The 72,089-nt window shown below is 36.2% G+C and overlaps 3 protein-coding genes across 7 annotated transcripts; 1 reads left to right on the top strand and 2 right to left on the bottom strand.

The window, feature by feature from the left end:
* The first annotated feature begins 4,921 nt into the window (after positions 1 to 4,921).
* LOC140981638 (uncharacterized) lies at positions 4,922 to 5,455 on the top strand. Its single transcript, XM_073448059.1, has one exon. It carries the CDS (start codon positions 4,922 to 4,924, stop codon positions 5,453 to 5,455), a length of 534 nt encoding a protein of 177 aa, XP_073304160.1.
* A 12,581-nt stretch (positions 5,456 to 18,036) lies between these two features.
* LOC140981335 (bidirectional sugar transporter SWEET4-like) lies at positions 18,037 to 22,730 on the bottom strand. Of its 5 annotated transcripts, none has more exons than XM_073447706.1 (9): positions 22,673 to 22,730; positions 22,420 to 22,493; positions 22,235 to 22,313; positions 20,678 to 20,729; positions 19,599 to 19,635; positions 18,905 to 19,121; positions 18,644 to 18,805; positions 18,422 to 18,544; positions 18,037 to 18,331 (listed from the first exon to the last, which is right to left on the bottom strand). In XM_073447706.1, exons 4-9 carry the CDS (start codon positions 20,724 to 20,726, stop codon positions 18,167 to 18,169), a joined length of 753 nt encoding a protein of 250 aa, XP_073303807.1. In that variant the 5' UTR covers positions 20,727 to 20,729; positions 22,235 to 22,313; positions 22,420 to 22,493; positions 22,673 to 22,730; the 3' UTR covers positions 18,037 to 18,166. The 5 variants fall into 5 exon arrangements, with proteins under 5 accessions (XP_073303807.1, XP_073303803.1, XP_073303806.1 ...); XM_073447702.1 differs by having other exon boundaries at positions 20,678 to 20,784; positions 22,673 to 22,719; XM_073447705.1 differs by lacking the exon at positions 22,673 to 22,730 and having other exon boundaries at positions 22,420 to 22,548.
* Positions 22,731 to 39,906: 17,176 nt separating this feature from the next.
* Positions 39,907 to 41,126, bottom strand: LOC140981635 (uncharacterized). Its single transcript, XM_073448058.1, has 3 exons — positions 40,654 to 41,126; positions 40,468 to 40,609; positions 39,907 to 40,326 (listed from the first exon to the last, which is right to left on the bottom strand). Exons 1-3 carry the CDS (start codon positions 41,124 to 41,126, stop codon positions 39,907 to 39,909), a joined length of 1,035 nt encoding a protein of 344 aa, XP_073304159.1.
* Between the last annotated feature and the right edge of the window lie 30,963 nt (positions 41,127 to 72,089).

The following is a 72,089-nucleotide window of genomic DNA, read 5'->3' as shown; positions in this document are numbered from 1 at the left end:
AAATCCTTATTTTAATACTAATCATTCTTTTACTTATTAATTAGATTAATTAACTTAATTAAAGATTCTTAGTGCATGCCAGTCATAGCCAATCTGGAATTAATACATATATTTTTAAAATATCATGCATTAATATTATTTTGTTTTGTGTGCAAGTTTTTTAAAATTATAATATCATGAATATTTTCATATTTTATAAATCAATACAATATTTTAAAAAAATTTTATGGGCTATATTTTAATTCAATTAAAATAAAATTTAATTATTAAAGTCCATTTGAACTTTAAAAAATTAGCATGATAAGTTTATACTCTTACAAGCCCATGATCCATGCTCCCATTATATTAGTCTCATCATAATTCCAATCGACGATCCAATATTATCGATGTGACAATTTCAACTTGTTTGTTATTATGATACACACTTTAATTTTGAGATCACTAATGTCTAAAAAAGACAAGTGCTCTCCCTTTGACTATTTTAATAATCATGCTCTCAAAATTTCTATAAGCTTTTATAAAATTTATTTATAAGCTTATCAATTGATTCTATCAAACTTTTTTCTTATAAATTCAACTCATTGAATTTATTATCTCAACGATAACAAGTACACTGGTACTTGTGTGACCCTCAATGGTTCAGGGATATGACAAATTTCTTTATTCGGGCTTACTCTAATTTTTCCTATTCTATGTACCAACAATTGATCATGAGAATGCACAACTAGAGAACTCTTTCCCTAATATACATCTCACACTCTGGCCGGAGATTTCATGCACTATTATTTCGTTAGATTACATAGTATATTTACACCCCCGTAGGTGAGCGATGAATTCTCGACTACAGTGCACTGGCTCCTACACATTTCGCAATTGTACTCAACCTCGCCATCTTGTGACCCTTGTGGAGTCTGTAAATGTGTTAAAACACAATCTTAGTATGTAGAGCTTCAGTGTTGTCCCGGGTCGTAAATACTAATCATGTACAATTACAACCATGGACTTTTCCTCTCGATGAATGACAACCGTGCGCACGCCTGCGCACACAGCGTGCCGCCAGCACCCGATCTGATCGGGCAGCGGGCCGAGAATGTCTCGAGCACCGTGCTGGGTCGTGGGCTTGAATTGTTCGGGTCTAAGATGTGATTTTCTGATTTTACAAAATTTTGGACAAAATTGATATTTTTTGAAAATTGTTTATTTTTTCTTAAAATCAAATTTTGCTAAATTTATAATTTTCTTGCAAGGTAAATAATTAGAATATGATTTTAATTATTTATGGTAAAAATATGTTTTACAAGAAAACAATTATTATTGAATAAATTAGAAATTAAATAAAAGGCGATTATTTAATTTATTAATTATTTAATAATTGTGGTAATAAGTAATAAAATTATTAGATGCATGATTTAATCAATTAATTAAATTTGTTTAATTAATTGATGTTAATATGTTATATTAAATGCGTGAAGGATGATCGAGAACCTTGACCAATGTGATAGGTATATGTTAGGATATTTTGTTTTTTTAATTCATTTTGTTAATATTTGATATTATTAAAGTAGGCCTGGTTTATGGTTCATTCCCACTCCATGAGATGTATCCCTTATGTGACATGGCTATTTAAATGTAATTATTAGAAATAGTGGGAGATCAAGACTGGAACATGGTGGGCCCGATGCACAAAATGAAGACATATAAAATATTGGAAGCTCTTGTAATAAGTTACATTTGCATCTCTGCATTCACCTAGGTTATGGGCCTTGATCCATGTTTGGCTTGTATGCATCTAATAGTGTTGGTGATCGATCATCCTTATTTATTGTTGAATGTCATATTATGATATATATGTGATATATAGTAGTATACATGTATGTATATTATTAAATAATATAGTTGCATGAATCCGGCAAACATACAAACTCATGTCACACGTTTTTAAATTAAAATGATGAGACAATTTTAAAATTAAAATCTCTTGTTTTGAATAAGATTTAAAATTTAAATCAAATCGCAAAATTAAAAATCAAAGGAGTTTAATTTTTTTTCCTTCCATCAACCGTGGTTGCATGTTGAACGCTATCCGCAACCAGTGCCTGGTTCATATCATTGAGGAAGCCTGGACGCCAGAAAGCTATGACTTCCACCAGACATATGATTTGAATTGAGTGGAAATTCCATAATTTCGGCTTATATTATTGAGGAAACTCATGGCGACCAACCACTACAATTCAATATTGATGGGTCAGTTTGACACGTGAAAATAAATGACGTCATATTATTGGGTCCTTATTAAACGTGAGGCGAAACACAGATGTTAATGGAGGTCTTGATAGTTGATCTTGCTGGACTGAAGGTGCACACAACCCGAGGACCGTCGCTAGTTTTCCGCAAATAAAACTATGTTTATGATTTATGTTAATTAAAGATTTTTATGACTTATGATGCTTTTAAGAGGTTTTTGCGAGGATGTTAGAGTTAAGTTTATTTTTGAAATAATGTTTGTTTTAGGTTGGTTGACGTTTTACGATTTCATTCTTTGAATTACTTTCTTTTGGATTTTCAAATAATAGTTGGTTGGTTTATTTTCAAATGGTTTCAAAAATTATATATATCTAAACATGGGTAGATTCGGCCGAATGCATGATTAAAAAAAATTCTAGTACTTTTTAAGAAAAACGAGTAGTGGACGTTTCAGTTGGTATCGGAGCAATGTTCTTGCAAAGGGTTGTGCCACCGCCAGTTCCGGAAAGCTCAGTTGTCAAACCTCAAGTCTGTAAGTTTAGTTGCTTTACATGATTTTTATGATGATATCTGCATGTTTACATGATTTATGTTTACATGGTTTATACGTTTAGGTTACATGTTTAAAAGCTTTTTGAGGTTAAATGTTATATATGCTTGAAGTTGTTCAAAAAGGGATTAGTATATGTTGCATGATTAGAAACTTAGATTTAAATGCATGTTGGTTATGTTTAGAATTTGGAAAACGTTCAGATATGATACCATCAAGACGCGCACCTAGTACCGATAGACAAGTTGAGACCAATGGAGATCGTTAAGGGAATGCACCCCCACCTCCTAATAGGGATGCTGCTACACGTGCTCTAAAGGGAATGTCACATTTCTTTGAGCAGCAGTTTCAGCAGGCTCCGAGGCCACATCTCGACGTTTACGATCAGTTCCGAAGGCTAGGTCCGAAGGAATTTTCTGGCACCACCGACCCGTTTGTTGCTGAGGGTTGGATTCGATCACTTAAGGTGCACTTTTGTTATCTAAATATGGGAGACGCTGACCGAGTTAGGTATGCTACTTATATGCTTCAAGATGATGCTTCTCTTTGGTGGGAAGGAGCTGAACATGGTGTCAATCTTGCCACACTCACTTGAGAGCAATTCAAGAACATTTTTTATGAAAAGTATTTTACTGCCGACGTCCGAGGGCGCCTAAAGAGAGAAGTTATGACTCTCTTTCAGGGAGACACGACTGTGGTCGAGTTTGTTAGGAGATTTGACAGTGGCTGTCACTTTGTACCCCTTATTTCTATGGATGCTGCTGAAAAATTAAGGCACTTTATGGATGGCCTTCGACCTACCATACACCGTGATGTGATGATGATGTGATCAGCTGATTATGCAGCTGCCACTGCTTGTGCATTACAAGCTGAGCAAGCCTTGAAAGATATTGATTTTGAGATGCAGCGCAAGAGGTAGCAGCACCAGCAGAGCTCTCAGCCAGTTAAGAGGCAATTCACGAGACCTCCGAAAGCTCAAGGGAAACAAAAGCCCCAAGGACAATGGAAGAAGTCGGGATAGCAAAAGCTACCACCGCCTTGGGCACCAAACCCTGAAGATATGCCATTATGCAAAGAGTGCAATCGCTTACACTATGGCAAGTGCATGTAGGGATCATATAGATGCTTCATATGCAAGGAAGAGGGACATAAATCTGCTGATTGCTTGAAGAAGAGAGGACCAACTGTGGGCAGAGCTTATGTGATGCATGCTGAAGAAGCTGAGAAGAAGCCAGACACGACTCTAATCACTGGTAACCTAGTTATTTACGTTTTTGGTATTGCTCTTATTGCATTAAAAGTTAAATTGGTTATGAGAATTGATTGGGATAATGAAGAACCTAGAAGAAATTAGGTCGCATGCTCTACTATAATTAGATTTAAAGGATGACATTGAAATTTATGGAAACTGAGCATAAAATATAAGCCTTAATAATATAAAGGAATAAACTAAACCAAAACATAAAATTTAAGACTTAAAATTGGGGAGAAATCGAGATTGGGGTGTTCATGGAATAATTCGAAAGTTTGGGGACCACAGTGCAAAAATCGAAAAGTTTAAAGGTTAAATTGCATAGTACCAAAAGTTTAAGGGCTAAACCAAAATTTTCAAGAGTCCAAGGACTGAAATTGAGATATACCCAAAATTCTAGGGTAAAATCTGGTATCCTTGAAAATTCAGGGACTAAAATGTAAATCCATGGTAAATAGGGGCTGTTTTCGTAATTTCTGGATTCCTAAGGGTTAGAATCATGATTTTCTAAAGTCTAGTGCTCAAATTGATGAAATTCGATATTTATGGGGTAGGATACGAAGTTTCGAAAATTTTGGAGGCTAATTGGCAAAACTCGAAACTTTTAGGGATGAAAATTCTAATTTCGAAAATTTAAGGGGTTATAGTGCTATTTTTTGAGAAATACTAGGGTCTAAGCATTGAATTTTAAAAAATATTGGGAAAATAATGATAGAAATTCTTTAAACTTCAACACGAATAGATTTAACTGCGTATTCGTCACAGGAAAGATATTCATTCTAGGTGTAGCTACCTACGCATTGCTAGATTCGGGAGCTACACACTCATTCATATTCGAGACATTCGTCAAGAGACTAAATATTATACCCGAGGATATGAGATTGGGCTTCAAAGTTTCTTTTTTTTCTGGTGATCAAATGATCACTTCGAGCATTGTGAAGAATCTGGAGCTTCGTTTGCAAAAAGATGTGATTTGGGATGACCTTATCGTACTCCCAATGCCTGAATTTGACATCATACTTGACATGAATTGGCTATCTTTGAATGGAGTTTCGTTAGAATGTCGGCAGAGGTCAGTGACTATTCGACCACCCAGCGGCAAATATTTTATCTTTAAGACAGCGAGAGACAAGCAAATGCCGCACATCATCTCCGGCATCAGTGCGAGGAAACTTGTTAAGCGAGGCTGCCAAGCTTTTCTAACATGTGTTATGTCATCACCCATTCCTGACAGTCAGAAGCTACATGATGTTGAGGCCGTCAGGGACTTTCCTAGCGTCTTTCCTAAGGAAGTTTCTGGCATTCCACCGGAACTAGAAGTTGAATTTGCTATTGAGTTGACGTCGGGTACTGTGCAACCTAGATACCCTCCATGTCCAGCCCTTGTGCAACCTTTTCTAGGCCATTAAACCCTCTAAAATTCATCTTTTTTATTGCCCTAGCATGACAGCCCCTTTATGCACCATTAACAAGAGTTTTAGATCATTAAAACATGAGTTTTTGGCCATGGCATATAAAAAAACGAAAATAAAAGATGTGTATCATGCAAGGATAAATAAATAAACATAATATGATGTGAAAGATATTTGAAAGAAAGTTAAGGCGTGCCTTTGCGTATATTACGCAAGAAAAACGGCTAGCGATGCGAAGAACGTCGGCGGGGAGACGAGGGATGCAACCTTGCTAATTTTTTCTTCAAATTTCATGGCTTTCCTTCACAAAATGTGTGGTGTGTGGGATGGTTGATGGAGGAAGAGTCCTTGTAAAATTTAGGGGGATGGGGCGTGTGTTTTGTAGGATTGGAGAAGGGTTTTTGGCTTTTTATTTTGATTAAACTCATGGTGTAAGCCTAGGCCCATTAGTCTAGTAAATTAGGCCCATTAAGCCTATTAATTAATATTTAAAATATTTTATTTAGAAAAGTTTGTGAAAATAATAGCCGAGTTCTCAAAAAGTCCCTATTTTTCTTGAAAATCGAATACCGTTTAAAAATATGACTCAGCGTATAAAAATGTAATGCCCGAGAATTTTACGTTGATAATCTGGAAATAATGATTATGAATTGTTGCGATTATAGACGGACCACTCCGAGACCAGAATTGGAAATGCATGAGTATTGTATGTCTAGAATACAGCAGACGTCGCGCACATGCGCGGCAGAGAGGCGCACATATGCGCGAGTATCATGTGCCGAGGCAGAAGACCTCGCGCATATGCGCGAGCTAGTGAACTTGACAAGTGTCGAGACAGTAGGTCTCGCGCATATACGCGGGGTCGAGGTGCGCATATGCGCGAGCAGAAGAATTCTGATGCGACGAGACAGTAGGTCTCGCGCATATGTGCCGATGATGGTCGCGCATATGCGCGAGACGTGCTGAACTAAGAATGAACCACACGTCCTTGCCATGCAAATATAATATGTAAATCATTCCTTATTCATTCAAATTCCAAGGAAGAGAACCGAGAGAATTCCAGGAAAATTTCAAGCTTTTAATTTGATAAATTTGAACTTTGTCCAAGATCCGACCTTCTGATTGTCGATCCAAGTTAAGTACTGTGTTCCTCTCTTCAAGAGCTACGAAAGGATGTAAGTGTTATTAAATTCGTGCATGGTTTGAAATTCAGCTGTTGGAAAAATATCAGATATGATTGATATACGGTGTTCTTGAGATATGATACATCGTAGAATTGAAAACAGAACGAAGAACGGATACAGTATGAAATTATTATGATTTTGCAGATTATACTTGATTAAAAGTATACAGATTTAGTATTGGAATTGTGTTTGTTATTATTATGAAGTATGATTGGCATTTATTGATATTGAGTTGCTGGATATACCGAGATTGTGTTGTTATGCCGTCGAAATAGAATTAGATTGAGTTCTGATTATATCCCGTATTGCCTTGAGTTGTATTTTTATATAGTACTTCTCGAATAAGTTATTCCAGACTTGGGATTGAAAGTTTCGAAGACAGAACAAAGGCAGATTGATATTTGATTCAACCGAGAACTACGAAAAGAAAGGTATAACTCAATGTTAAACCGAGAAGATATGACTCGAGTTAGATTCGACTTGAGTTTTCCCAAAACCACATACTTTATTTTATTGCATTGATGGTTGCAATTCATGAGATTAATATGCTTAGTCTATTGATTTATAGCAGAGTATGTATTGAGTCATGGGCAGATGTGCCTAGTCTTTGGCATAGCCGCCATGACACTGGACATTTGGTGTATCGATGTGCTTAAGAGTAGATCGACTCTTATTGCAGAAATTCGATACAGAATGCCAAAGTCTGGGAATAAGAAAGTACCACCATCTAGCTGGGAGAGTAGGTGAGAGAAGGTTGCGTTCTTATTCGACCGGGATCCCTAGATTAGAGAAGAGTCGAGTTAGAGATTATGAGTCCAGAGTTTGATTTACAGTTTTCTAGCGATTCATGTCTTTCAGATTTTGATACATGTTATTGATAATTGTTATATGCTTTTATATCTGGTATATGATTGCATGTATACGTTGGTTATACTGAGAATATATTTCTCATTGGAGTTATCCGGCTGTTGTCGTGTTTGTATGTGTGCATGACAACAGATGGGACAAGATCATGGTCAAGACGAGGATGAGAGATTGAGATTAGCGTGGAGATTCGGACCCAGAAGTAGAGTTGTTTTCATTACCTGATATGTAGTGAATGACCAGTAGTTTGTTATGAATTACGTTTGTACAAGACTTGTACATTTGATCTAGACATTGATCTCGTAAATGAAATAAGATTTATTTCATATGTTGCGTACTCATGTATGTTAAAAAAAAAATGGTATGACCCAGTTTACTTAATTGTTACATTTGATCCTAATAATGATTAAGAAAATGAATTAGCGTAGTTACATTTGATCCTAATAATGATTAAGAAAATGAATTAGCGTTCGGGTCCCCACAAAAAACACCTCATTTTCGAAATTTTCATTTAAAATACACCACACCTTAACCAATTAAAAATAATTATTTAATAAAAATATTTTCCCATATGTGGTCCCCGGTCTCCGTTCCTCGATCGCGTCTTGAATAACTTTTAAAACACATTTTTATGCATTCTAGTAGAAAACCATCTTTTAAACATTTAAACATGCCTACCATATTTACGAAATGCAATTAAAATAAATTAATTAAAATACATAAGAAATTTGATAATTTGCATGCATGTGGTTCACGTAGACCTTCAAATTTTCGGGACGTTACTGTTTGACATGCCAGCAAGTTAAGGCTAAGCATCAGAGGTCAGCTGGGAAGCTCAAGCCACTTCCTATTCCCGAGTGGAAATGGGAAAATATTACCATGAACTTTGTTGTGGGACTGCCTAAGACTATCAAAGGATACAATGTCATATGGGTTATATTTGATCGTCTTATGAAATAGCGTATTTTCTACCTATCAAGACGACATTCACCATGACGCAGTATGTAGAGCTGTATATTCGAGAGATAGTCCGACTGCATGGGATTCAAGTGTCTATCGTTTCTGACCGAGATCCGAGGTTCACATCATCTTTCTGGAAGAGTCTACATGCAGCGATGAGGTCAAAGTTGTAATTCAGTACAGCATTCCATCCTCAAACCGATGGTCAGTCTGAAAAGGTGATTTAAATTTTGGAAGATATACTCCGAGCTTGTGTGATTTATTTCCAACAATAGTTACCAATCATCTATAGGAATGGTTCCTTACGAAGAAATTTATGGAAAGAAGTATAGATCACCTATACATTGGGATGAGGTTGGTAAAAGAGGGGAATTTGGTCTGGACTTGATCAAGCAAATAGCGGAGCTAGTAGTAAAAATTTGAGATAGGATGAAAACTGCACAAAGCCGACAAAAGAGCTACGCGGACAAGCGACGAAGAGAGCTAGAGTTTGCAGTATGCGACCACGTATTTGTAAAAATAACACCTATGAAGGATGTTATGAGATTTGGCAAGAAAGGCAAACTTAGTCCGAGGTTCATAGGACCATTTGAGATTTTGGAGAAAATTGGAACATTAGCCTATAGAGTGGCGTTGCCACCAATGCTAGCTGGAGTACACAATGTGTTTCATATCTCGATGCTGCGAAAGTACATGTCGAACTCTTCAAATGTACTAAATTACGAACCTCTACAGTTGACTCCGAATATGTCATACGAGGAAAGACATATACAAATTCTGGATAGGCAAGAAAGAAGACTCCAAAACAATGTTATTCAAATGGTCAAATTCAATTGGCTAAATCACTCGGAGGAAGAGGCTACTTGGGAAACTAAGAGGGACATGAGGAGTCGCTACCCGAAGTTATTCGGTAAGTTATAATTTCGAGGACGGAATTTCATTTAAGGGAGAGAGGAATTGTAAGGTCCAAAATACGATGACGTAATCCAACTGCATGCAAATCTAGGGAAAATGGAAAATGGCTAATTAAATGGTTTTAGTTGCCTGAATTAATTATGATATGCATGTTGGCATGTTTAAAATATACATTTCTACATTAATGCATAAAACTATGTTTTTAAAAGATATTCAAGATGCGATCGAGGAACGGAGACCGAGGTCCAAATAAGAGAAAATATTTTTATTAAATGATTATTTTTAATTATAATATATGGTATATGTTATATGGTATTTTTGAAAAGGAAGTGTTTTGAGGTGTTTTTATACGCTGAGTCGTATTTTTAAACTGTATTCGATTTTTGACGAAAATATGCACTTTTTGAGAACTCGACTATTATTTTCACAAACTTTCCTAAACAAAATATTTTAAATATTAACTATGGGGTTCAGGCCTATTATACTAGGTTAATGAGCCTAAACTTATACTATGAGTTTTAATTAATAAATAAAAGCCTAAAACCCTACCCCAAACCCCATAATCCACACGCCCCCTTCACCTAAAAAATTACTAGGACTCCTTCTTCAGCAAGTGCACACACCACACGACCACACACCACACGTGAATATTGAAGGGGAAAGTCACGTTTTTGAAGAAAAATCAGCATAGGGTCTTCTCTTCATCGACGTCCTCGCATCGCCAAGTTGTTTTTCGTGCGTAATAAACGCAAAGGCACGCCTTTGTCTCTTTTTCTCATCTATCACATCATATTATGTGCTTGGTGAATGTTTGCATGAAAAAATATGAACCCTTGCATTATTTTCGTTTTTATTGTTAGAGTAGGTGTCCGTCGAGCCAAGTGTTGGCCGAGGGTTTACAATGAAACTCTATGTATAAATGATCTTTATTTTAATAATATTTGAAATTATTGTTTTGGCACATATTTATCTGTATACTTATGCTAGTTGCATAGATAAAGTCCTTGAATATACAAATAGTAGAAAGAATATGAGATGCTCATATGATGAGTATCATGAAACTCATATGTGGAATACTGGATATTCTAAACAGTTCCTAGTCGATTCAGCCGCCGCTAAGAAGGATATAGGCCGCTCGAGTTTAAGACTAGTATCTGCGACGTGAGTATCATGCAGATAGGTGTTCCTGGTATAGTGCACTGAACAACCCTCCATAAAGGACTTTCCAAGTGGTTCTCACTTATCGAGTTGAAACGTCTTAGTTTATAGTTGTACACCATTAGTCCTTATGACCCAGGACAACATTGAGACTCTATATGTTAGCATTGCACTTTGAATTGTTTACCGACTTATATGGGGTCATCAGGTGGCAAGGTTGTGTGTTTTGTCGAAACATATAGGAGTCGATGCATTGTGTCAGGGATTCACCGCTTACCTTCGGGTATGGATATCCAATGTGTATGTAGTATGAAATCTCTGATCAGAGTGTTGGTGGTAATTATGAAAGGGGTTTCATAGATTACACCATCGATGCAATTACGACATGACACATAATGTCGATTGTTTGACAGCTCTCGATATACCAATATTTGTCTAATCAGTCGGGATATATGAGTTGAAGGGACCGTACTGTACGCTAACCATAATAGATTGGTTCTTGCAGGCACTATCATTTGAGACCTAGGGAATCATGTAAGCGGTGCTGCTAGGCGTTTAACATGATTGGTTGGGTACTATCAGACATGAGTTCTGACATTCTTATTATCAAGGAGTTGATAAGTAAGAATGAAGCAACTGTGGTATGCTCGTATAAGGACATGTTTAGTCCCGAATCGCATTGAGATGTGAACCCACGACTATTTGTATCATTGAACCATTGAGGGCCACACAAGTGCTAACTTTCTAGATCCCGTTGAGAAGGAAAATAGTTCAATGTGTTGAACGGCTTATAAAAGAGTTTATAAGCGTAAAGAAAAACAGAAGTACGACTTCTATGAGGTGAATGTAACATTTAATTTGTGGAAGTGTTCCTAAATTAAAAGTTGGTCAAACAAATAATGTATTTGAAAATTGTGATTTTCATAAACATGATTATGTACTAAATTAAATTAATTCAATTGTTGAATTAATTAAACCCTAGTGGGCCTAGTAGAGTCCAAATAATTAAATTAATTCAAGCGTCGAATTAATTAAATAATATTGAGTTTTGTAGAGCCCAATAGGAAATATTCAACTAGTGGGCTTGAATAAAATCAAGTAAAGTTTAAATGATCTTAAATTTTTTTATGATATTTAAATAAAAGTCCATGGACTTTGTAATTGTTACAAACCCAAATAGAAAAGCATGCAAGGGATGTGAAGGGTTGGAGACAACTTTTTCATAAAACAATGCATGGTATACTCATGCACTTTATCACTTTTTCATACACCAAGAAAATTTTCTCTCCCCTTCTATCATCTTGCAATGGCCGACACTTGAGCATATTCATTCTCCTTCATTTTGCTACTTCAATTGTTGAAGATTGCACTCTCTTCCAAAAAGAAAAATCATCTAATTTTTCTAGTGCAAAATTAGAGGGAATCTTCCTTGTTGGTGGTGGGCTTAATTTTTGAACATGGTGTGCTCTTGGAAGCTTGAAGATTTGTCTTGCCATTGAAGAGCTTAGTTGTTTGACAACTAAGTTGGAGCCATCATCAATCATTTAAGATTGATAGGTAATTATCTAAAACACTCTATGAATGTCATTTTGTGTTTATTGTATTTGCTACATACTATAGTTTAGGGTGCTCGGTTTTCTTGCTAGAAAAATAATTTTTGAAAATTCCGTTGCGCAAACGGGCACCTTAATCGATCACCTTTCATTTATGCCATGTTGTGCCAAAAAAACTCATGTTTTTATGATTCAAAACCCATGTTAATGGTGCATGAAGGGGCTACCATCATAGAGCTATGAAAAGGGATGAATTTCAGAGGGTTTAAGGGTCTAGACAAGCTTACACAAGGGCTGGACATGGAAAAGTTAAGGGTTGCACGAAAATAGAGTCCTTGTGAGAAAAGGATCTTCGGCTAGGAGTCTTTGATAGCCAAGGCTTCTAGCTGTCATTAGGGTGTGTCTAAGAGACCTAAAGGGGCTGGAGGATGGTCCTAGATGGGCTGTGAAAAGGCTGAACACAAGCTAGGAGAGGGATGAACGTTTTGAGGTTTGAGGGGAATTTAGGTTTTCGGTTTTTGGGTTCCTTGAAGGGTGGGGATGCTGGCTGTTGTTAGGGCATGTCTAGGGGTCCTAAGGGGGCTTAGTCGGGATCCTAGGCTGAGGGAGCAAAGGCTGGTTCGAAGGGGAATAGGCTGTAGCGAAAGGCTTGGGGGCGCAAGGAATGTAGGCTACGATTGAGGGGTTTGCAAGTGCATGGGCTGTATAAGCTGTTCCAGTAGCTTGTCTAGGGTTCGGTCATGGTCCTAGGAGGGTAAACTAAGGTCTGGTCATAGTGGTTAAGGGCTGGAGCCGAGGCAAGCTAGAGTTCGAACCAACTAGAGCTAGTGTTCTTTTGTGTAGAAAATTCAGCAGCTTCCTAGGCTTGTTTTTAGGCTTTAATGGGCTTGAATTGTGTTGTATATGGTTTAGTTAGGTGTTATTAAGCTTTGGTTCAAATTTAGTAAAGTTTGGTTAAGTTTCGAGTCCATACGAGTCAAAACTGGGATGTACGTCTAAGTTTAAAAAAACGAATTGAAATATTAGTCGAGAAATTTAATTTTACGTCTAAAAAAATATTTAAAGGCATATTTTAAGGTGTGATGTTAAAGTTGGAATGATTTGGATCGTCGTTTTAAGGTCTAAGGTATATATGGAAAGTTAGGGTTTCAGGAGCAAAACGGTCATTTTACAACCGAAAATGTTAGACATCCTGGCAGTGCCCTGAATGCTATTATAATTGTTAAAACATTTATTTTAAATGTTTATGAAATTTTACGATGAAACACTTATACTAAAAGACATGTTGCATGCTTGGTTTAAAAGAAAATGATTTAAATATATGCATGAATTTTTATAAAGTGATGGAAATATGAAAAGATGAAGGAGGTGAATTGATTGTGACTAATACGATGATACGATGATATGTAAGGCCAAAGCTCAGTTGACGGGTGAGAGTGTCGCTGATATCCCCGCCGTCCGGTATCGTGGTAATACGTAGATGGAACCATCGACCTATAGCTAATACAAAAGTCACAATTGAGGATCTGAATTCAATAAAAATGGAAACATATACGTATATGATGAAAGAAAATATGATATGATATGATGAAAAGAAATATGATATGATATGTTGAAAGGAAAATATTAAAGTTTATGTTCATGAAAAGCTATTTTAGTAAAAGTATTTTCACTGTTGCTTGTAAATGTTTATGTATTATTTGTTATCATGATTAAGGTTTGCTGAGTCAATAGACTCACTAGGTGTAATCGATGCAGGTGAGCACGAGATTGATGTTAATGGAGGCCTTATGGTTGATCTTGCTGGACTGAAGGTGCACACAACTCGAGGACCGTCGCTAGTTTTCCGCAAATAAAACTATGTTTATGATTTATAATTACTTAAATATTTTTATGACTTATGATGCTTTTGAGAGGTTTTTGAGAGGATGTTAGAGTTAAGTTTATTTTTGAAATAATGTTAATTTATGGTTGGTTGAAGCTTTACGATTTCATTCTTTGAATTACTTTCTTTTAGATTTTCAAATAATAATTAGTTAGTTTATTTTTAAATACTGTCAAAAATTATATATATATATATATCTAAAAATGGGTAGGTTCGGCCGAATGCATGATTGGAAAAAAAAAATTTCTAGTACTTTTTAAGAAAAACGAGTAGTGGACGTTTCATTCATACAACTCAGTGAGCGATCATCATATGCAATAACTTAAGATGAAATGAACAAAATGCAGACTTCATGTAACCAAAACGATGCACTAAAATACTTAAATATGACCTCTATCAACAAATGATTTGCTTTGAAACTTATAAAATTTGGAAAGTGTGAGAACAAATCTGAGAAAGGGCGGCTACTAAATATGTCTCGTGACTTTTCAAATTTCGGACACGTAGCAGTGCGTTAGAAGTTTGATCATAATAATAGGTCATTCAACCGTTTCCATTTATTTTTGAAGAAATTCATTGCTTTAGAGGCTGTAGTCCTGAAGGTGGTCAAAGCTTCCCTCGATTATTCAAGCACTGGAAAGGAGGGATTATTTCTTTGATCTAGTGTATGTCAAGAAATTGGCACAATTGCTTGCTGAGCTACGCAAAAATTATGATCCAACCAGTCCAACTGCTTTCAATAACACAGCAGTTCACAACCAGCTCGACACGGATCTCCGATCATTGCAGATGAATTTGTGCAGTTATACAAAAATGAAATTTTAACGTTTGAAATTTAAAAGTTTGGATAAATTTAAATTAACAGCCACATGTAGTCATGTTTTTTTATTATGTAACTTAACCAAATTAAAGTTAATCAACTTATGTGATAAAATCAGTTGATTTAATTGTTGACAGATCAGCTTGTGACTGACTCAGTTCAGTTTATAAACCATTGACATTTGTCTTATCAGTTCACTAACTAAAATTCTACGTTCTCCCTAAATTAATCGATAAGATAAATCAATAAGCCCTAAAATATTTCTAAAGTAAGAAAACATAGTCTCGGGTAGTGGCTTAGTGAATATATCCGTTGATTGTTGTTCAGTTGAGATGTATTTCAGCATGATGTCTTTCTTGAGAGCATGGTCTCTGAATGTAATGTCTAAAAATCAGCCAACGTAAACCGCATGCATGTAAATTATTTAAATTCCTTAAATGCTTTATTTAATTGATTTTAAATGCTTAAATGATACATAGTATATGATTGAAGGTTTAATTGCATGATTCCATGAAAACTGAAGATTTTATCCGGATATTCGATATAGGCTGGGGAAAGGAGACTGAGGACGACCAAGATAAAAATATTTTCAATAAATGTTTTTGAGGCTTGATAATATGATCAAATATGATTAAAATTTTCTAAAAATACTGGAGTCCAAATTATTTTACGAGACGAGCTCGATTTTATCCGAGAAGTCGGTTTTAGTCAAACGAAGGACTTTTAAAAGCCCAAAAATTATTATTTTTGAAAACAAATTTTTGTAAACTTTTATTTTTTAATTAAATAGGTCTTAATGAGCCTAATTTACCTAAGACTAGTGGGCCTAATTACTCCTAAACTAAAAAGCCCAAACCCTAACCCCTTAACACATGATTTTTGAAAAAATTAAATAAGGAACCTAGGGTCCTAGCAGCCACACAACTTCACACAACTCACACACAAAATTTTTGAGAATTTGGAGAGCAAAATTCATTGTCGTTCATCGCCCGTTCGTCTTCTTTCGCAACCCACACCAATGATCGAATATTCGAGCGTTTTTAACGCAAAGGCAATCTACTAATCTTTCTTTGGCACCATTCAATCCATAATATGCATGATTTATGTTTTTACGCATGAAAACTTATTTGAACCAAATTATTGAATGCTAGACGTATATTTTTCAGAGTTGCGATGTTTCTACACATACATGAATTGTCTTAGATGTTCTAAGGGACACGCTGCCAATAAGTAACGTTTAAGGGTCATAAAAAGAGTTTTTTAACAGAGGAACATAGGCTGGAAACGTGCACGGCTAATAAGGATTCGAACCTAGGGTTTTCTAAAGGTTACAATGGAGTTAAGGGTAAGGTAGGCTCGGCCATGAAGGAGGCTGCACCAAGGCTCAACCAGGCTTGGTCACAGTCCTGTGCAAGCTGCGTCCAGAGGCTAGAAGGAGTCCTAAGGTGGTTGGATGGTTAACACGAAGGTAGGGAAGCCGCGAGCCTAGGGTTTCTCGCGCATGGTGCGCACGGCTCGGATTTGGACGGCTAGGGCATGTGCGCTGGTTAGGGCTAGGCTAGGTAGGGTCCAGGAGGGTCCATGCATGGTCTGGTCCAGGGTGGTTCGGTAGTGGCTCAAGGTTTTGGGGAGGCATGTGGTTCTAAGGAAGTTAGGGCTTGGATTTTTATGATGGCTGGGCTAGTGGCGAGGCGTGCTGGTCCACGACAGTTCAGGGTGGTCTAGGAGGGTCTGGTCAAAGGTTGGTCCAAGAAGGCTCGAGGGTGGTTCGATGGAATAGGGCGCATGGCTTGAGTTTGGGTAAAAGGGTTCGAACATGGGCTAGGAAGAAAAGGAGCTCGAACCGTGGTTCACGAGGGCTGGTTCGTGGCTCACTGGGTAGTTTAGGCATGAAAAAATTAAGTTTAAAATATGAAGTTTGGAATTTATTCTCGATTAAAACGCTTCACGGTTTATTTAATTAGTCAATAAATCGAAAAAGCTCGAATTTACGTCTAAGAAAAATGTCAAATGTCAAATTTAAGCTTATATGATGAATTGGGATAGACTCGAGTCAATAAAAATAAGAAAAAATTCAAAATCGAGAAATTTTAGAGTCCAATAGTAAAATGGTCATTTTACGTCTCGAGTAGTACGAAAGGTTTGGCGGTGTCCCGAAGAATCATAACACATGCTAACTGATATTTTAAAACGCTTATGATGAAAGTATGTAATTTCATGATATATGCTAAAGTTGTACGCTTTTTCTTGTTAAATGCTATTTTTACGAATTTTGAAGGACACGATATTTTATGAATAAAAAAGAAAGAAAATATTTTGAAGGATGTAGATTGACTTTGACAAACATGGTATGATATGATATGACTGAGAATATCGTGAGCGAAAAGGCCCTAGAGGGAGCTCGTTTACGGGAGAAGGCTCCAGAGGGATCCCGACGATCATATTTCCACTTTTGACGAGGCCTAGCGCCCGTCTCCATGTACAATGGTGAACTAAGACTGATCAGTCGGCCACATGATGATACGATTACAGCTAGTCACTCTCAAGGATCAAATTTCACCCAAAAATGATATACGATGATGGAAAGCTACTTAATATTTTCATTATGAAATACTTGTAAGCTGACAGTTAGTTTACTGTTCAGTATTGTTTAACTAAGTGAGCTAAACTAAATGTTTCAGTTAGGCAGTGGTAGTCCTGCTGAATCGGATTATTATAAAAGTTTAATTTTCAAAGACTTTTAGTGAACATAACTCCCATAAGGAAAAAAAGGGTGACGTGAGTTATTCAAATATCGAAACATCGAGAAACATTTATTTGTTATTTTTGTTTCAGTCTGCTAACCTTTGGATACCCACCTGCTTTTCTTACTTAGTCATTTTTTTTGTGTTCAATATGTCATTTTAGCTTTCTGCCACACATAATTTTTCTGATTAGCTAACTGACATTGACTTAGCGAGAAAATTCAAATTGTTCATCAAATCGAATCATTTTTAATAAGCTAGTTTGATTGTTTATTCACTCATTTCTAAATCACCCGATCCTAACAGAACAAATGAATTAACAAGGAAATAATAATACTAATAATAACAACACCACCAGGAAGAAATAATGAAAAAATTATGAAGTCCCATCAAATCCAATAACGAAATCGAATGAAAGCCAAAATCCAAAATAAAAATTTATGAAGTCTCATCAAATCCGATAATAAAAACGAATAGCAAAATCCACCCAACCAATAATAGCAAAGTGCAATAGAATCTAATACTAATAATCAGAGTGCAATCGAAAATCCGCCTGATATGAGGATAAAAAAGAGTAAAAGTGCAATAGAAAATATACGCAGCAAAACCAAGAAAATTTCTTGTTTCAAACTGGCAGTGAGGCCACGCCCCGGTGTGCTGTGGAGGTCTGGAGCTGCACCTCTCCCGCTGGCTTAGCATCGTCGCGAACCTTCGGGTTGCCGTAAAGCTTGTAATAAGCGTACACAGAGAGTTGCACCAATCCCAGTACCGCTCCAATTCCGTTTCCAATCTGTATGTATAATTAGCATTAATTAGTTTTCCGTTGAATAAGAAATAATTTATACGAAATTCGTATCGCTAGAACATGGAACTAACTTACGGCAATATACAAATCGAAGGTCTTGAGGGTAGCGTAAGTAAACCACACGATCCCGTTTGCAAATCCAGCCAAACAAAGCCAGAATGGCAGGAATTCCACGCTCTTAGTTTGGACGACCTTTTTCTGTCGAGAGCCAAAAAGATGCAAGCAATCCATCAATCTAAACGAATGTGAAATTCGATGATCAAAGAACTGGAAGCAAGGAAGTGTGAAGAAACTTACAATGATGGAGAGAGGGGAGCCGTACATCATAATACCAGCAATCACACAAATGATCCCCACAACAGTTGATCTCTTGGTATGTGTGTGGAAGCAAAGAAGCGTGACTGCTGCTACGGTCCCAACCAAAGCTGCCTCTCCAAGTAGAAAAGCTCCTATGATTTTCTGAAAGAAATAAAGATCAGTAAATTCGCTTGACCCACAATTGTTTTTTTTTTTTTGGCAGAATGAATCAATTTAGTTCATGTATGTAAAATCACTCACCCTGTTCCTTTTGCCGGTGTAGGCGAAGAAAATGGTGAGGTAAATCAACTCCAAGGCCAGGCCGATGCCGTTGATAGTTATGACGAGCGTGCTATCGGGATGAACGACGGGTAACCCATAGAAGACCCAGAATAAACAGTTGAGCACACAGAGAAGATAGGGGTATGGATGAAATTCCTCCGTAGTCTTATTCTGCCATATCCTCTTGAAAGTTGGCCTATATTATAGAGTTTTGAATAAATTAATAGTTTATCACATCAAACTAATTAAAAAGATTGTTTTTTTTTTTAATCAGAATTTCGAGAATATTGTCATGTACATTCCAAAGTTTTTTCGAGGCAGTAAGTCAGATTAAAATAAAATAAATCAAGCAACTGACATTTGGGGAAACTTGTTTTTTTTTTTTTATAATATTATGGTGTTCATATGATCGTTGGTTTTATTACGAACTATTAAGGAAAATTGGTATCTCACACACATGTTAAATAAAGCATTAAGAAGAAAGACAAGTTCTATTTTATATTCTAATGTGTAAGAAAAAGAGAAGAAGTACCAATTATGAATTTTTATCATTATATATAATATGATTTCGATCATATTACTACACTTAAAACAATTCATGACTCTTTTGCGAGGGTAGAGCTTTTAATACATAAAATCAAAATTTGATTAACACGAGAGAGAGAGAGATTACGCTGGAGAGATGAAGAGACCAAAAGATATAACATTGCCTGCCAAAAAAAAAAATTATAAAAATTAGCCAAGATGGATTGGATAGTTAGGCAAAATCGAAAGTTTTTTTAAAAAAAATATTTAAAGAAAATATAAATGGATCAGGATAATATCGAAACCAAATCTACAAGATTTAATTCTTTTCATCCCAAGATAATTCTTGCAACTAATTTGATACTTTCAAAATTCAAATAATTTTTTTTATTGACATTAGGGTAATTTGACACCTTATTTTTCAAATTATATATAATTTGCCATAAAATTTCACCAAAAAATACATACATAAACATCATAAGTAACATCAACAATAATAAATAAAATGAACATCAATATTTATAGTGTTCACGTCTAATTTGCCATAGAATTCCACAAAAAACACATATATGATTTGTTGGATTGATTTGTTTAGCAATTCATGCCTTTTTTTCAAATTTTGTTTTCCCATTAAAGAGAAGTAGAATCCCACCAAAGAATACATGAATAATTTTTAATGCACTCTTTTGGAAAAATAAATCTCACAAATTCAAACAAATAGATACACATTAATTAAATTTTTTATTTGCCAGACGAAACTCAAATTAATTCAATCGAAGTTATCGGAAACACAAAATTCATCAAATCTATATTAACATGCACCATGAATGGCTTTCAAACTTCCGGAATACACACAGATTGTGCTTATGTGCGCGTAACAAATTGCAACAAATATTAGAGAGATGTACGTATATTACTACACAGGATACACGCAATACACGTATTAAACACACATGAACTACGTACACACAATACGCATACATTTAGCCTCGTGAAAATTGATGAACGAATCGGCTCTAGCATTACTTGAGTCGGATTGGAACAATTTGGAGGCGGATCGCTTCTAATCAACGTAAAAATCAATAGTTCTAACGATCAAGAAAATTAATAACACAACTCGAAAGATTACCAGACTATTAATCAAGTCTAGTACTCCTTAAATAATCAATAAGAGAACAAGATTGGCATATAATATACGATCGGATAAAGCATGAAAACGAGACGAACCGATGATGCCGATGATCGTGCGAGCAAGAGCTTGTCCGGCGTAAGTCATCTTCTGAAGAAAAATATTGATCAGACGTAAAATTTAATTAAACTCTAAACACCTGAAACTGATATACTGCAGAGAGAAAAGTTGAAAGCTGAAAGGGGAAAAGAAGAGTGAGGTACCCTAATATATAGGGAGGTTGCAGTTTGAGTCCAAGTGAAATTATAATTACAGATTCCTAAATAAACTTGATTTTCTTGGTTTTGTAATCAGAGTCGAGAATTCGAATGGAAGCAAATATCAATTTTCACCTTATTCTGTTAAAAGACTTTTAAAAAAGACAAAAACTTGTGTGAGACGGTCTCACGGGTCGTATTTGTGAGACGGATCTCTTATTTGGGTCATCCATTAAAAAATATTACTTTTTATACTAAGAGTATTACTTTTTACTGTGAATATCGGTAGGGTTGACCCGTCTTACAGATTAGGATACGTAAGACGGTCTCACACGAGACCCACTCATTAAAAATAATACTTTGGTGATTTAAACAATAAGTAAAAGAATGACACAATTTTATATAGTTCTTATTTTATAGTGAGGATTTTGATATTAATGCAACAAAATTGACGGCATAAAAGTTTATATTTCATGGGGGTCAAGGAACGTGACATAAATCACCTTAATTAAATTGCATGAATGACTAATGGCACGTTTGGCAAAAATCAGATATTGACCAAAATAAAGTTGATGCAAATATTGATTAAAAACTTTGTATGCACATGAAGTGCCCAAGTAAATCACGACCTCGTGTTTTTCGGGATATGCGTCATATACATAAAAAAATAGATAAAATTTGGTGTTCCATAGGCGAATATCGCTATCTTATCTATACTAGATTATTAAGTACTCTTTAAAATTATTTCTCCATTCATTGATAAAAATTACCATAGAAGTCTAGTAAATTTAGAGCTCACCCAATGGATGGAGGAAGATTTAGTAACATTTTACTCATATCCAACTCGAACGATGGTAATTGGATGAAACAAATAAAATAATTATTTATATAAAGCTGATGTCATTTTTGTGGGATAATAATGTTGGAATAAGCTATTTATAAAAAAATTTTATTTCTCATATGATGTTTAGTTTGATACTTTTTATCTTCAATTGTTTTCTTATTGTTTTATTAAAAATTTGGTAAATAAGCATTAAAAAATACAATTTCAGGTGTTAATATGATATTTGAATAGGGTATGGATACTCTGTCCTCGACGGATATGGAGATGTGGATTAAAGTTAAATATCCGACAAAGATGGGGATAGGGATGGAGGTTGATACAATAAATTGGAATTGAGACATAGGCATAAAATCATACTCAAATTCGACCCATTGTTATCCCTAGTTCAATCTCTCACCTTCCCACTTTTCCAAATTATTAATCTATATCTTCAAATTTTGAATAAATTCTATCACTTAATTAATCCTAAGCATGCTAGTAAAATACATCATCCATACTAAACAACCGAACACCAAAACATCCCAAAGCAGACTGAATTTTCAAGACATTCTCACCTTGCTGTCAAGAATTCAACGAAGCAGCAGTTCGCCTCCTATCGTTTGCACCGTCGGACCGATTTTTAGAGTCTTGGACCTGATATTTTCACGCTAAATCGAAGTTAACACATTATTACTGAATTCAGGATCGAACGAACTTGAAATCGGGTGGCAGAAACTATCCGAATCTACCCCGAACTTACCTGCAGCAAATCTCACAGCCCTGTGCAGTTCTGCTGCCGTTTGCGTTACTTCACCTCGTTCTTCGCTAATACTCCTGAACTTTCCCGCAGGACATACGTTTGGTATCACAAGGAAAACGACCATTAGACCCGCAGAATAAATTGCGACTCAAATCTCCATAAAAATGGATGATTGATCCTCAGACATTTCCCATTAAACAAATCGCGAACGAACTATAAAACAAAACATCGATAGATGGGGAAAAAAGCTTACCAATGAAGTACTCTGCATCGATTATTCGCTCGAGTTGTTGATCTTCGTGCGTACGTCGNTATATATAGGCAATACACGTACGTTTGGATATGGATAGTGTGTACAGAATTTAGTTATAACAGAATATCTCATGTGATTTTGCTGTTGCGATCTTCGGCCCTCTTCCACTAACAGGATTGTGTGTAAGTGCATAACAGAATTTTGTTATTTATCAACATTAATATCCTCTGGATAAGTAATTAATCATAGGCATCCCGGAGCCGGAGATGATTCCGGCAATTGGGTTTCAAATCAAGTACTGCTCGTTCTAATTGGTCTCCATGTCATAATCGTCGTGTTTGCATGCATGTTTAATTTTAAATGTAAGATTATAATTGCTTGTAGAATAAAGAAATATCTACTATAGTTTAAATTGTGGTTGATTTATAAATTACTCTTCATGATATTCCGCATCTTTTATGAACATAGTTTAGTTCACATATATATGTTTTTGCGCAATAAATTTGATATGATTGAGGGATTTGGGACACTGACCAAAAAGTAGGGGTGTTCAAACTTTGGATAAAACCGAAAAAATCGAAAATCTAAACCGAAAAAACAGAACATCGAACTGAACCGAAAACCGAATTTTGTAATTCAGATATAAATGTTAAAATCGAAGTTTATTTGATTCGGTTTCGGAATATATATGTCAAAACCGAAAAAACAGAAATTTCATTAAATTAATAATTTTATTTATATTTTTATTTATATTATATATTTTGATATGATATTTAGTGAATGAAAAATCATTTTGAATAATTTTTAGTTGATTGTTGTTTGTTTAATTAATTTAGACCTTATATTTAAATATTTTACAAAAAAAAACCATGTAAAAAGTTAACATATTATATTTTACAATACATTTACATTATTAATTTAAATAATTATATCAAAACCGAATTAACCGACCGAAATAACCGAACCGTTTTGGTAGAAAACCGAACCGAAAGAAAATAGTTCGGATATCGGATTATATATTTCTAAAACCGAAAATCGAAAAAACCGAATAAAAAACTCAAAACCGAATCGAACCGATCGATGAACACCCCTACCAAACATGCCTAAAAGTTAGATTTTTTTGGGGCATAGCATAGCAAGTGACATTAATCACCAGAAATTAAATAATGACCAATGTTGATGAAAATAATGGTTAAGAACTAATTTGTTTTTTTTTTTTTTAATTATTATAATTATCTTTTACTATCTTATCAAGTATATAAGTCTATTAGAGAATGTCTAATAGAGTAACAAAATTGATATGCTTGGTATGTCACCTAAAAGAATTACAATGATCGATGTCCTAGCCTATTATGAACGCTTTTTTACAACGATATTTCTACTTTTAATTTAGTTGAGGAGATCAACTCAAATCCCTGAATAAAAAGGAGGCATGGTCAACAACAAGCAGTGAGTACAAGGACGAGCAAGGAATGTTAATTGTCCAATGCCTTCGTTCATCTGTAAACATTAATATTTCGATATGACTTTTTTCTTGACAGAATATTAATTTGTCTTTCGGTAATTATTAATTATTTGTTTCGCAGAATATTTCAGTTTAATTTGATTTTGGATAAGGGGAGTTTCCAACTTTTGAAAGGAATTTGGTTCATCTTCTATTATCTTATTAAGTGTCTGTTGAAACGTATACTCCTTGCTCAATTGGTGAGTTTATTTTAAATCGTAAATCATCAAACCAAACCTAAAACTAGCATTTTTCAAAATAAAGCATAAAATTTTAAATCTCTCAAAGTCACTCAAAATCATAAAATCTTTAAAATAATCTTAATGCGGAAAACTAGCAAAGGTCTTCGGGTTATATGCACCATCAGTCGAGCTAGTACAACCATCAAGTCCTCCATCATCAACAATATCATGCTTATCTGCACCGATCACACCTAGTGAGTCTATTGACTCAACAAACCTTAACCATAATAACAAGTTGTACATAAATATTCTCAAGTAACAGTGAAAGATACTCTTAATAAAATAGCTTTTCATGAACATGCATAATTTCAAATCTTTTTTCCTTTCATCATATACGTATACGTTTTCCCTTTATTGAATTCAGATCGTTAATTGTGACTTTCGTATTAGTTGTAGTTCGATGGATCTATCTACGTATAACTATGGTACTAGGCGACGGGGACATCAGTGACACTCTCACCCGTAAACTGAGCATTGGCCTTACATATCATCAGATCATCGTGTTAGTCACAATCAAGTTATTTCCTTCAACCTTTCATTATTTTCATCACTTATAAACATTCATACATATATATCAATTTTCTTTTAAACCAAACATGCACACGTCTTTTATCATTATCGTTTCTCATCATAAAATTCCATAAACCTTCAAAATAAACATTTCTACTTTCATTACAGCATTTAGGACACTGCCATGACGTCTAACATTTTTCGGTGTAAAATTAATGTTTTGCCTCTAAACCCTAACTTTCCCAAATTACCATTGGACCTTAAAACGACGACCTAAATCCACCCAAACTTAACATAACACTTTAAAAAACACCCACAAATATTTCTTAGACGTAAACTTATGCTCATCGACTAATTTCCCAATTCGTTTTAAAACTTAAACGTACGTTTTGGTTGTAACCCGAATAGTCTCGAAACTTAACCAAATTTTTCCAAACTTGAACCATAGCTTATTAAAACCTAACCATACCCTATACAACCCAAAACAATCCAATTAAAACCTTTGAACGAGCCTAGGAAGCTGCTGGAAAATTCTGCTCATTTTCGAAAACCATAACTTGCACCCTAGCCCTCAACCAGCAAGACCAACGCCTATGAACCCTTCCTAGGACCATAAACAAACCCATACCAAGCTATTGGAACAGCCCAACAACAGCTAGCACTTGCATCCACCAAGTCGTGCCCCTTAAAGCCTACGCGACTCAAACGACGTGCACCTTTCAACCTTCCCTTCTAGCCCTTGCATAGCCCATTTAGGACCATTAGGGGTGTTCATCGGTCGGTTCAGATCGGTTTTTGGTTTTGTATTTTGGTTTTTTCAGTTTTCGGTTTTACAAATATATAATCTGATATCCGAACCATTTTTCTTCAGTTCGGTTCGATTTTCTACCGAAATGGTTTTGTTAGACTTAATTTAATTGTGGTGATGAGAGTCGAAACCGGTAGGAAAATATAAAATAGCAGAAGCAGAACGTTAGCTAAAACAGAAGCACTCGTATCGCTAAAACAGAAGCAGTACTTATCGAGTATTTCTTTGCTAAGCTTAACGCCTAGAAAAAGCAGAAGCAGAACAGAAGCAGAAGCAAAACGTAGCCTAAGCAAAAGCAGGACTTAATGTCTTTTGTTTGATCGTTACAAGTCTTAAATGTTACCGTTACTTTACCTAGTACTAGTATTAATTGCACCATTAATGCTGTACGAAGATATTTAACGCTCCTTACTAGTTTTGGTATAAAACAAAGACTGATTATTCTGAAGCTTTCTGCAGGACCCATTTCGGTGATAAAGCTGATTTACTCATAGTCAAAGAAGCCGTTTTGTTTATAAACGTTGGATTCAAGGTTTCTATATATTAAAGATCAATCTAATATAGAAACAACAACCGATCATTATTCAACAAAATACATATTCACTATCTATTATTCCAACGTTGTTTTGAGAAATCGAAACTACTCTTTATCTTCAAGCTCAACATACAGAAAAGCAGCACATTCTTTATAGCAAATATCTGATCTTCTGATATCATATTGTGCTGCTGTTTCTTAATCTCTTCACAAGATATTCACTTTATTACATCTTATTGAGAAGAGTCTGTAATCTGAAAAGAGTCTTTTTAGAACCTTGTTGCATTTATCATATTGTGTTATGAAACTAAGAGTTTCAGTAGACGAAGGGTAAGTCCTAATTAAGTGGGTGTGTACAAGAGTTGTACTGTAATAACCAAAGTCTTTTAGTGATACCTTCTGGAAATAAAAGAAGGGGAGATGTAGAAGATTTCATATTCGAACTTCTTGAAACAAATCAATGTCTAATGCTTACTGTTTTATTTTCACCTCAAACCATCAGGTCGTTTCCGCACAAGTTATTGTGATCTGCTGGAAATACATTCGAACAAGATAAGCTATAATCTTTAACAGGATTCTAGCACCTTTGCAAAAACGTCAAAGAAAAGAAAGAGTTTATTCACCCCCTCTAAACTCTAAGTCGATCCACAAAAGGTTCTGTTATTTCGGTCGGTTATTTCGGTTTTGATACAATTATTTAAATTAATAACATAAATATATTGTAAAATATAATATGTTATCTTTTTACATGATTTCTTAGTAAAACTTATAAAGTCTAAATAAATTACATAAACAACGATCAACTAAATATTATTCAATAATTCATCATTCACTGATATCATTTCAAAAAATATATAATAAAAATAAAATAATTAATTTAATGAAATTTTGGTTTTTTTGGTCAATTCGGTTTTGACATATATGATCCGAAATCGAACCAAATAAATTTCGGTTTTAACATTTATATCCGAATTATAAAATTCGGTTTTCTGTTCGATTAAATGTTCGATTTTTTCGATTTAGATTTTCGATTTTATCCGAAGTTTGAATACCCCTAAGGATCATGACTAGATCCCCCTAGGACCCTTGAACACAACCCAAACGGCAGCTAGTAGCCGCTCCTCCTAGGACCAACAAACGCAAGCCCTAGTTTTCTAAAGACCCAATTTTCGTTCAACTTTGTTACCTTCTTGTCCAGCCCTTACATATGCATCTATGGACCCTTAAACATGTTGAAAAGTGACCCTTCCCATAGCAGTACCATGGCAACTTCCTTGTGCATCATAAAGATGAATTTTAAAAAATGAAAACTCTAGTTTTGTTCATGTTTTGCCATAAAAACGAAAATATAAGATAATGTATCATATTTTTCACGCAAACATGTATCAATACATATATATGGTATCAACGATGAGTGAAAGAAGATTAAGGTGTGCTTTTGTATGCACAAAAAATAATTTGCGATGCGAAGAACGTTGGCGGAGAGAATACCTTTGCTGAATTCCCTTCAAAATCACGTGAAAAGCATTCGAAATTTGTGTGTGTTCATGTATGGCTACTGCCCTAAGTGTAGAGGCCCGTAATTCGTTTTCGTAATTTTGCGGAATTATTTAAAATTTTTCTCTTTAAATAAATAACGTACATCATTCATAAAATAAACTGATAAATAGGTTTAACTTTAAAAATAACAGCGGAAGTAATTATTTTGTTTCAAAACAACAGTTTTAAAAAATAGATATCCAACATATAAAAAGATGAGTTTGAAAGTGAAAATGCGAATAAACTGAAACATGAGGTACTCGGGTTCCTACTACTGCCGACCCAAGCTAGCTCACTGGTCCCCGCCCTCAGTCCCGACCTCATCAGTACCTACAACAATCAAGTCTAGTGAGTCTAAAGACTCAACATGCATATATCGTGAATAACAAGTAAATATATCATAAAATCGCATGCAACGTAAAAATATCGTATCGTAAAGCGTAAGGTGAAAATCGTGTCATGAGTAATTACAAATACGTGCATATCTGAAAATCGTACGTAAAAGATTTGCTCGATAAAGCGCTGTCATAAAATATCATATCGTAATTTTTTCTGGTAGAGATAATGTTTCAACGCAAGTGGCCCATAACATAACGTAAGCGCCTGATCAGACTAAACCACAGTATACTGGGCGGTAGAGATCATCACAGCCCTTGGACTGGATATCCGTACCCATACATAATTGTAAACCGGTCGTAAGTCACCGGGTGAAGCAATCCCATAAGCGTAAGGTGGCCACAAGACATATCGCATATATCTAAAAAATAAACATTTTATATTTTATGCACGTAATATAATTATAACCCTATTTTACCGGATAAGTTGGATCGTTCCCAGGCTTGCTGCGACCTAATTCTAACATGAGAAACATGCAAATAATCTTGACTTGACAAAGCCTTCATAACCGAACCAAAAACGAGACAACTACGCCCAACAAACTTAGTATTCAACCATGGCTTCGTACCAACCCGAACCAACATTGAACCATTGTTTAGCCATGATTAAAATACACCTAAAATGATGGAAAATATATCCCTAGGGCTGTAATACACAAAAAATGTGAATGGAGGCCAAAATCGTGAAATGCTCTTTCGAGAGTTGCTTTGGCACATTGCACCGTAAATTCTCGTACGACCTCGAAACTTAACCAAAATCACTAACAGCCAAAAACATGACCTTTTTAACTCATTGAGGTACTATTCAGTCCAAGGCCATAGGCTAAAAGCCAACCAAGAACTCGAACATGACCTCTGAACCGAAGCCAAAGTTGCTGTCATAACACAGTGGCAGCTGCTGCACTTCCTTGCGTGGTTTGTGAAACCAATGGCCATTGGGCCTTGAACCACCAACCAAAGTCTCTTACCAACATCCTAAGGTGTGGCTTGAACCATGGCTAAGGGCACTTGGCCAACCACAACTCAAGCAAACACCTAGGACAACTCGAAGCTCAAACCGAGAGCACCAAAGAAAATTCTGTGCTGTGCGATTATTTGAATCACCTTGCTGTCTTGTATCATTCTATTGGCCATATGATCAACCATGGCTCAATCTAGACTTGATGAAGTGTTGTATGAACCAAGGCTAAGGGCTAAAAGCCAACCAAGATCCATCCAAACACTTAGAAGCCGAAACTCATCACCCAAACCAGAAAAATGAACCGAGGGACATGTGTGTGTTTTGTTTAAAAAAATCGATGGGACCATGAACCAAGCCTTGAAGGGCCATCTTGGTCACGTCCTAGACATGCTAAGGAAGGTTATAACCATGGTTACAGGTCTTAGACCAACCATGATCCGAACCTTCAACTTAGAGAACCGAAACAAAAATATCGAGACTCAAACTTGCAACTAAGGGGAAGTTGCTGTCAAGTATTCGTCCAGCATGTAGGGGCTTGAACTAATGGACCAACATGATCCTAACACACCCTAGTACATGCCTAGATGCAGCCTTGAGTGCCTGGAATCGAGCCAACCTCTTGAAACCACAAAAACAATCAAAACTGTGAGGCCACAAGGGAAAGCCGAAAAATACTGCACAGATTTTCGAAAATTTGCTGTCATAATTTCGAATATGCTTCATGATTCATGAACAAAATATGGTTTAAAAACATGTATAGGACTTGATTGAAGAGAAAAGAATAACATATACATGCCTGAAATTTGTTTAAGAAAGAAAACAAACTATACGACGAACACGGCGCGGCGGAGACGGATTTCCTTTTCTTTCTTGTTTTCTTGTTGAAGGCTCACGATTTCTTGCTGCTATTTTCTCTGAAATTTTTGAATGTGAGGGGGTGAAGGAGTGTTAAGGAATGAAGGGGTATGTTACAAGGAAAATAAAGGAGTCAAGAATACATTAGAGGAAAGTTTCAAATTTAAGGATTGGAATGACACAAGGAAATGATTTTCTTCCTTCTAGTTGCTCGAAAATGAGGGAATGGCTAGTCAAATTTTGAGGTTTAATTAGGTGCAATAAAAGTGCTTAATTATTAATTGTTGTTGATTACAATGGAGGAATTAATCATACCAAGAAAGATTAAGGAAAGATATCAAAAATGGAGAGTTGCTAAACATGATTAAATTGATTATAAGGGGCCAAAAATTTGCTTAATAAATGGAGGTAAAATATTGCTTAATTGATGAATTTTAACTCTTTAAAGTTTTAAACGCTTATTTTGTATTTTAGTGAATTAATAATTTAATTTAGGATAGTAATTTTCTTGCATGCATGGCTAAATCTTAAAATAAATTACTAACATGTTAAGTTACAATTTCTTAAATAACATAGGCCTAGATTAATTTATCTCAATTGGTTACACATTTTAATTTAGGCTTTTAATTAATTATTGGACATAAAAGAACTTATTTACTACTTAACTCCAATTAATTAAATAAATCCTTAAACATTGTTTTACATTAAAATAAATTATCCTTTGGCTTAAATTAAATTTAAGAATATTTTTTTATTATTAATTTTATCTCAATACTCCAACTCCAGTCCGGCCTCGCTTATTTATCCGAAAAGATAAAAACTAAACTTCTGCGTAAAATAAATAATCATGACTCAACAAATTTTAAAATGAATTTAAACCCTCATGCATAAAAAATCATTTTACTTTAAATAATAGTAATTATGCATGGCTTATACGTAATCTGATTTTCGGGTTCTACACTAAGAGTCCTAGTGCGTTTGTTTTTTGTTGCAATTTAGGGTTTGAAAGCTTCAATTTGATATAAATAATTGTGTAGTAAGTTATGTCCAATAACCTAGGTATAATAGGTCCATTAGGCCCATTAGATAGTAGTTAAAATATTTCGTTCAGAAAATTTTTCGAAAATATTAGCCGAGTTCTTAAAAAGTCCTTATTTTCGTCGAAAATCGATTACCGATTTAAAATACGACCCGACGTGTAAAAACACCCCAAAAGTTTCCATTTTCGAAAATGCACATTAAAATATACCAAATATTAAATAATTAAAAATAATAATTTAATAAAAATATTCTCTTTTTTACGGTCCCTGGTCTCCGTTCTTTGATCGCGTCTCGAATGCCATTTTAAAACACAATTTTATGCTTCTAATATAAAATCCTATTTTAAACACGTAAACATGCCTATCACATTTAATTAATTCAGTTAAAATAATTTAATTAGGCATTTTACTTTTTTTTCTAGATTTGCATGAAGTTGGATTACGTTATCGCATTTTGGACTTTAAAATTCCTCCCTCCCTTAAATGAAATTTCGTCCTCAAAATTAAAACTTACCGAATAACTCCGGGTATGTACTCCTCATGTCCCTCTCAGTTTCTGAAGTAGCTTCCTCCTCCGAATAATTTAGCCACTTGATTTTGAAATTTTGAATAACTTTGTTTCGGAGCCTTTTTTCTTGCCTATACAAAATTTGTATAGGTCTTTCCTCGTAAGACATATTCGGAGTCAACTGCAGAGGTTCATAGTTCAGTACATATAAAGCATTCGACGTGTACGTTTGCAACATCGAGATGTGAAATACATTATGCACTACAGCTAGCATCGGTGACAACGCTACTCTATAAGTTAATGTTCCAATTTTTTCTAAAATTTCAAACGGTCCTATGAACCTTGGACTGAGTTTGCCTTTCTTTCAAAATCTCATAACCCCCTCTAGGACCATGACCAGACCCATGTGCACATGTATGAAACCTAACCCACGTCCACAGCCATTGCGATCGGGATCACTCGAACTCGCCCAATACTCCACCTAACTTGTCCTCAAGCTTCGATCTAAGCCTAGCCCTTCTACCAGCTGACCATGGACTATTCCCATCCCTGACACAAACCCCACACAGCCTGAACCAATTCTTGGAACGAGCCATGCACGGCTGCCCTCTCTCTTTCACCCGACCCAAACGTTCGAACCACCCTTGAACCAATCCTAAACTTTCGGCCCTACCTTCCTCGATCCAGACCTGATATACCCTCTAGAGTTCCTCGAAAATTGCTGTAAAATGATCCTTAAACGCCAAAGATCCGGCAGCCCTTCAACCATATCAAAACCGTGAGATTACATCAATAAAAGTGGAGTATTTTTCATGAAATTTCGTTCCCTATGCACATAAAATGTTAGCTCTGATATTCCTCATGCATAAACACACAAATAAACATATAATGATGTGAATGATGAGAAAAACGAGGTATAGGGCGTGCTTTTGCGTATTTACGCTCGAAAACCTCGATATGGTCACGTAGAATATGCACTGGAGAGACATGGATGGATTTCTTTGCAAGACCCTGGGGAATTTCGAAGCTCGCTGCTGCAAATTTTTTTGAAAATGCTGCTAGTAGGGGTTAAGGGGGCGGCCGAATGGTTACGCTAGGTTTAGGGTTTTAGTTGTAGTGTTTAAGTTATAATATTATGTGCTAATAGGTCCTTAATTAAAAATAAAGAGATTAAAAGAATTTTGGGCCCATTAAGCAATAACACAATCCCATTAAGCCCAAAAGCATTCCCAAAAAATATTTCGTTTAGGTATGTTTTTGATAAATATTGCTCGGATCCTCAAAAAGTCTCCCGACTTGCTAAATTTGCGTACTAGTTTAAAACATGACTCGATGAATAAAAATACCCTACCAAGGTCCATTTTCAAAAATCACCCTTATTTACACCATTTATTAAATAATTAAAAATAATTATTTAATAAAAATATTTTTCCTTAATTATCACCGGTCTCCGTTCCTCGTTCGAGCGCGAAATACTACTAAAAGCCCTAATACATTAAATTTTAATAAACCATAAAATGAAACGTACATAATCATGCAATAATCACACATTTAATGCTTTAAATTAATTAAAACATATTTTAGTAAAACTTTAGATTGCATGCAGTCATGTTACGTAATTCGAATTTTTTAGACCTTACAGTTATTATGAGTTCACAATTATTTATGTAGTAAATTTAGAATTTACTAATTAAATATTAGTACTAATGGTAGTGATTACTAATATATACAAATTTACCTCATCAACTGAATTATTGAGATCACTTCACAACCAATTCAGGCACTTTCAGTCCACAAATCTTACGTACGTAGATAAGGTTCACATATATAATTAATATATCATGAACTCACACTCGTATGAATCACTTCCATTCAAAGGGCCAAGCCTTTTGCACCCGTGACCCAAAACCTTCCAAAATTCTGAATCACGGGTCTCCATCCGAACACTTTACTCCCCCTACATATACCCCAAACACATAAATCATCGAACATATAACATATTTATCTAATTATTATCACAAGATGGAGTTTGTTATATTTAGAAAAGTGGTGGTGCTATTCTCTATAATTTCAGTGGTTCTAAGCAGTGGGGCAAGGGTTGCTGGTCTGTGTAACGTGACCGAAGAGGGAATGAATGCGTGTAGGCCGTCCGTAACGCCCCCTAACCCGGTGGCACCATCTCCGGAATGTTGTGATGCTGTGTCGGGGGCCGATTTCAAGTGTCTATGTTCGTATAGGAATTCATTTATGCTGCCTTCTCTAGGGATTGATCCGGATCTTGTACTGATTCTTCCGGCCAAATGCAACCTCTCGGCTCTGGACAAATGTGAAGGTTCCTAGTTGAATACGATGAGAAAATAGTTCGGTGTGCTTTGATTTTGCTAATGTTTTTAACGTGTTGGATGTTTTATTTGTGTGTTATTATGTATGTATCTCCTAAGATATTGCTAATATTATTAGCAATATTGGTGTAGTTTGGACCAACATGATGCATGTATTATTGGTCAAGTAATTATGGATTTGATTCATATATATATATCAACCGGTCTCTTAATCTTTCAAGCTGAACTTTCACCACATTTGAAAATCCTTTTCACGCAATACAGTAAAAATTATAATTGTTAATAATGGTATAACTCAAATATTTTAAAAACGCAAAGATAAGTTTTAAATCCTTTTGCCAAGTACAATATTTCTTACTCCCTGTTTTAGTTGAAAGCTTGAGGAGTTAAAGATAATTAAAATCTAATATGTACTTTTTGGTCTTTTTGAAAATAAGGTAAATACTGCTTCAAAATTATATAAAATAAAAAAATTTAAAAAAGATAAATACCTTAAATAAGATACGAGCACGACGGAAGCCCCGAGAACCCAGTGGTCATGGGTTTGAGTCTTATTAGTAGCAAAAACTTGGGTGAGACGGTCTCACGAGTCGTATTTTATGAGACATATATCTTATTTGAGTCATCCATGAAAGAATATTACTTTTTATGCTAAGAGTATTATTTTTTATTGTGAATATCGGTAGGGTTGACCCATCTCACATACAAAGATTCGCGAGACTGTCTCACAAGAGACGTACTCTTCATTAGTTGCATGAGATATTTAATTAGTTAGATAGTTAAATCTCATCACCTCCGTTTAAAAATCATAAGAGCACAATTACTACACGAGCTGCGTCGTGGGTTGATAAATACAAAGAATGTGTTTAGTTGAAAAAAAAATGGGATTTGGAATTGCATTTGGAATTCTATTTTGGTGTTTGACAACAAATTACAATGTAATTTCGAATTTGATTTGACAATTAAAAACAATATTATTTAATATTAAAAAACTTTATATTTCTTATTTTTAAAATGTTTTTTTTTATTAATAATATCTATATAAATACTCATATATCGTTTATCAAGAGCAAAAAATTATTTTTGAAACATGAAAAATAAAATTATTTTTAACACATGAAACATATACAGTTTATCGAGAAGAAATTAAAAATAAAGTTACCAAATTTGATAAATTATATTTTAGTATGAAAAAGAATGAAGATTTTTTTTTAAAAAAAATTATAGATTTTTTAAATATAAAAATATTTTAATTGATTTGTATCTGAATTAATAGTATAAATTTTTGAATAAATATTATTTTTTAAAACTTGAAAAGGTCATATAATTTTTTAGTAAAAATAATATTTTTTTTTAAACTCAAATCCACATTTAGATCACATGAAATCTCAACAATTTTATAACGAATTCACTTAATTAAATGAAATCTCATCAAATCCTATCAAATATCAATCTCATTTTGAAATCCGAAAACTAATTTAAGAGAAAAGTACTTCCATTTTTGTCAAACAATAAAAATTATATTTTCAATTCCATATCTCACAAAATTCTATCAATTTCATTTACCAAATAAACTGAACGGGTTACTGTTTGCACAATATTTGATTTGCGGGGGTGCTAGGTGCGAAGTTGCACCAATTTGTGTGAAAAACAGTAAAAATCTAACTTTTAACTATCAAACGAAAGCGAATACTAAATTCGATCATCGGTTCTAATCTCCTAAACTAATATAACGCCAAAAAAGAAGAAAACTACAGGAATTTGAGGTATAAACCCCTGACATCGTTTATATTTTCAATAAACAGTAGAAATTTACAAGACATAAAAATATAGCAAATAAAGTTGCTGAAATCTAAAATGACAAGTCCTAAAATACTAGAAATATGCTGAAACGATTAAAAACTAGTGCTGAAGACTGAATTCTTAGCAGAGAGTGCGTAGAGTTGTGTGTAGAGAATTGTGTCTCTTTGGCCGATCATTTTCTTCTGAATGCTGAGCAGTTCTCCCACTCTCCCATGAGCCCCTGATCTTTCCCACTACTTTCTCACGATGTCTTCCCACGATCTTTTCCATCTTCAGAGCTATGTGGTTGGCTGGACTTGATAGAAATTAGTCCGCTACATTTGACGGGCCCATAATTTAATTGGGCTTGTAATTAAATTATTTTAGCCCAAACAATTGCCCCCCGCAAGCATTGGCCCATTGGGCCAAAATGCTTGTATGTAAACTAGTTCCAACTTGTTTATTTGGAGCGGCCTGCAAGCATTTATCCCCTATAGTTAGCCCGTAGTATTGGGTTAAACGCTCAAGCCCAATTCAAGCCCAATTCACCGCCAAACTTTACGCTTCTGCCCCTTGGAATTCCCTCTTCTATGCGTAGGATTCAAACTCAGACTTTCCAGCTCCCCTTCTTCCTCCTTTTCGCCGTTCTCGTTCACTATCCCCAGCTGCCCTTGGACGATCGCCGATTCTTGGAGCATGCTCACCTATCCTTTACAATCGTTTCCCCTAAGTTGTGGTTACCGAGAATTTCACGATGGCTCAGGAACCATCTTCGACGCGCCCATCTGAATCGAACATTGCGGGTTCCTCGCTTGTCTCAACCGCCGTCTCCGCTTCGCTGCTCGTCGCGTTCGCTGGCTTCGCTACTGGCCCCAATCCGTTCCTTGCTGTCTTTGGGTCGTCGATGGGCTCTCAAATGGGAGTTGGTCAGTTTCCCTCGGCAACGGTGAACCGCGCCGGCTTCCGTGGATTTCTCAGGGCGACCGATTTCACTCTCCACGGCCATGGGTATTTTCCTCTTCCCTTTTCTTGAAATTTCCTTTTTCGATTTGTTTAGTTGATTGGCACGTATTAGCTGGGAATAGTTGTTTATGTTTTTATCCGGGAGACTTATTTTATAGAAACTTTACAGGCGTATTTCCTATTCTTGATTTGATTCTTTGCTCTTCTGCACCCTCTTTCACTGGTTTTTCTTGTATGCATTGATACGTCTATTTCTAGGAGGTAATCATGGGTTGAAAATTGGCCATGAGTTGGCCTCGGTTCTTCGGTACATTTGATAATCATGCCTTGATGCCTTTTGGAGCTTCCTGAACCACATGTACCTTTCAATTCTTATGTGTTTTTATGTGCTCTTATATGTTCTTATATGCTGCATCCACTCAAGACGACTCCGTCGTCCCTAGCATTATGCATTGCACTTCAGTCGGACCCCTTTCCCGCATACACGTATATGCATTTGCACTTCAGTCGGATCCCGTTCCCGCATACACGTCTATGCATTTGCACTTCAGTCGGACCCCTTTCCCGCATACACGTCTATTTATTGTTCTTGCATGCGGTGGCTTCGCTTTGTATTTGTTGACTCTTGGTTTGGTGTTGTGATTGTTGGATGATGGATGTTGGTTGGAGAAGGAGTTGAATTTGATGCTGGATGTTAGTTGGGGGAGAAGTTTTCTGTTGATTCTTTTACTCTGATCCAAATAATACCACTCATTTCAATAAACCAATATGTCTGTTTAAAACTCCCCGCTCGCAATTATTTCCTCCCCTGATTCTTTATCCAAACAAAATGAATCTAATATGATAAAAGTGGCCTCCTGGCCAAATTTAATTGATCGTTTTCGTTTTTCGAATCATAACCAACAAATATTTATATTACTGGCCCTACGGCCTACTTCAAATAAAATCTTAGAACATGAAACTAACAACATACAAAAATGGCTGGATAGCCTATTTCTATATCAAATTCCACTTCTGGGTCATCTTGTGGTTCTCATAACGCTATTGTTCTTTATGTTCTTCCTTTATTATTTGTTACTCCGCCCGGTGAGCTCAAATCCCCGCTCTGTGTAGTTCTTTCTTGCCATATTTTAAGTGGCCTGAAGGCCTACTTCATGGGTCTATCAATGCACATGTAAACAACCAATTTATACAATGGCAGTACGGTTTACCTCATCACGATTTTTCGTACCATAAGAACATTATAGATATCAACCGAATGTATGTATAATAAGTGGCCACAAGGCCGACTCTTTAATGAACAAAGTACCTTCAAAATGATGAAAGTGGCTTACTGTCCCACTTTGTCTAATCAATCTCATTGTTGAATCATAAACAACGGATATTCACCTCAGTGGCCCTAAGGCCTACACCACATGTCGTCTCGAAATAAAGAACTAAACATATACAAAAGTGGCCCATAAGCTTACTCTTATATCAAAACAAAACTTCAATGCCCTTTTGAACTTTTTCCAGCCATGTGCTCACATATAACAACTTAGGATCATCAAGCTCCCATAAGTTGATATCTTCTAATAGGTTTTGTACCTCATGTTGGCCATCTTCCATTTGAGATGGCGCCATCAATAATTCATCAACTTGGAGTTCATCCTCTTCATACTCTTCTTCTTGGACAACCTCAGTTCCATAGGTGTCTCATGCTTCTTCTTCCTCTAATTTGTTCAGTACTTGCTGCACATGCGCTTTTCATATAGAGGTTGCAGCTACCTCCTTTTCTTTTCAGTTTAAATCAATCATCAACCTTCTAAGTCAGAGGCTGAATTATCGGCCTAGGCGGCACGATAACAGTAGGCTTGAGGATTATTTCCAACACAGAGCTTGGAGTTGGTGACTGCATGTACAATGTACTTTCTTTCTTGCTATTGCTACGGATTTTGATGGGCCCAAAATCCCCATTGTAATACCTGGCCTCCACTGCACTTGCACTTGTTTGAAAGGGCTGTCCATCCGCTTCTACAAGCTCCACATCATCTCCTTTCCAAAATAACAACAGCTGATGCATTGAGGATGGTATGCACTGGTTTGCATGGATTCAATCTCTGCCTAACAACGCTTGGAAGTTGGCGGAGGAGTTTTCCACGAAAAATGCACATAAAGATGACATGCTCCCTATAGTAACATCAGCGGGGAATACCCCAATGGTCTTGGTGGTTTCCCCTGTAAATGCAGCAACCAAAACTTCTGTAGGAATCAAGTTCTCTTAAGTTTTGCCCAGACTTTTTAACATTCTTACTGGAAGAACATTCACAGCTGAACCATTGTCAATCAAAACCCTAGACACTGGTTCCCCATTAACATGGGCTTTGATGTACAACGGCCTTATGTGCTTGGTCATGGCCGGTGTAGACTTCTCAAGTATCACCTGTTTATGTTTATTTGGGTGATCTTCTTTTATAATCACTCTTGAACTCTCTTCAGGGAGTTTATCTGAATGACATTCCTTTTGCATCGATTCTTTGGGCATCAACTCCCCATTCTCTTCTTACATCATTTTAAATCTCTCTGGTAGTATCACCACTCCTGTGGCACAATCCACAGTGATGTGAAACTCCCCAATGCAAAAATTGATTGTTTTTTCTCTTTTATCATCCTCTTCACTTAACAGATCATAATCATCGTCTACAAACTTATCTTTAGTAGCCGATCTTCCAAACTTAGACCTACTCCCCGCTTGATCCTTGGTGAATGGAATATCAATTGTGGGTTCATTTTTCAGCTTAGCAGACTCTTCCCTCCTTGCAATAGCTCTTTCTCTCAACAGTCGTCTCTTTTGAGTCCTAGTAAGTGGCCTAGGGAACTTTTTGTGTTGGCCCACTTTCCAAGACTCACTAAACTCGCCTCTGACTGGGAGGACATACTTGGGCTTTGCTCCCCTGCCCTTAATCATTTTTCCTTCAGAGATTTCATCCACACGCCGCTCTCTATCTCAGTCAGCTGACTTTTTCTTGATTTCCATCCGTCGCGGCTCCACTCCATATATATCTCTCTTGTTCGAGTAAAGTTGGTATTGATTGCAAGATGACTCCCCTCTGAATCGTTGACTCTCAAGCACTGGCTTCTCGAAGAAACATTGGTTCCTCGGCCTATAGGCCATGGATTCACCAACGTCTCTGTTAAAACGCTGCTGAACTGTTCTTACTCGATCATCAATACGCCTCTTGTTAGCTTCGAACAACTGACCCTTCCGGATCTAGCATTTCTTAATTATTCGGTCTTTCACAGCAAAATATTGGCTTCTTTTCTCATTGAGAAGATCTCTTAAATCTGTCACATTCACATTAATGGATGCTACTAGGGGAAAAGGTTTGTCATCCACTACCATGGACTCTTGTTTGTCAGGTAACTTCAATATTCCCTTGTTAATTATGTCCTGTAGAATATTTCTGAAAGCCCAACAAGATTTAGTAGCGTGATTGTATGAATTGTGGTACTTACAATATTCTCGACCTTTCAACTCCTCCTTGGGTGGCATCCTGTGGTCAGGTGGAAAGGTGATAAATTTTTCTTTGACCAAAAAGTCAAAAACTTCATTTGTCTTTGACACATCAAACATGTACTGTATATCCTTGGGGAGTTTGGAGCTACTTTTCTTCTCAGCTTCTGCCGGCTTCTTTTTTAACAAGAGAACTGTGCAAGAACCAGCTGATCAAATTTCTGCTAATACAACTTCTTCCACATCTTGATAATATCACCCCATATTGGTTCTCTTCTTGTACGACTCCTCTTGCAACAGTTCTTCGTATTCAGCAACTTTGGCGGCCAGCTCAAAGAAATCCCTGAATTCCATATCTTGGAATTTCTTCCTTAATTCAAAGTCCATCCCTTTTTGTGCCATCTTCATGAACTCGGTCTCAGGTAGGAACACCTTGCACCTGTTCTTCATCTTTTTGAATCTGTCGATAAAAGACTCCACATATTCCCCTTTCTTTTGAGTGACCTGGATAAATCGGCAATGCACACTTCTGGCTCAGTTCTATAGAATTGAATTTGAAATTGTCTCTCCATTTCTTGCCAACTCGTCACTGAATTTCTGGGGAGAGAGGCATACCAATCAAATGCAGCTCCTGTGAGAGAATTTGGGAATAACCGCAACTTTAAATTGTTGAAGTTCTCCAAGTTGGCTAACTCCCCGCACTGGAGGGTAAACCTGGCTATATGTTCCATGCTGGACTGGCCATATTTCTCAGAGAATAAACTGAAGTCATGAACTCTATAACCCATTGGGTACAGGTTATTCACATCTATGTAGTCTGGATAAGGTTTGTGAAACTCCAGACGGCCTATCTGTCTCAAAGCCGGCCCATAAAGCTCTTGAACAGGTTGTTCGGGCTGTTGAACCTGAGTTCCTTCTTGATTGGCCAAAGGCTCCCCGCTTTCCTGACTGACGTTTTCTTTTCTTCTTGGCGGCATAGTGAGGTCTCACCGGACGTGCCAAAAATATGTTTGCACAATATTTGACTTGCGAGCGTGTCAGGTGCGAAGTTGCACCAATTTGTGTGAAAAACAGTAAAAATCAAACTTCTAACTATCAAACGAAAGCGAATCCTAAATTCGATCTTCGGTTCTAATATCCTAAACTAATATAACGCCAAAAAAGAAGAAAACTAATGGAATTTGAGGAATAAACCCCTGACATCGTTTCTATTTTCAATAAACAGTAGGAATTTAAAAAACATAAAAATATAACAAATAACGTTGCTGAAATCTAAAATGACAAGTCCTAGAATGCTAGAAATATACTGGAACGATTAAAAACTAGTGCGTGAAGACTGAATTCTTAGCACAGAGTATTTGCATAATTTTGTGCGTAGAGTTGTGTGTAGAGAGTTGTGTCGCTTTGGCCGATCATTTTCTTCTGAATGCTGAGCAATTCTCGCACTCTCCCATGAGCCCGTGATCTTTCCCACTACTTTCTCACGATCTGTTCCTGTCTTCCCACGATCTTTTCCATCTTCAGCCCTCTGTGGTTGGTTGGACTTTATAGAAATTAGTCTGCTACATTTGACGGGCCCATAATTTAATTGAGCTTGTAATTTAATTATTTTTAGCTCACACTGTTACCTTAATGGTATTTACGATCATGATTTGGGACTTCCAACAATGTAATGATTCACAATTTGATCTTTTATCTTTNATTTCGGTGAGTGTATGTAATATAAGCTTATATATAGATAATCAAATACATGGAAAAGAAGATAAAGTATAGGAGAAATTAATTATCATCAAACATATGATGCTCATTTCATATGTGCAGTGTCATTTCAGTATTCCCGATAAAAAAAACCTACAATTATAAAAATTTAAATTTATAAGTCCAAAACTCAATTTTATAATACATATGATCAAAATTACAAATAAACAATTAGCGTAGATGTAACGTCCAAAAACCAGTCCACGTAAACCGAATTGATGCAAATTATTTAAATTGCTTATTTATTTTATTTAATAAATTTTAAATGTTTAAATGACATATTTTATATAATTAATTAAATGTTTAAATTGCATGATTTCATGAAATTAAGGATTTTGTTCGGATATTCGATATTAGACCGGGGTCGACCAAGATGAAAATATTTTTCGATAAATATTTTAAGGCTCGGTAATATGATTAAATAGAATTAAATTTTTTCTAAAAAAGCTAGAGTCCAAATTATTTTACGAGTCGAGTCCTATTTTATCCGAAAATCCGGTTTTAGTAAAACGAAAGACTTTTAAAAGCCCAAAAGTTATTATTTTTGAAAACGAATATTGTAAACTTTTATTTTATAATTAAATGAGCCTTAATGGCCTAATTTAACTAGGATTGATGGGTCTAATTATCCCAAACTAAAAAACCCCGTAACCGCAACTTTTTAAACATGAATTTCGAAATTTTATAAATCTAATACATAGGGTTCTAGACTCCTAGTGGCCGAAACACACAACACAACACACACACTAAGATTTTCAAAATTTTGAAGTGCAAAATCCAAGGTTATTCGTCGTCCGTCCGTTCTTCTACGCAACCCGAGTCAACGATTGAATTTTCGAACGTTTTTAACGCAAAGGCAAGTTGCTAAACTTTATTTTTTGCGCCATTCAAATCATAATATGTGTGTTCTATGTTGTGAAACATGAAAATTTTTAGTTTAAGGGTTTATTTTCAACGTTTTTGATGATTTTATGCTTGTTTGAGACGTACCATGATTGCCAAGGAATATACTGCCATTAGGGGATGTAAGGGGATGAAAAAAAGAGTCGTTTAGCCTCGAGACGATGGTTGGACATAAGCTAGGTCCGTGCGTGGCTAGAGGCGAAGGAGGCTAGGGTTTCTTGTGAGGCTTGGCTACGGTTAGGGGCTGCTGCACCAGGGCTCAGCCAGCCATGGTCCTGGCCCTATGCACGGTGTGGTCCAGAGGCTATAAGGAGTCCTAGGGCGGCTGGATGGGTGGCGTGATGGTAGAAGGCAGCCGCGAGCTTTGAAACGAGAGCTAGGTTTCGCGGGTTGGCTGCAGGGTGCGTGGGGCTACTGCGGCTCGTCCAGGAAGCTCTGTAGGGGTCTAGCAAGGTAGGCTAGGGTCTAGTCAAGGTCTGGTATTTAAGGGCTCGAGGGTGGCTCGGGTTTGGGAAGAAACGTGGCTCGAATTTGAGTGTAGGGTTCGGTTTTGGCTAGGGAAAGAGAATGGGTTTGAACCATGGTTCATGGGGGTTGGTTCGTGGCTCACGACGGTATCTTAGAGATAAGAAGTCCAAGTATAAAATTTGAGAAGAAAATATTAAGGTTTAAATTAATTCGGGTTTAAAACCCTTCACAGTCTAGTTATTAAGGCAATAAATCGAAAGGCTAGAGTTTACGTCTAAGAAAAATATTTGAAGTCAAAAATAATAATACTAAGATATGATATTTTTTGTTAATAATAATACATGCTAAAGTTATTAAGACAATAAATCAAAAGGCTCGAGTTTACGTCTAATAATAATACATGCTAAATGATATTTTAAAATGTTTACGATGCAAATATGATATTTTTATGATATTTGCAAAGGTTGTATGACTTTTCCCAAAAAAATGTTATTTTATGAATTTTGAAGGATCCGATATTTTATAAATAACAGGAAATGAAAATATTTTGAAGGATGTGAATTGACTGTGACATAAATGATAAGATTGAGGATATCATGAGAGTAAAGGTCGCAGAAGGAGCTCGTTTTCAGGAGAAGGCCCCAGAGGAAACCCGACGATCGTATTTCCATATTTAGCCACGGCCCACTGACGAGAGTTGCTGATACCCCACTCCCAGTTATTTGGTGTATATAGACTGATCAGTCGGCCACATGATGATATGATAAAGGATAGTCACTTTCAAATATCAAACTTTACCCAAAATGATATACGATTATGAAAGGCTTTATGATTTATTTACGCTTACGAGTTTTAAGCCAGCTTATTTTAAATAAAAGTATGATTTTTAAATACATGTGCCTATATATATATTATTTGTCACGTATGTTTAGAACGCAGTGAGTCGTTAGACTCTCTAGGTTTGGATGGTCGCTGGTGAGTATGATTTTGAGGGAGGCCCTGATGCTTGAATGGATCGGGTCCGATGATACACTCTTGAGGGACTTTTATTTTCCGCATTAGCTTAGTATATAGAGTTTTGAAGTAAAGATTTTGAGAATTATTTATTTAAAAATTTTATGTTTAGTTTTAGTATTATTTTAAAATTGACGTACGATTTTGTTGTTGACGATTTATGAATTATTATGCATTTGAGGTTTTTAAATTTAAGTATGTTGGATCGTGTGCTGGACACCAAAAGTGCTTCAAACACAATATTCTCCAAGAGCTGCAATAGCTCGTGTTCTAAGAATGTATACACCGATGAATTAGATCGAGTTTGGTTTACAAAACAAGTGGAAGACATTCGAAATAATCTTTCGTTGAGGAAATTGATATATTTTATACAGTGTTCTAAAAAGCCCGCTTAAGCCTCACTTAAGCGCGCTTAAGCTTGAAGCTCGGCAAAATCGCCCCGCTTCGGAGAAAGCAGAAAAAAGCGGTCAAACTATAGTTTGACCGAATTAAGCATAATTAAGGTGTTTAATTAAGCGTGCTTAAGCACAATTAATCGCATCTATTTATTTTTTAATTTTTTTATTTTGAAGATATGTCTTTTTATTTTAAAATAATAAATTAGGTTTATAATTTAGATGTTTATTTTTTAATTTTAATTATGATTAAGCGTGTCTGATAATGATTTGACAAATATTTAACATTTTTAATTAATGTGGTCTAGTTGAAAAAACAAATAAAGATTGTAATTTTGATATTTTTATGATTTTATAAATCTGAGAATTAATGCATTAGACTTAAATTTATCATATTTATGTATTATTTTATCTATTTATTGGTTTGAGATAATTACAATTACACTAAAGATAAAAAACGCTTTATCACGCTTAAACTTGTGCTAATCTCCTTAAGCTTGAAAAGCTTGGAGCTCGACATCCGCGCTTCGGAACGCTTCACGCTTTTTAGAACCTTGATTTTATATATTGTGCAACTGAATAACTGATTAAAGAGTAGACTAGTTTTTGTATTCACCAATTCAGTTATGGTGACAACTGAACTGATGAATACCCTTGCTAATCCAGTTAGTTTGAAAACAACAGTTTATCAGTTAAATACACAAGATATGTTTATGGATGTTCGGAGATTTCAACTGTTCTACGTCACCCCTTCTACGTCCACGGATAAGATACACTAGAAGACTTAGATTTATACAACTTACACTACTGCCTAACTAAACTCCTACTCTAGACTGAAGACAGCATCGTCCAGCCAACACTTCTTTAACGTCTATGTGTCAAAGACTACATAGACAAGTTTATTGTATTCGTGCAAGACTGTATTTGAGCGGTGGTGTGTGTGCGTGTGTGTGAGAACTGAACAGTGAATACACCAGAAGGATGTTCTCACACACTAAGGGAAAAGAGCTTCTGTACTAAGCTGATATCTCTTGAATTATTCCCTCGCAACTGGGCGTAATGCTTCTTGAAAGCTGATGAATAATAAGCGCGTCCTTCTTGTTTTTCACACTCTCTCTATATCTTTGCTGATGGTCTTGGCCTGTATTTATAGCAGCAAGATGACCGTATACCAAGACTCAGCGCGTGTGATCGTTGCAGCTTGAATGCATTCCTTGGAGTTTGTGTCTCGTATTTTTCTGACATCCCTTCTAGAACAATTTGTAGTTAAGCTTTGTTGCTCGGTCCATTATTTTCCTTTGTTTGGACAAAAGCTTATGTACCTTTGCACACAGTTGGATTCCAATAATGTTGACTGATGTGTTCCGCAACTGATTGCTCCTGACTGAATTTCTGAACTGGTTAGTTGAACTGGTCTACAGTTGAAGAGGTGAAATCAGTTGGCTCGTCAGCTGAACCGATTTCACTGGTTCAGTTGAACTGATAAGCTGGGATCTTCATCAGTTGAACACTTCATCAGCTGGCCGGGCTTCTGAAGGTTTCCTGTTAAACTACCTTTCAGCTAGTTAGTCAGTTGAACTGATTTAAGATACATCAGTTGGATTTTGTTCAGTTCATAAGACCAGTTGGTGCACTCAATTGGCGTATCCGATAGTCTTCAATTTGGGCTGTCAACTGATTATTTCAGTTCCAGTTTTCTGCGCACTTAAGGTAGATTATTAGAAACACAATAACAAGTTTTGTTAACATCAAAATCAAGTAAAGATTGCGAACATGAAATGTTTCAACAAAGTATTTATGTTGGATGGTTTTGAAGTTGGAAGAAAATGTTTGTAAAAAAATAAAAATTTAGTAGTATTTTAAATTCGAAAAGTAAGGAACGTTTTAGTTGGTATCAGAGCGAAGGATCCTGAAATGGTTGTGTTACTGTCACTCCGAGAAGCTCGAGAAATCATGCCTCAAGGCTGTGAGATTTACTGCTCTAAATTTTATATGCCGAATTTTAAATGCTTTTATAATATACAAATTAGGAGGTTAGATGTATTTTATTGAAAAAAATTAAATGCATGTTAGTTATGTGGTTTGGACGACGTGTACAGTGATGCCTCCCAGATGTGTTATTCCCATGAATACTGAGGAAGAGAGGCGTGAGGAGATACCTCGACCACCCCTAGATGATGCTACTCGAGTTCTCGAGGGGATGGCTCGGTTATTGGAACAGTATGCTCGGAATTCTGCTAGGGGACGACCTGACGATATTTACATGCAGTTTCAGAGGATGGATCCGAAGGATTTTTCTGGTACTACTGATCCATTCATGACTGAGAGGTAGATTAGGTCGTTGGAGGTGATCTTTCGCTATATGAACATGGCGGATGCTGACAGGGTCCGATGTGCCATTTATCTACTAAAGGACGACGCTTTTTTGTGGTGGGAAGGAGCTGAGAGGGGGTGAATCTGAATACCCTCACATAAGAGGAATTCAAGCGGATCTTTTATGAGAAATACTTTACTGCTGACGTGAGGTCCAGGCGGAAGCGAGAGTTCAAGAGTCTCCGGCAGGGGAACATGCCTCTTCTGGAGTTTGTCAAGAAGTTCGATAGGGTTTGTCACTTTGTGCCCCTAATCGCTAATGACGCTGCTTAGAAACTGAGGCACTTTTTGGATGGTCTTAGGTCTAGTGTGCATCGGGATGTGCTGTTGGGAGACCCGGCGAATTATAATGATACTGTTACGAGGGCCTTTAGAGCGGAGCAATCACTGAAAGATATTGATTGGGAGATGCAAAGAAAGAGGCCCCCTCCACGACACCAGTCACAGTAGAGCAAGAAGGTGGCCGGGACATCAAAAAACACAGGGGCAGCCACAGAGAGCAGCTGTCCCAAAGACTGATGAGAAGCTGCTCAGCAATGAGTGCAATCGAATCACTTTGGCAAGTGCATGTGGGACACCTACAAGTGCTTCAGATGCAGAGGGGACAAGCATAAGGCTACTGATTTCCAGAAGCAGAAGCAGCCCACGACTGGAAGGTCTTACGTGATGCATGCTGAGCAAGCAGAGCCATACACTACGCTTATTGTAGGTATTCCAGCTATCTAAGCATTTTATATTGCTTTACTACTTAAATTAATAATCATTAATGCTAGAATTAATTTGTGGTGCATTGAATTTGTTGATTTAGAATGTCATGTTTCAAATTCTAAGGTTCAGGGAATTGGATTTCGAGATTTTTAGCTATGGGGATCGAATTGTGGAGGACTGAGAACTTAGGGACTGAATTATGCCAATTTAAAATTTTAAGGGACTAATTGGAATTTTTTGAAATTATTGTGTGTAAATTTTACATAATTCAAAATGTTGGGGACTAAATTGCATTAATTCAAATATTTTGAGGGTCATTTGGAAATTTTCGAAGGATGTAGAGGTTTTTTTGCAATTTTCAAAAATAAAAAGGGCCAATTTGCAATATGTTCGAGACATTAGGGACTAATTTGCTAATATGAGAAACTAGAAGGGCATAGATGATAAGAAATTTTTGAATTTTATGGCCTAGTTTGAGTATAATGCGACTATTATCACAGGCAGAATATTGTTAGAGGGTGTAGCTACCCGTGCTTTGCTAGATTCTGGAGCTACGCATTCTTTCATATCTAAATCCTTTGTGAACAATTGGAAATCTTACCGGAGGATTTGGAGTCGGGATTCAGAGTCACAGTGTCTTCGGGCAAACATATGATCTCTACAGGCATAGTGAACGATGTGTAACTCAAATTACAGAAGAATGTCGTTTTAATGGACGTTATTGTGTTGCCGAGTCCGAATTCGACATTATTTTGAGCATGGATTGGCTCACATTGAACAGAGTTAATATCGATTTCCAACTGAGGTCAGTATCTATTAGACCTCCCAACAGGAAATCATTCATCTTCGAGGCTGTGTAGAACAAACAGATGCCGCACACTATTTCATATATTCTTGCAAAGAAGCTTATCCGACGAGGCTGCCAAGATTTTCTTGCTAGTGTTATATGCGTACCCGACACTGGCAGTCAATCGATAGAAGATGTGGAGGTTGCAAAGGATTTCTGGATGTGTTCCCTGACGACGTTTCTGGCATTCCAACCGAAGGAGAGGTGGAGTTTGCTATTGAGTTGATGTCGGGTACTGTGCCGGTCTCTAAGGCACCGTATCGTCTAGCACCTGCTGAGATGATATAGTTGAAAGATCAAATTCAAGAGCTGCTAGACAATTGATTAATTCGCCCTAGTTTCTCTCCATGGGGCGCGCCTATGTTATTTGTGAAGAAAAAAGATGGGAGTACGAGACTCTGCATCGATTAACGAGAACTGAATAGGGTAACAGTGAAGAACAAGTATTCGTTGCCTCGAGTCGAGAATTTATTTGATCAGCTGCAAGGAGGTTCAGTATTTTCGAAGATAGATATTCGGCCAGGATATCATTAGCTAAGAGTAAAAGAGACAGATGTGCATAAGACGACTTTTAGAATGCACTATTTTTGGTGATGCCTTTCGGATTGACTAATCCCCTAGCGATTTTCATGGATCTCATGAATCACGTGTTTCAGCCATAGCTTGATCAGTTTATTATTGTCTGCATTGATGATATTTTGATTTATTCCAAGAGCTGAGAGGAGCATGATCAGCACTTGAAGACGACTTTGCAGGTATTAGGAGATCGAAAATTATATGCAAAGTTCAGCAAGTGCGTGTTTTGGCTAGAGAAGGTTTCATTATTAGGCCACATCATTTCGAGAGGAGGAATAGAAGTCGACCCATCTAAGGCCGAGACAGTTAAAGAGTGGCCGGTGCCTAAAAGTGTAACAGAAATCTGCAGTTTGTTGGGCTTAGCTCGCTACTATCACAAGTTCGTCAAGGGTTTTTCTTCCATTGCAGTACCTTTGACATCTCTGACGAAGAAGAATGCGAAATTTGTATGGGGACTGGAGTGTCAAAACATTTTTGATCAGTTGAAGCAAGCATTCACTACCGCCCCAGTTCTAGCTATGCCGATAGAACAAGGGGAGTATGTCCAGTATACCAACGCTTTGAAGCTAGTATTGGGCGCAGTTCTCATGCAACACGATTGAGTCATAGCTTACGCATCTAGACAGTTGAAGTTTCATTCTACTACTTAAATTATAATTCACCCAACTTTATAAATTACCAAATGCAAGAATGAAGTTTAAAATTTATAAATTTTGTCAAGGATCAAGGATTTATTCTTGGTTTATGTAATATTTTTTAACTAAAAGTAGAACAAAGAAAACCACCATATTTAATGATTCCAAGAAAAAGAAAATTAAATATCTAAAGACATACATAATATAATATAGTTCCCACTATAAAAAATTACCGAATTAACCGATATTTTATATATGGTACCTATTATTATATATATAACTATATAAATAAAAAATTGTATAAAATAAATGTTAAATTAATTCATTATATTTCATTTAGAACAACCAGCAGAGCCACGCTATCGTCTAAATGAAATATATGATTTAATAAGTTAGTTGCGGGAAAGTAAAAGTTAGTTGCGGGAAAGTAAAAGTTAGATGTGAAAAATAAAAGTTAGTTGCGCNTAACAAATAATTCATTTTTATACCTACAATAAAAAGAAGTTAGCTAAATGAAAAGAAATATAGAAAGAATATACAAAATATAAAAAATCTTTATTCACCAAAAATTCATCCTCTTCACCGACATATTAGATTTAGCTTGCCATGAGCTTACTTTTTGATCCACACTAAAATCCTCACTCATAGTTGGGAAAGAAAATATATTAAACTTAAAACTTTTATACACACAAACTATATTTTGCAATAGGATATGATACTCTTCAAGCTATCACAAGGCCTCTATTTATAGGCTAAATGAGAGAAAATGTCAAAAATTTCATTATTGCCATGTAGTTGTAATAGTAGTTTTTGTCTCCTCCAACTTCAATTCCTTGGTCTTTCTTTGAATGCTATGTTCCACGACTTTAATCTCCGAATTGGACTTGCTCAAAACAGCAAACATGTGAGGAATTATATGTAGATGAATTTGGTTTTTTGGTTCACCTCATTTGGTTAAATATTGAAATAGTTATGATTTTTTTACAATATGCTGGTCATAGTAAAAGTAAATATGTCATCCTTTTGATATTTGCAGAATTTGATCATCTTATTGAAATTTTTAGGCATTCATGTTTTCTGCAAAGTTGTAGATAATTCTTCAATGATTTCAAACATGTTTGAATCAACTCAATTTGAATTTTGTAGCTTGAGTTATCATTATTTTACCAACGTGTAGAAAACTTGAAAATTAAACAAATTTAGTAAGACAATTGAATATAACCAAAGAATACTAAAATAACATAATTTTATAATTTTAATGAAAATTAAGTTTTAAAATATAGGTTTTAACATATAATAAATTATTAATTTTAAGTTTCATCACACCCTCACACTATCTTATTACTAGTCCCTTAGTAATAAAATTTATCAGAAAATCACAAGCTAGATTCTTTATTCTTTTTATATATTCAAATATACAAAGATATTTATTTTANATATAATTTTCATTTAATATAATAATATATAATTAGATGTGTTTTTATTATTATTTTTATTTTCACATAATATATAAAGTAGGAATATATATGTATTTAAAAAATTTTAAATTTTTTATAATAATATAGTCAAAAAGATAATTCATACCACCCACCATAATATGTATAATATCAAGAATATTTTCGTAGAAGCCTCAACTCCATATTCTTTAAGTTCAAAATGTTTAATGAATAGCTGATTTACACTCATGAAGTTGGAATAGATATTAACTCTCATTGAAAAAGGTTAAGTATTAAAGCAGACAATTAAATAAACTATTATTGAAAATAAAATAGGAAAATTTACAAAGAATAAAATCTCTTTTTTTCTCTCATTTTTTTTAATGTGACTGCAATGTTTTACAATAACATAAATCGGATACCTCTGACTACCTTTGAAACTTATCCAACACAAACAAATCTTATTGTTTTTTTTTTGTTTTTTAGAACACATTGATTGATGTTTTTAGAACACATTGATAGTACATCAATAAAATCTAGAAGAAAAAAATTACAATGAATAAAGTACTTTGCAGTCCGTTATTTATTTTTTTTTAATAAATATTTTTTTAGGGGAGTTAAATTCTTGTAATTAATCATTTTTTAATAATCAATAGTTTATTAATTTTTTTTCTCATTTAACACCACTTACTTACAAAAAATGTGTGAGTATATATTATACTTTTACAAAAACAATTCTTTCAATTATACATGTTAACAACCATACAAACCATATCTTTTAACTATATTCTCATCAAAATTTTAGAAATTATTTTATTTTAAAATACACACAATTATATATATATATATATATATATATACACACACACACACACACACATATAAACATCTATTATAAATTTTATATTAATTGATCAAATATATATAAGAATGGATCTGGTTCATGACTAAATCCTTGCAGTAAATCACACTTGTAGCAGAAACTAAGATCCTTCGTGAAGCTAAAGAAATAAATCCATGTTCCACAAAATCATCAAGGAATGATAACAGTTTATCATAATAATTATTAACATTTAACAAACCAATTGGCATATTGTGGATATTTAATTGTGCCCAGCAAACAATATGAAATATTTCCTCCAAAGTACCGAAACCTCCTGGAAAAGCAATGAAAGCATCTGAATGTTCAATCATTTGAGTAATTCGTTCATACATGTTATCCACTTTCATTTCTTCTCCTATTGTTGGTCCAATAAGATTGGCTAAAGTAATCGGAATAATGCCTAAGACTTCACTTCCACCCGTATGCGCAGCTTTACCAACTTTTCCCATAAGACCAACTTCACCACCACCATATACCAAATGAATCTTTTTTTTTAGCAAGTGTTATTCCAAGCTTTTCTACTACTTCTTCATAAATTGAATCTTTTCCTGCACTAGATCCACAAAATACACAAATATTTTTTATTTTACTTACCGTGGATGTTGACATGTTTAAAATATATTTTTTGTAATTGTTAGATCACAGAATATGAATTTATAGGTGTAACATGCCAAAAGTCAATATTTGAACAGAAAATTATTATTAATAAAAGAAAATAAAAATGACATAAAACTAAAACACATATATACAGCGTAGTTGTGATTGTGGCTCACATCTTCCTCTGATTTTACATTCAGTAACGGCTTCAATGTCTTCTATGAGTTGAGGATATGCTTCCCATCCAATTTTCTTATAAATTGACAAACATGGTCTTTTAACTTCAGATTCCCAAGACTAAATTGTCTATATATATATTTACTTATCCAAATAGATATGTGTTGCTACAGTAGGATCTTTGTAAGGCTGATTCCACCGTCCATATTGATATTCCTCATGTTGAAATTACCACCATAGTTTAAGAAGTTTATTTTGCACGTACCCACTAGAATGTGTATCAAGAACATCTAGAAAATTAGCCAAAGGCTCTTTACTCAGACCATTCTTAATGAATAAAATTTTATCTTCTATATTCATTGATGTCATTCCAACATTTTTGCATTTCTCCTTGCAATTCTACCTTGCACATTTATAACATCCACCTATACGTTTAGCTCTTCGCTTTTTGGCATATGTGCTTTTACCTAATTCTGGCATATATATATCTTATTATTATTTCACTTGCTTCTCCAACCAATCGGACTTTTACTTCAATTATCAAACGGACATCATTCGGTATGTCATATGTCATCATCAACCTTAGTCACTCACATCTAGCTTTATAAATTTTTTTCAACGCATTATCAGGTAAACAAGCAAAATATCTACGAAGATTCACAATACACGCATCCATATTATTATTATTATTATTATTATTATTATTATTATTATTATTATTATTATATATTTCAATTATTTTGGGAAAACTGAAGAAACCGACTTAAACAATCACGGAGTACCATTATCCTTCACTTAACCGGAAAATGAACTAGAATCGGCAAAAAAATATGAAAATATCAAACAACTATTGTGGATCATATAAAGGCATAAACTCATCATTAAGAATTTCATTTTCTATAAAAGGCTTAAGTCTTTATCCATTAACTTTAAACATGTCATTATTTTTAGGATTTTCAATATCAACAGCACCATGAGGATAAACAAATTTAACTATAAATGGTCCCGACCATCTCGATCTTAGTTTTTCTGGAAATAAATGCAAACGAGAATTATAAAGTAAAACTTTTTGTCCAATTTCAAATGACTTTCTCATAATATTTTTATCATGAAAGGCTTTAGTTTTATCTTTATAAATCTTTGAATTTTCATATGCATCATTTCTTAATTCTTCAAGTTCATTTAATTGCAATTTTCTTAATTTAGATGCATCATCTAAATTAATATTAAATACTTTAATTGTCCAATAAGCTTTATGTTCAAGTTCAACCGGTAAATGACAATGATTACCAAAAACTAACCTATATGGTGACATCCCTAATGATGTTTTAAATACTGTTCTATATGCCCATAATATATCGGTTAATCTTAAAGACCAATCTTTTATATTTGAATTAACTGTTTTTTCTAAAATTTGTTTTATTTCTCTATTTGCAAGTTCAACTTGACCATTATTTTGAGGATGATATGGGGTAGAAACTTTATGTGTAATGTCATTTTTTCTTAACAAAGAAGAAAATGATTTATTTATAAAATGACTTCTCCTATCACTAATTATTGCTCTAGGTATTCCAAATCGGCTAAAAATATTTTCTTTTAAAAATTTGATAACAACTTTATGATCATTATTTCTACATGCAATTGCTTCAATCCATTTTGAAACATAATCAACAACGACTAAAATGTAGGTAAATCCAAAAGATAATGGAAATGGACCCATAAAATCTATCCCCCAACTATCAAATATTTCAATAATTAGGATTGGATTTAAAGGCACCATGTTTCGTTTTGAAATTGATCCCATCTTCTGACAGTTTTCACAAGATTTGCAAAATAAATGCGTATCTTTGAATAAAGTCGGCCAATAAAATCCACATTGTAAGATTTTTGTAGTTGTTTTATTGGGTGAAAAATAACATCCACATGCTTCAGAATGACAAAATTTAATAACATTACTTACTTCATCGTCGAGTATGCATCGTCGAAAAATTTGATCAGGACATTACTTAAACAAGTAAGGATCATCCCAATAAAAACTTTTTACTTCTATCAAGAATTTATTCTTATCCTGTGAATTCCAATGAGAAAGCATTTTATTTGTCACAAGAAAATTTACAATGTTAGCAAACTATTGGGGATCGATATTGAGTTTAGAGGAGGGGAGTGAATAAACTCAATCCTTTGTTTATCTCTTTTTCAAAGGGTGCTAAAATCCTGTTAGAGATTGTAGCAGATCTTGTACAAATATATAACCAACAAATCACAAAATAGTGCGGAAACGATCTGATGGTTTGAGGGGTGAAAATGATAAAAGCAGTAGGCAGTAGACAATGATTGTTTATGGAAGTTCGAAGATAAAATCTTCTACGTCTCCCCATCTTCTGTTTCCAGAAGGTATCACTAAAAGACTTTGGATTTTACAGTACAACACTTGTACACACCCACTTCAGCAGGACTTACCCTTTGCCTACTGAAACTCTTAGCTTCACAACACAATGCAAGTAGTTATGACAAGGTTCTGAAAAAGACTCTTTTCAGATTACAAACTCTTCTTAACAAAAGATGAGTAATATGAACAGTTTGAAGATTGTGAGAAACAACAGCACAAGATGATCTCAACAGATCAGATATATGCTATGAAGCGTGTGCTACTTTTCTGTATATTGATCCTTGAATTAGATGAGTCGTTCTGTGTGCACAAATTGATGTTCGTAAAGAATGTAATCGGTGTTGTCTCTTTTATTATTGACGTCGTTCTTGTATATTTATAGAGGTCTTGCATCCAACGTCTATATGCAAAACGGCTTCTTAGACTTCTGATAAAATCAGCTTTAATACTTGAAAAGGGTCCTGCAGAAAGCTTTGACACAGTCAGTCTTGTTTTCAAACTAAACTTGGTAAGACGTAATAAATAACTCCATACAGTATTTAATGGTGCAATAAATGCTAGTACTCGGTAAAGTAACGATAACATTCAAAACTATTTCTGTTTGCACAAAAAACGTTAAGTTACTCCAGTTTAGACTGAGTTCTGCTTCTGGTTTTCTAATATGTTTAAGCTTAGTTCTGCTTTTGGTTTTCTAATCCGTTTAAGCTTAGTTCTGCTTCTGGTTTAGTGAGTTGAAGACTTCTGCTTTTATATTGCCTACTGATTTAACTAGTAACCTGCTGGTTTTGATCCTCATTGCCACAATTAAGTTAAGTACAACAATTTGCCCCTTTGTGGTGATGCCAAAACCTAGACGTTAGCATAGATAAATAATAGCAATATAAAGCATATAACAATTATACAAGATAATTAAACGACAAAAGATTTAATCATCAATGCCAATGTCCCTGTAAATGGTTTCTTCATTCTGAGCATCTTGATCTCTTCTGGCAGAGGATTCTGCTATGTCTCCAGTTCTTCTTTCTTCTGCTTGTTTTTCTTCTGGTTCTGCTTCCCCTTTTTTGGCATCAATGGCTACAACTCGAGCAATTAAATCGTTCATGCGTCCAGAAAGATTTAGAATTCCATTGTTCAGAATTTCCAGATATGGCCCCTGGCTAGAACTCGTTCATGAAGAGCAATAATAGATTGAGATTGTGACTCAATATTGGCATCCATATATTCAATTTTGGCGGAGACGGAACGAATAGATTCATCATGATCGATGAGTCGTTTGATCATGTCAACTTGTCCGACTATGATGGTACCTTGGCTTCTGGAAACAGCTTGATGAAAAACAATGGTCTCAGCATGCATTTTAGTCAAAGATTCCGCCGTGCGAGAGAATTCTTTAGATATACGGTCACAGAAAAACTTAGATCCATTGAATTCTCCAGCATATTCACGAGATAGCTGCTTCACTATCTCAGAGAGATTGTTGAGATTCTTTTGCAAAGTATCTATCTCCAATTCGATATCAAAATGTTCTGGTTCTGGATATGGAGTCCTTGCGAGCATACGCTGCTTGATTTCAGCAGTACGAGCAGCTGAGTCAGAAATGGATACTATCAATGCAGTAGAAGTTTCAAGTTCTGGTGGAGCAGTAGGAGGAATCACATCCATTTGACAAGTAGAAGGGTCAGGTTCAGCAGAGCTTACTTCTAGAGCAGTAGAGATGAGAGGCGCTGTAGTAGTTTCCTCAGTATCAGATGGAGCAGTAAAAGTTCCTTAAAAAACAATAACTTGTTCAGGAGCTGCACTGTCGTCTAAGTGAGAAGCTTCAGTGGCATCCGGTGGTTGATCCGTAGGAATAAGTTCAGATGACGTATTCAATAGAGCTTTCATTTCTACTTGATATTTTGCGCCAAATATCTCCAGATTTGGCAATGGATTAGCATCTGAAACTTCCATGGGTTGAGGTTCTGGTGGAGCTTCTGAAGGTACCATATCATGAGCTTGAGTTGATTTTGGTGCAGTCGTAGCAGTAAGAACAATGAATTGAATGACCTCATCCACTGAGGCCAACTCTCGAATAGAAATCATTGATGATGATTGAGTAGGTAGTTCTGGTGATGCAGGAGTACTAGATACCTTTGCTTCTGAAGGAGCTGTGGTTCTTTCCTCAACTGGCTGTATCTGCAGAATTTCAGGGACCATGCCTACTCTGTATGGAAGAGGCTTAGCAAAAGCCTGCTCTTGAGCTTGAATCCGCTCAATCAAAGAATGCATCTGATCAGTCATAAGCTTAATAATATCCTGATCATGAGGAGCAGTAGGACTCATTGGATCAAAATTAGACTTTAGATGTAGATTCTGCGATTCATTGCTTCTATGACGTTTTTGGTTTTTGCAGTAGCAAAAACTTTCTTCTCATGCTTCATTGTTTGTGCAAATACGCCTGGAGTGCGTAAGTAAGTAAGAGGGTGAAAAGCTCGCACCTTCATCCATTCATCAAAGAATGACATAACTTCTTTGGCAGATTTTTCAATTTCTTCAAGGTGAAGTTCAATGCAAGTTTGCATTGTGGACTAGGTGCGTTGAGCTTGGGGCTCTTCAAACAACTTCCCCTTTCCTTTTCCTGTAGGAATAGGCAGCACAGACCGAGTAGTGGAGGATCCGGCTAATGATTCTTGAATGACAACTCCAGTAGCATGTCTGAGATTAGGCACTGAAGTTGATGTTGATGGAACAAGAGTAGCTGCTGGTTATGTAGATGAAACTGATTTTGGTTTGGACGAGATGGCTTCTGGAAATACTTGTCTCAAAGGGACAGTATCCAAATCAGCAATGTTTGATGTTTTCGTGATACGGATGGTAGTTTTGGACTTTTTTTTGCTTGGAGTGGCTTCTGGAAGAGAAGCTTGAGTAGGTGCAGCCGATTCTCCAGATATAGTTTTATCTGAATAGGTCAAAACCATCACTCTCTTCCTCTTGATTTTCTTCTGAGGAGCTTGGCCCTCGGCTTGAGCATCCCCAATATCCTTTTTTATTTTTAGCAAATGCAGTCACTGTTGGCTTAGGCCGTAGAGCAAGCACGTTATCAGCAACGGCCATAGTCACATAAGAAGCATCATGTTTAGTAGTGAACGGAAAACCAGCATCCTTCAGCATTTGGCTAATCTGAACAGCAAAACCAGTCCTCTTTCGTGAAATCATTTCCTTCATGACCTTGAACAGAAACCGACTCCAATCCACTTTAATATCCGAGGTGATTGCCACCATCACTTGAACCTTTTCCTTGGTTAATCGGTCAAAAGTACCATCTTTGACAAGGAGTGCCTTCGCCACAATGTCAGCGAGCACTTGATACTCCATTTTCAGAAGCTTCTTCAGACAAGAAGGAGAGAGTTCCTATCCAGAAGCTGAGAATGTAGAAAGAGCAATTGACATTTCTTCCTTCGTAATGCCTGACAGTTCAGAGGTACCTGAGAATGGGAGAAGGAAGGTTGATCCAAGTAGTGCAGCATCAATTGAAATAGATGCATCTCCATGGGAATGAATTATCTTCCCTTCTTGAACAGTTGCTTTGGCGAAGAAATCCAAAAGTGCTGTTTTATAAATAATAGCAGGTGCTTCCAAAAACTTTCTAAGGCCTGATTTCTCAATAGCTTTAAACATTTGAACAAGTCCTTCATCTTTGATGGTAAGCACTGATGCAAAGCTGACTTGATAGGCATTGAGATTGTAAGCTCCAGCCATTTCTTCTTCTGTAAATAAGATAACTTCGAAGTAGATTATGTTAAACGAGAGAAAGCAGTAGCTAGAGAGCAAAAGTCTGGAAAAGTGAAGAAAAGAAAATAAGAGGCGGTTAATATTCAAAATCTACAGCCGTCAGTGTAAACACAAGGACACGTGTCAATATGTTTACGGTTGAGTATTTGAAAAGTTATGCAGAGTGTCAGAAAAGTTATTTTTCAAAATCAATGAAAAAGAGCGGGCTGTCCAATGGGTTACTAAAAATAACCAGAAGAGGATTTGTCGTTTGATGATAATATCTACGGGAAGTTATAAGGTAATGAAGTATTTTCAGCATCTTGATAAAATCCAGTAGACACCTTGTCTTATCAAAAAGACAACACTCTCTTCTGTTTCTGACAAAGCACGAAAATATAAATCTGAAAAAGGGTTATTGTTCCCCCTAAATCAATGCAATTAATAAATACGAAGATACGAAGGCTGAGGGAATAAAAAATGATTCTTGGTATTCGTGTAAACAGAGAGCCGTCTCTTCAGCTTCTATAAATACCTGTTTATAAGTAAGACAAAAAAACAAAAAAAAATGTTAGATAATAACCGTTCGATATTTCTAGTTCAAGCAATTTTGATGCTTGTAGCAGTACGCATGTCATTGTCACTGACGAAATGTTTCCTCATCTGGAAAATCTGAAGAAGACTATTGAGGAATATGTCTGGGTAAAGGTCATGTCTTCATGGTTCAAGATTCAAGATCTCCAGAATTTGTATCAAAATGATTTGGCTTTTACTCGCTCACAAAGAGCAGTAGCAAGAAAATACAAACAGCAATTTGATGTCAATCATGTTACAGAGCTAGCCACTGATCAAGTTCTTCTGCATGCGATGCTGTGGAAGGAGTGACATTAGCTAGAGATGATCTCCACTGTTGAATCCTTTTGAAAGGATCGGTTAAGAAGTGAAATATGTTTAGAAGGGGGGGTTGAATAAACACTCACGGATTATGTTCGTTTTTCGTAAGTTGAGTTCAGTTTAATAACAAACTGATACTTAATATCTCGTTAGTCGATGACAATCAGTTTAACTGAGAAAACAGTTGCGGAAGTAAACTGAATGAAAGATAGAATAACTAAAATAAAAGGTAACTGAAGTGAAAATCACGCGATTTTTTTTGGATGTTTGGAGAATGGAATAACTCCTACGTCACCCCTTCTATCACGAAGATAGGATTTCTACTAAAAGACTTTGATCGAATACAATGTTTGTACTGACCCACTTCAGTTTGGTCTTATCAATGTCACAACTGAAATTCTTAGTTACAACAGGCTATTTCAGTTCGTGACTGATCTTAGCACAACTTAACGATATAACAGAGATTACATTGTGCTAACAAGCTCAAAGACGGTAGCCTTGAATGCTACAGATAGAACTTAGTAAGATTGAGCTTTTGATTTCAGCAGAGTAACAGCTTGAGTAAAGTAGTTGTTCTTGTATATTATTTTTCAGCTGCTCTGTTCGCCTATTTATAGGCTTCTCTTCCAACGTTAACTTTATATAATATTTGAATTTTATATCCGTTGATTGCCGCGTCGATATTCTCCTGACAATCGTACACTGTAGACTCTGTAGTGCGGCGTTCCACTACGAGTTGCAGTCTGCTTGTACTGATGTCGGTTGAACATCTCTTTCATTTGATGACGTGTATGGCTGAGCGATCAGCTGATGAAAGTAGCTGATAAGCTTGTGCTGAGTGAATCAACTGATCAGTTTCCAACTGATCAGTCAGCTGTTTTCAGAAATCCAGTTAGGTTCAACTTATCAGTTTCCAACTGATCAATCAGTTAACTTCGAAAGTTCAGTTCAGCTGGATTCGGTTGCCTTGATAACTCACGTGCTACTTCAGTTAGGCAAGTTGTTTAATACGAATACTTGATCAGTTCGTGCAATAGATAAATGGTTTGTCAAACAGCCGAAATTAAGTTTCCAACACCTTTACTAATCTTGGAATCTATGAACTGAATAATTGGATAACTGAGTGACATGAATAAGTTTCCAACACTTTTATTCTAAATGAAGAATTAATTATCATCTCTTTATTTTTCTGCAAGCAAGCTGATTATTAGTTGAGCAACATATAACAAAATAATTGTTAGGATCGATTAGGGGGCAATCGTTGAGCTACAATAGCTCGGTTCTTGAAATATTGAACACCGATGAATTAAATCGAGTTTGGTGTTCAAACCAAGCGGAAGACACTCGAAATAATCCTTCATAGAAACCGATTAAACATTTTGTAAACCATTTAAAATATATGCAAGTTGAATGAGTAAAAATATTTCAGTTGAAGCATTTTATCAAACACTTGGTATGCAATATTTTGGTATTTGAAGAACACATAAAATGCTTCAACAATGCATCTTTAAAACTATGAAAATGATAAGTAAATGCAATAAACAAATAGACACAAATTTGTTTATGGATGTTCGGAGACTTCAAATGCTCCTACGTCACCCCTTCTTCCCCTTGGGAAGGATTCACTAGAAGACTTTGATTTATACAACTACTTGTACAAACTCATTCAGCTAGGACTTACCCACTGCCTAAACTGAACTCCTAGCACTCAAGATTGTAGGCAGCACCTCACAATTAGCATATTGTTTAATGTCTCATATGCAAAGACTACATACACAAGTTTATTGTCTTTGTGCAAGATTCACTCAACTAATCTTTGAAGTTCAACTCTCTTGTATATGTGTGAGTGATAGTGTGTGAGGAATTTATCATTTACAATGTACATCTCAAGTATCCTCACACAAGGGCTTGTGCTCTCAACTAGCTGATTTTTTTATTTTTATTGCCCATGCTTTGAATCCTCTTCAAAAGCTCTTGTTTGATCTTCAATATGTTGTATTTATAAGCCCCAACAATGATATATACGTTAGACACAAGAATATGAACGTTTGGAAAGTTTCTGTACTGTTTCTGAAATTGCAACAGTCAAATTCGTCTTGCTGGGCATTTTCTCGACTGGTCAACTCTGGTCAATTGGTCAACTTTGGTCAACTCAACTGGTCGTTCAGTTCAACTGGTCAGCAGCTTGTTCGGTTCAGTTCAGTTCAGTTGGTCAGCTGCTGGTTCGGTTCAGTTGGTCTTGTTCAGTTCAGCTGGTCTGGTTCAACTGGTCTTCAGCTGGTATAGTTCAGTTCCAGCTGGTTCAGTTCAACTAGTCTGGTTCAACTGGTCTTCTGCTGGTCTGGTTCAGTTGGTCAGCAGCTGGTTCAGTTCAGTTGGTCTGGTTCAGTTTCAGTTGGTGTGCTTAAATCAACCTAACTGATTTCAGTTTGTGTAGAACCAGTAGCTTCATCGTCATTTATCAGTATCTTAAGCTTCAATTCAGACTTTTACTTCTGAAGATGATTTGTAGATCATCATCTTATCTTTTCAACGCATACTGAATCGCTTCATTTTAATAACCGAGCTGAGAGATATGACTAAAATACCGCAACTGCTCAAACCCAACTATTTGCTGTTTTCGTGTGATCAGTTTGGTAATTCAGCGATCAGTTAGACCATGATAACATCCGATTTTGCCAAACTGACGTGAAATACAACTTGTTCCAAATTAAGTTTTCTTATCATTCTAGTTGGCGGATTGTCATTTGGATCATCCAGCTGGGAGATAAAATCAAAACACATAAGCTCGCCAGAAATTCAGTTTGTGCAGAATTCAGTTTCAGCTTGCTTCTTGTGTTAACAACTTCACACTTGAGTAAATATGTTAGAAACACAATAACAAGTTTTGTTAACATCAAAATCAAGATTGCAAACTTGAAAATTTCCAACAATAATAATAATCAAATTAAGTCAATTAAGTTAAGTATATTTTGAAAATAAGAAAACTTATTCTCAGGCAGAGGTTTCGTAAAGATGTCTGTTGTCTGTTGATCAGTAGGAACATATTCTAGAGGAATGTCTTTCTTCTGCACATGATCTCTAATGAAATGATGTCTGATATCAATGTGCTTCGTTCTGGAATGAAGTACTGGATTTTGAGTGATTGTAATAGCATTTGTATTGTCACAGAAGATGGGTGATTCAGAAGCTTGAACTCCATAGTCCTTTAGTTTTTGCTGTATCCAAAGTATTTGAGAGCAGCAACTTCCAGCAGCAAGGTATTCTGCTTCTGCAGTAGATGTAGCTATGGAAGTCTGCTTTTTACTGAACCAGGAGATCAACCTGTCACCTAGAAATTGACAAAAACCACTGGTGCTTTTTCTATCCAGTTTGCAACCTGCATAATCAACATCTGAATATCCAATAAGATTGAAAGATGAATCCTTGGGATACCATAAGCCGACATTTTGAGTTCTCTTCAGGTATTTCAGAATACGCTTAGCAGCAATAAAATGTGATTTCTTAGGGTTAGACTGAAATCTTGCAAAAATACAAACAGAAAACATAATATCAGGTCTGCTGGCAGTAAGGTATAATTGTGAGCCAATAAGACCACGATACTGAGTTACCTCTACTGGAAGTCCACTTTCATCCTTATCAAGCTTGGTAGATGAGCTCATTGGAGTGGAAGCAGCAGAGCATGCTTCCATACCAAACTTTTTCAAAAGCTCCTTGGTATACTTAGCTTGATTTATGAAAATTCCAGTATCCAGTTGTTTGATTTGTAGTCCTAGGAAGAATGTTAATTCTCCTATCATGATCATTTCAAATTGATCATGCATCATCTTAGCAAACTTTTCACAAAATTTGGGGTTAGTTGACCCAAAGATAATGTCATCAACATAAATCTGTACCAACAAAATGTGCTTATCCTTAACAAATGTGAATAAAGTCTTATCTACCGTGCCAATGGTGAAATCATGATTAACAAAGAATTGAGAGAGAGCGTCATACCAAGCTCTAGGTGCTTGTTTCAAACCATACAATGCTTTATGTAATTTAAAGACGTGATGAGGTAAGAAATGATCAATAAAACCTGGAGGTTGTTCGAAGTAAACTTTTTCTTGCAGTAGGCCGTTTAGGAAGGCAATCTTTGCATTTATATGATAGACTTTAAAATTCTTGAAGGCAGCAAATGCTAAGAATATTCTGATAGCTTCAAGCCTTGCTATTGGTGCAAAGGTCTCATCATAGTCTATTCCTTCTTCTTGTCTAAAACCTTGAGCCACCAGTCTTGCTTTATTTATGACTACATTGCCTTCTTCATTCAACTTGTTTCTGAATACCCACTGAGTTCCAATGACTGCTTGATGAGTTGGTCTAGGTACAATAAACCATACTTCATTTATTTTAAATTGATTTAGCTCTTCTTGCATTGCTTCAATCCAACTAGGATCCAGAAGAGCTTCTTCAATCTTCTTTGGTTCATCCTGAGAAATAAAAGTAGCATGCATATATTCATTATTTTGTCTTCTGGTTCTTAATGGTGCTGCTGGATTTCCAATAACCAAAGATGGAGGATGAGATTTTTTCAAATAAAAGGGTTTAAAGGGATTTCTTCCTGGTTAGACATATTTGGATTAAGCTCAGCTGAACCAGTAGCAGGTTTGGGTATGTCATCTGCTGGTACTGGTATATCTGATGTTTGTACTTCTGGTTCCACTATTGAAATGTATGGTTCTGGATTTTGAACATCTTTGATATTTAATTCTGCATCGTCTTCACTATCCAGTTCCAGATGAATCCTGTCTAACCTGTTACTCAAATTTGACACATTAGAAATTTCAAGTGCACTGCTGTCTTCGTCGAAGACAACATGAACAGATTCTTCAACATTGAGAGTTCTATTGTTAAAGATTCTGAAAGCTTTGCTTACTGCAGAGTAACCAAGAAAAAGTTCAGCATCTGATTTTGAATCAAATGAAGTCAAATAGTTTTTACCGTTATTGTGCACAAAACATTTGCAACTAAATACATGAAAATAAGATACATTAGGCTTACTCCCTTTCCATATCACATAAGGAGTCTGATTATGTCTCTTGTTGACCATGGTTTTGTTTTGTGTGTAGAATGCGGTGTTGATTGCTTCTGCCCAGAAGCGCTGAGAGGTGTTTGCATCTGCTAGCATTGTTCTAGCGGCTTCTTTAAGAGTTCTGTTTCTCCTCTCAGCAACTCCATTTTGTTGAGGTGATCTGGCGGCTGAATATTCATGATGAATGCCCTGTTCATCTAAATACAACTCAAGAGTCTTGTTAGTAAACTCAGTACCCCGATCACTTCTGATTTTAATGATGGAAACAGATTTCTTATTTTGAATCTTTTTCAGATGCTTAATTAGGAGGCTACTGGTTTGATCTTTTCTAGCAAGAAATAATACCCAAGTAAATCTAGAAAAGTCATCAACAACAACAAGATTATAATTCATTCCCCCTAAGCTCATGATAGGGATTGGACCAAACAAGTCCATATGTAATAATTCCAAACACTTTGAAGTTGATTTACTACCTTTATTCTTGAAGCTAGATCTCACCTGCTTGCCAAGTTGACATGCAGAACAAACATGATTCTTTACAAAGTTAATATCAGGCAAACCATCAATTAAGTTCTGCTTCTTTAGATTGTTGATAGACTTGAAGTTCAGGTGATTCAATCTCTTGTGCCATAGCCAATGTTTATCACTAAGAGAAGCAACTAAACATGTAGGAACATTAATATGATCTACATTCGAAGAAACTTTATATTTGTTGCCTTCTCTTTTTCCAGTTAGTATAGTAGACTCATCATCATTTTTAATTGTGCATGTGTGCCTCTGAAAAGCTACTGAATAACCATTATCACACAGTTGACTAATGCTAATTAAGTTGTAACAAAGATTTTCAACCAGGAGTACATCATTTATAGTAATGTTAATGTTACCACGGATAATCTTACCCTTACCCACGGTTTTACCTTTTGCGTTGTCCCCAAAGGTTATTCTTGGTCCAGTACAACTTATTACTTCTGAAAGTAATTCTCTTTGTCCAGTCATATGTCTGGAACATCCACTGTCCAGATACCATATGGAGCTGCTGATTTTGGCTTTCTTCTCATGTTTCCGCAGACACAGATTTTAGTAATTGGTACCCAATCTATTTGGGTCCAAGCCTTATCAGTCCCTTAGGAACCCACATTTGTACAATTCTTGGTAGTTTTGTACTCCGGGTATCCACAGAGGTGTGTGCGACAAAAGGTCTGTTATTTCTAACAGTATGCATCTTAGAATGTTGTTCATCCCTTCTGTTTGTGTTGTCTGGCCTGTATCTCTTCTGAATATGTCTAGAATTATAGTATTGGTAGTTTTTAACCTTCATAGAGGATTGTCCTCCTGAGTTAAATCCTCTAATGGATCCAGAACTCTGGTGAACTCTCCCTTTAGGTTCAACATAACCCAGACCATAATGCTTCCTTCTGTTCGTTTGATCTACAGTCCTTTCAACTCTAACAGTTGGTAGTTCAGGTTCATATATCATACTGGATTTAACAAAGTGAATGAATTTCCCTTTGCCTTTATCTAGTTCTGGCTTAGTACTCATTTCAGAAGTGCTTTAACTATTGTTGAATCCGAGACCACTTCTGTCACCGGATTGCTTATGCAATTCTTGCATCTTCTCTAAAGAAATAGAAGACTTGTTCCATGCATTTACCAGTAGTGATAGCTTCTGATTTTAAGATCTCATTGTCTGGTATTCTGTATTTAATCTTTCATTCTCAGTTTTCAATTTACTTATCTCAACTTTTAGATCACTACAATTGTTTTCTTGCTAGCAAGTAAACTTACTGATTTGATCCTTTAAGTTTTGATTTTCAGTCTTAACTTCCTCGAATGATCGAGAAAGTCTTGAGTACTTTTCCACCATGTCATGCAGTGCATTAACCAAATCAGTTCGTGTAAATTCATTAGAGTCAAAATCGAATACCTCTCCAGATGTTGAGGTTGATTCAGTGTCTGCCATAAGGCATTTGACTTCTTCTGCATCGCTGTCGCTAGTATGATCATCAGAGTTAGAAGACTCAGAGCTAGAATCTGCCCACTTGGATTTGCTTTCCTCAGCAATCATGGCTTTGCGATCTCTTCTAGACTTCTTGTCATTCATCTTGTACTCCTTCTTTTTCTGGTCATCATTCTTGGGCTTCGGGCAATCAGCAATAAAGTGACCAATCTTTCCACAGTTAAAACATGCCATGTCACTAGGAGGTGAATCCTTCTTGAAGTTCCGGTTCGGGTTTTGGTAAGCTCGATGATTCTTTTTCATGAATCAGGATAATTTATTCACAAATAGAGACATAGCGTCATTGCTGATCTTTTCAGCAGTCATTTCAGAAGTGCTCTCAATAATGGTAGCAGGTACTGCTTGTGGAACAACTACAGCAGCAGCAGGAGTAGTAATAGTTGTGGCAGTAATAGCAAGAGCCTTAGTAGGTAGATTAGATGAGGACTCTTCACCGCTTCTCACTTTCAGTTCGAACTCATAGGCTTTTAAGTCAGAAAACAAGTCATGCTGTTCTAACTTGTTCAGATCTTTTGATACTCTCATAGCCATGGTTTTTACATCCCATTCTCTGGTAGAGCTCTCATTACTTTGAGTGCTATTTCTCTGATGCTGTGCTCTTTACCCAGAGCTGCCAGTTCATTAACCAAACTGCTGAAGCGCTCATCAAACTCACTCAGAGTTTCTCCGGCTTTCATGTTGATGTTTTCAAATTTTTACATAGCCACAGATAACTTGTTTTCTTTAGTCTGCTCATTTCCTTCACAGATTTGAATGAGCTTTTCCCAGATTTCCTTTGCAGTAGAGCACATCTTAATCTTACTGAAGGTATTTTTGTCGAGGGTTTTGTATAAAATGTCTTTCGCAACATTATCAAGATTAGCATTCTTTTTGACTTCGCTGGTCCATTCACTCCTGTGCTTTTCAATCATCTGAGGAGCACCATCAGTAACAACTACAGCTGTATTAGGCTTTAAAATCTTCATGAGACCATCTGTGATGACAAACCGCATGTCATCATCTTGAGCTGCAAGATGAGCTTGCATCCTGATCTTCCAGTCGTCAAATCGTCTTTTGACAACATAGAAACTTTGCTGAAATGTGCCATATCTGTTATAAATTTTCAATACAAGAATAGCCTGCTCTGATACCACTTGTTGGAGATCGATATTGAGTTTAGAGGGGGGGTGAATAAACTCAATCCTTTGTTTATCTCTTTTTCAAAGTGTGCTAAAATCCTGTTAGAGATTGTAGTTGATCTTGTACAAATAGATAACCAACAAATCACAAAATAGTGCGGAAACGATCTGATGGTTTGAGGGGTGAAAATGATAAAAACAGTAGGCAGTAGACAATGATTGTTTATGGAAGTTCGAAGATAAAATCTTCTACGTCTCCCCTTCTTCTGTTTCCAGAAGATATCTGTAATGTCCCGAATTCGTATTTTGAATGAAGTATTAATTAAGAGATAATTAAAGAGTTGTTAATTAAGTATTATTAACGAATTGATAATTTGAGATTAATCTGTTGGATCCACCGAATTTTAAATGGATAACCCGATCTACTTCCGATTACGTTATCTCGAGAAATCCAACCAGACGAATGAGATTCTGACACGTGGCAGATAAGATTGATTCGGATTTCTGAAATAGTCCGGATGCAGCCTATAAATGGAAGCCGAATTCTTTTGTTTCCTACACCGCATCCTTCAGAGAGAGAGTTATAGTCTTTTACCTTAGGTTTTCTAGCCAGTTTCTAGGGCACTTTGGTGTCGGGAAGTTTCGGAGCTAGTGTCGACTCGAGGGGGGGTCGGTGAGCTGAGATCGAGACATCATCAGCGGGCTGACGACGGACGCAGGTATAATCCTAAAGCCTTTAGGAAGAACTTTATAGCATGTTTGGTAATTCAGAATCTGGTTTGATAGTGATTTCATATTGTTGGTATTGTCTAGGTTAAGAGCTTTCTGTCAGATTGTTTTAGTAAGGTACGTGATGTACTGACTGAGATATCCAAGCGTAGTATACACACTTATATGCTGCATATTTATGTGTTGCATTATACATGTTTTACTGCTTTGGTATATTATGCATGACATATCATGTTGAGCCTGATATCTTTTGAGATATACCTCGTTTGTTGGGGCCGCTCAGCCCTATTCTATATTGTGGACGACGGGGCATCGAGAGCTACAGTGTCCGACGGGACCCGCGGGCTCTGATGACCTGGACATTGTAGGTCCACGTCTTGATGATGAGTGTGGGAGCCAAAACATGCCTAGGGCAGATCAGAGACTACACACTCAGGCGCCTCTAGACTGAGCATGAGATTCTTGACTTGATCCTTGATATCCGAGCATATTGCATTTCGCATGCATCATATCAGTTTGTATACTCGTACATTCTCGTATTGGGCGATTGTCGCTCACGTCCTTGTTTTCATCTTGGGCACCCCATTCCACGGGGCAGGTCTTAGGTTGGACGGTTCGGACGACCAGGGCAGTGGCTAGAGCAGTTGAGTTTTCGGTGGTGATCCAGTGGAGGTTTTATGTGGTTCATCGTTTTATTGTTTAGAATTATGTTTCGATATGGTTGTATTAATGTTTAAGACTGCTGTTGTTTGCTCTGTTTTAATTTTGGGTTGTAAGATGATTAAGTATTTGGTTTCCGCTGTTTAATTGTTGTTATTAAGTTTTAATGTTGCATGCTTAGTAGTCTGTTTAGTAGTGGCTCGGGTAAGGGCGCTACATTTGGTGGTATCAGAGCATGCGAAGATTCTTGGGACATTAGTAATTCTGTTTTGAGGATTTAGAGGTTGATTTTGGTTTCCTTTCAGATGTCAGGAGACGGAAGCAGTCACGGAAGTGTGGGACATGGTCGGTATGGCGACGATGAGGCTGGCCGAGAACATCGTCGTAGAGATCATGACGGAAGGCGTCACCGAGATCATTATGAAAGGAGACGTATGAACCGTGTCAACATTATGGATTTCATGAAGATTGGACCTCCACCGTTGACTGGAGATGAGAATGCTGATGTTGCTGAAGCTTGGGTCGATATCATGGAGCAGTGTTTTCGAGTGCTGCACTATGACGAAGACGAGAAGATGGAGGTAGCTGATTTCATGATCGAAGGAAAAGCTCGGAAATGGTGGAAACCAGTTTCTGCCATTCTAGTTCAACAGCATGGGCGGATTCGTTGGGAACATTTCCGTCAGGCCTTCATCAATCATCACTTTCCGCCAGCTCTTCGTCAGGCGAAGGAGATGGAACTGTTGACCATTAAGCAAGGAGATTCGAGCATTGAGGATTACCAAAAGCGTTTTACGGATCTGTTGCCGTACGCTCCTCACATCAGTGAGAATTCTGCAGCCAAATATTCTCACTTTTTGAATGGTTTGAACCAGGAGATTTTTGATCGGGTTTCAGTCTGTGACGATCCTACTTCGTACGAAGGATTAGTGAATCGTTGTCGTCAAGCAGAGATCAGTATTGCTAGGAGGAAGGCTATGCAAGCTAGCAAAAGTTCTAGTTCGTTGGGACCGAGGGGTCAGTCTTTCAAGAAGTCTGCATCTTCTTCTTCCGATTCTGGAGGGCTGTACAGCTTTGGTAGGAAAAAGCTGCAATGTGGCCACTGTGGAGGAAATCACCAGACGGAAAATTGTCGAAAAGTAACAGGTGCTTGTTTCAACTGTGGTGGTTTTGGTCACATGAAGAGGGATTGCCCTAATTTGGAGAATCAGAGTGTAGGCGGAGGTTCTATGGCAGGGTCTTACAGTGGAAAACAGTCTGAGGCCACTGTGCAACAGAAAGGTTTTCCTGCTCAAGGTTCTCGTCGTGGTGGAATATCACAAGGATCTCAGCAACGTCCACGAGTTCAAGGGCAAGTGTTTGCCCTAAACCAAGAACAAGCTGAGGAGCAAAACGAGAGAGTCATTGCAGGTAATTTTATCTTATGTGGTATTCCTGCATATGTATTAATTGACACTGGGGCATCGCATTCATTCATAGCATCAATGTTTGTTAAGAAGCATAAACTACCCTACGTGTCATTAGATGTTTTGATGTCGGTGTCTACACCGATGGGACAAGAGGTTTTAGCTAAGCGACTTGTAGTAGACTGTTTGTTAGAGTTTGAGGGAAAATACTTGTCTGCCAATTTGATGATATTGGCTATGGAAGATTTCGATTGTATTATGGGAATCGACCTATTGACTAAGTATAGAGCGACGGTAGATTGTTATCAACGTCTCGTTCAGTTTCGTCCAGAAGGAGACGAGAATTGGTTTTTCTTTGGCGAGGGAGCTCGACCTCCAATGCCAGTAGTGTCTGCTATAAAGGCACAACGGGCTTTAGCGAAAGGAGGAGAAGGATACCTCATTTATGATGTTGACGTATCGAAGGATGTGATCGACGTGAAGAACATTCCAGTTGTCGATGAATTTTCTGATGTTTTCCCTGATAAGATTCCTGGATTTCCTCCGGAGAGGGAAGTGGAAGCGGAGATAGAGTTGATACCAGGAACCGCACCTATCTCCAGAGCGCCTTATAGATTGGCACCAACGGAGATGAAAGAGTTGAAGCAACAGTTACAAGATCTTCTTGACAAGTGGTACATTAGACCCAGTGTGTCTCCTTGGGGAGCACCAGTGTTGTTTGTTAAAAAGAAGGATGGGTCTATGCGGCTTTGCATAGATTATAGACAGTTGAACCGAGTATTCCAGGAGTATCATGACAAGTTTGTCATTGTCTTTATTGATGACATACTGGTATACTCTCGTAGTCTTGAAGAGCATGCACAACATTTAAGGATTGTGTTGCTAACCTTAAAGAATCACCAACTGTATGCTAAGTTAAACAAGTGCGAGTTTTGGCTAGACAGAGTTGTCTTCTTAGGACATGTAATATCCAAAGATGGGATATCAGTGGATCCTAGCAAGATCGAAGCAGTGTTGAGTTGGGCACGGCCGGAATCAGCTCAAGAGATAAGAAGTTTTCTAGGTTTGGTAGGATATTACCGGAGATTTATCTCATGATTTTCTCAGATTGCCAAACCATTGACACAGCTGAC

Source organism: Primulina huaijiensis, chromosome 7, assembly GCF_012295235.1.
Source record: "Primulina huaijiensis isolate GDHJ02 chromosome 7, ASM1229523v2, whole genome shotgun sequence".
In the NCBI taxonomy this organism is placed as follows: Eukaryota; Viridiplantae; Streptophyta; class Magnoliopsida; order Lamiales; family Gesneriaceae; genus Primulina; species Primulina huaijiensis.
This window is presented reverse-complemented; position numbering and strand designations above follow the sequence as displayed.

Coding starts and splice junctions, on each gene's coding strand:
- LOC140981638 (XM_073448059.1), top strand. CDS start 4,922: ATGAGATTGGGCTTCAAAGTTTCTTTTTTTTCTGGTGATCAAATGATC.
- LOC140981635 (XM_073448058.1), bottom strand. CDS start 41,126: ATGCCGCCAAGAAGAAAAGAAAACGTCAGTCAGGAAAGCGGGGAGCCT. Junction 40,610..40,653: donor TGCATTGCCGATTTATCCAG/GTCACTCAAAAG, acceptor TTTTATCGACAG/ATTCAAAAAGATGAAGAACA. Junction 40,327..40,467: donor TCTTTGAGCTGGCCGCCAAA/GTTGCTGAATAC, acceptor TTGTTAAAAAAG/AAGCCGGCAGAAGCTGAGAA.
- LOC140981335 (XM_073447706.1), bottom strand. CDS start 20,726: ATGACTTACGCCGGACAAGCTCTTGCTCGCACGATCATCGGCATCATC. Junction 19,636..20,677: donor CACGATCATCGGCATCATCG/GTTCGTCTCGTT, acceptor TTTTTTTGGCAG/GCAATGTTATATCTTTTGGT. Junction 18,332..18,421: donor CCTTCGATTTGTATATTGCC/GTAAGTTAGTTC, acceptor TTATACATACAG/ATTGGAAACGGAATTGGAGC.